General features: G+C 44.7%; 2 long non-coding RNA genes and 1 pseudogene across 2 annotated transcripts; 2 read left to right on the top strand and 1 right to left on the bottom strand.

Annotated features, from left to right (window-relative positions):
• Nucleotides 1-36,102: 36,102 nt before the first annotated feature.
• On the top strand, nucleotides 36,103-38,927 carry LOC132658741 (endogenous retrovirus group PABLB member 1 Env polyprotein-like; annotated as a pseudogene).
• Nucleotides 38,928-62,601: 23,674 nt separating this feature from the next.
• Nucleotides 62,602-68,124, top strand: LOC132658743 (uncharacterized). The gene is made up of 2 exons (XR_009598739.1): nucleotides 62,602-65,144; nucleotides 66,386-68,124. It is a non-coding gene; the product is annotated as an uncharacterized LOC132658743 (long non-coding RNA).
• On the bottom strand, nucleotides 65,976-70,638 carry LOC132658742 (uncharacterized). Its single transcript, XR_009598738.1, has 2 exons — nucleotides 70,422-70,638; nucleotides 65,976-66,878 (listed from the first exon to the last, which is right to left on the bottom strand). It is a non-coding gene; the product is annotated as an uncharacterized LOC132658742 (long non-coding RNA).
• Nucleotides 70,639-72,089: the final 1,451 nt, after the last annotated feature.

The following is a 72,089-nucleotide window of genomic DNA, read 5'->3' as shown; positions in this document are numbered from 1 at the left end:
GAATGTTGAGCTTTATGTCAACTTTGTCGCTCTCCTCTTTCACTTTCATCAAGAGGCTTTTAGCTCCTCTTCACTTTCTGCCATATAGGCTCCAATTTCATCCACCTCATTAGAACTGATTCAAATGCATTCTTTTCAATGGCTGAGTAATACTCCATTGTCTATATGTACCACAGCTTTCTTATCCATTCATCTGCCGATGGACATCTAGGTTGATTCCATGTCCTGGCTATGGTAAACAGTGCTGCGATGAACACTGGGATACATGTGTCTCTTTCAATTCTGGTTTCCCTGGTGTGTCTGCCCAGAAGTGGGATTGCTGGGTCATATGGCAGTTCTATTTCCAGGTTTTAAAGGAATCTCCACACTGTTCTCCATAGTGGCTGTACTAGTTTGCATTCCCACCAACAGTGTCAGAGGGTTCCTTTTTCTCTGCACCCTCTCCAGCATTTATTGTTTGTAGATTTTTTGACAGATGCCATTCTGAGTGAAGGTCTCTGCACTATTCATTACACCACTCTCTGTCTCAATGTTGTCACCTGTTTTCACTCACAATCACCACCTTATACATTCCCTTGGCTCTATGTCCTTGTTTATTAGATAAATAATCTGCTGAACAAAGTATAGATTTCTTGTTAGCACATCCAGTCTACTTTATAAAAAATATTTCCTTCAGGGCACATGGTACTCACCCAAACTGATGGTTTACACTGAGCTTGTACTGCACCCATATGCGGGGTAAAAAAATGGATCACTGGGATCTGTAGCTTTACTTACCTATTTCACACAATCTCAAGCATAACTTTAAATGTAGCCAATATTCAAGTAAAAACAGTAGAACCATTGCTTTCCCCTAATGAGCAGTCACGAAAGATTTCATTGAATATTAATAGGTTCTAGTGAGGAGACTAAACCCCTTTCATAGGGAGTTGTGGAAATTCTGTTCCTTAAGTTAAGGAAACCCTTTCTCTTTATACATTTTCTCTATTGCTGGTACCCTGAGAGACTTAAGCAAGCCAAGCCACTTCACTGTACTGTTGTGGACAAAAGAAACATGTGCGGCAAGCCTAACACACAGGCACAGACATATGTGATCCACCCAACAGAGGTATGTCAAATATAAGGCAATGGTATCGGAAAAACAAGGGCTTCCCTGGTGGCTCAGTGGTAGAGAATCCACCTGCTAATGCAGGAGACCGGGGTTTGATCCCTGAGTCATGAAGATCCCCTGAAAAAGCAAATGGCAGCCCACTGCAGTATTCTGGCCTGGGAAATCCCATGGACAGAAAAACCTGGTGGGCACAGTCCATGGGGAGGTGGGGGGTGGGGTTCAGAATTGGGAACACATGTACACCCGCGGTGGATTCATGTTGATGTATGGCAAAACCAACACAATATTGTAAAGTAAATAATAATAATAATAATAATAATAATAATAAAAAGAATGGGACACAACTTAGGGACTAATGAACAATTGAAATATAAATGGAAATCCCTAACTAATCATATATCCAAATTTCTGACCACAGCACAGGTATACTGTCCAGGATCTGCCGGCAACGGAATGAAACGCCAACACTGCAGAGTGGTTTAAATCTTTATATTTTAACACTTGCTTTTTACAGCTGCTTAATTTTATATCTTTTGCACAACCCCCTATAGGGCAAGCTGCCAAGCACTATGATTCAGAGACTATACAGTGCGCAGGCGCAGGGCGAGATAACCTTTACCTTGGCTTATTTACTGCAGCTAAGACTTTGTTTTGGGGAACTTCCTTATCAACTTAGAATCCGTTTTGTCCCAAGGTCTGTTCCTTTTGAGGAATCAGATAAACATCCTTGTGTGCAAGCAATGTTCTTTTCCCATGGGAACAAATAGGATTTTTAGCTGAACATCTTGTTTGCAAGAATGCTCAGCCCTGGTTGACAGTCTCGTTTGCAAGCACTTTTTAATCTTCCTTAAACATTGTTTCCTACACTGGGCAGAACATCTCGTTTGCAAGAATGTTCAGCCCTGGTTGAGAGTCTCGTTTGCAAGCACTTTTCAACCTTCTTTAAACCTAGTTCCCTACAAGGATCAGCTGCATTCCAGGAATCCAGACACTGAAAGATACCTTCCTTTTAAAATTACTATATACTGCTGCTGGGTGATTGAGGAGATAAAAATTTTCAAAAGCATTGCACACCAAGGCAGGACTCAAGGAGCCTATTAAAAGTATGTACTTATTCCTATGTCACATCAGGGCCTAACTCACACACTCTTGAGAAGGAACACCTGCGATGATTTCCATACGGGAAATGCGTCTCCCCTGAAAATACTTCATTATATTGTGTCATTTTGTGAAGTGGGGCATGAGGTGGGGAGGGAGGTGATGCCAAGAAAAGAGCCTACTTCTGAACCTGGTGAACACCAATTTGAGCCCAATTATTCCGGATCGACCAATGTCCATAGGAAGATTCAGTATCGGCTTAAGAGCGTCAATCCCCATCGAGAGAAAGAGAAATAAGTCATATACGGACTGTTCAACCGCCATGTGATCCTGAAGAGGTGGGGGTGTTTATGGAAAACAACAGTTCTGAGAGAGCTCGGATCCCACTTGACTGAAGAGGATTGTGGTCCTGTGGCACTAACGCACACCTGGTGGGTCCTAGAGTGATAGATGTCCCCCTCCGTCTGCATGTCTCTGCCTCTCTCTCGCTCTCACACGTTCTTTCTCAGGATCAGGTTCTCACTAGCAGAATGCCAATGCAGTGCTTCCCATCCTCAGCCCAGCTGAGGAGCCTGGAGTGGGGGGTCGGCCTCCCATCCTCAGTGTGTGTGGAAGAGAAGGGTAAAGACCACCGAGAGGAGGAGTCATCCAGGGTCCTATAGCGGCTACCCGCCCTTCTCAGGGGAGGAGTCTGTGGGCCGGGCTTTGACATCACAAAGATGGGACATTTACCTTTCCCTTCCTTACAGAAGGACCTTCATTATAGAAGGACCTTCCTGCATATTCCCTTGGTTGTGGTGGATTGAGAGGGAGCCCGGAGTGGCCTAAAGAAAAGTAGGTTGTCCCCGGGGACGGTGGCATTAGGGCGGGGGTGATTCGCAGGTGAGAAGGTAGTGCCGGGCCCTCTGGACCGTGTGCCCCGAGGGCCTCTCCCAGCAGCTTGGAGGCTGGGAGGGACGATCACATCCGGAGTCACAAGAAGAGTTGCCGGGTACTGGAGATGCCCTCACAGATGACACCTGGTGATGGTCGGCTCTTGGGGTTGGAGGTCGGGGGCTTCTCCCTGATTGCCTGGTAATTTGTGTTGTCATCTGTCTACGTGAGGAGCAGCTGGTGTTACTTGACAATTTTTAAAATTGATTTTAATTGGAGGCTAATTACTTTACAGTATTGTGGTAGTTTTTGTCGTACATTCACATGAATCAGCCATGGGTGTACATGTGTCTCTCATGCCGAACCCCCTCCTATATCTGTCTCATCCCATCCCTCTGGGTTGTCCCAGTTCACTGGCTTTGAGTGCCCTGTTTCATGCATGGAACTTGGACTGGTCATCTATTTCATATATGGTAATATAGCTGTTTCAGTGCTGTTCCTTAAGATCATCCCACCCTCGCCTTCTCCCACAGAGTCCAAAAGCCTGTTCTTTATATCTGTGTGTCTTTTCATATCTCACATATAGGATTGTCATTACCATCTTTTAAAATTCCATGTATGTAGGTTAATATACTGTATTGGTGTTTTTCTGTCTGACTTACTTCACTCTGTATAAAAGGCTCCAGTTTCATCCACCTAATTAAAACTGATTCAAATGCATTCTTTTTAATGGCTGAGTAATACTCCATTGTGTATATGTGACACAGCTTTCTTATCCATTCATCTGCCAATGGACATCTAGGTTGCTTCCATGTCCTGGCTATTGTAAACAGTGCTGCAATGAACATTGGGGTACACGTGTCTCTTTCAATTCTGGTTTCCTCAGTGTGTATGCCCAGCAGTGGGATTACTGGGTCGTATGGCAGCTTTATTTCCAGTTTTTAAAGGAATCTCCAAACTGTTCTCCATAGTGGCTGTACTAGTTTGAATTCCCACCAACAGTGTAAGAAGTTTCCCTTTACTCCACACACTCTCCAGCATATATTGTTTGTAGATTTTCTGATAGCAGCCATTTTGACCAGCATGAGATCATACCTCATTGTGGTTTTGATTTGCATTTGTCTGATAATGACTGATGTAGAGCATCTTTTCATGTGTTTGTTAGGTATCTGTATGTCTTCTTTGGAGAAATATCCATTAAGTTCTTTGGCCGATTTTTTGATTGGGTCATTTATCGTTTTGTTATTGAGCTGCATGAGCTGTTTGTATATTTTTGAGATTAATTCTTTGTGATTTTTTCCTACCAATTGATACCAGTAAGATGCTGGGAAAGAGTAAAAGAAAACTAATAAAGACACTGACTGTATTTCTACCGATTGCAATTGGGAGAGCACCACAGACCCGAAGATCAGACTGCCAGCAAGGTGGTTTTGCACTGTGCTTCATTCCACAGAGAGTAGTAGAGAAGCGACAGTGGGGACCTTTGCAGGTGGGAAAACATTTAGGGGGAAATCTCGTCGACAGAAGAGGAAATGATTATCCTTGTGACTAGCTAGTTTCAGGAGAACTGACTTTTAATCTCCGTTCCTAGTCATGAGACAGAAAACAAGGAGTTGGATGGTCTGTGTCTGCCCTTTAATGACAAGGAGGAAGGTCTGTACTTGACCTTGTAGTAGGTAAACCCAGGAGTCACTGGATACTTTGGATGAGTCTTACGGAAGTCCGACGGGGAAGGGTGGTACTTTGCATTAAATCATTTTGGGGACATGAACGTCTGCAGAGATTTCTTTACTGTGGCTTTTCTTAACAGCTCAGGTGAAGTTGAACTTTGTCAGCACAGTAAATATGAGCATCTTTCATGCCGGTCCCAGTAGACAAGTATAAAGGCAGAGAGGTTCGAACACCCCTCACCTTTTAAAATTGGATTATAATTGCTTTAAATGTTGTCCTAAGTTTTGCTGTAGGACAAGTGTGAATCAGTTATAAGTATATACATATATCCCCTCCCTCTTGAACTTCTCTTCCAACCCCCAAACCCACCCCTCTAGGTAACTGCTGCTGCTGCTGCTGCTAAGTCACTTCAGTCATGGCCAACTCTGTGTGACCCCAAAGACGGCAGCCCACCAGGCTCCCCAGTCCATGGGATTCTCCAGGCAAGAGTACTGGAGTGGGATGCCATTGCCTTGTCTGCTCTAGGTCATTACAGAGCACCAAACTGAGCTTCCTGTGCTATACAGAAGCTTGCCACTAGCTATCTGTTTAACACATGGTAATCTGTATATTTCAGCGCTACTCTCTCAATTCAATCCATCCTCTCCTTGCCTGCTGTGTCCATAATTCTCTTGTCCATGTCTGAGACTCTAATCTTGCCCTGCTAATAGGTTCACCAGTACCGTTTTTCTAAATTTCACATATATGTGTTGATGTATGATATTTGTTTTTCTCTTTCTGATTTATTTCACTCTGTATAACAGGCTCTGCTGCTGCTGCTGCTGCTGCTAAGTTGCTTCAGTCGTGTCCGACTCTGTGCAACCCCACAGACGGTAGCCCACCAGGCTCCCCCGACCCTGGGATTATCTAGGAAAGAACACTAGAGTGGGTTGCCATTTCCTTCTCCAATGCATGAAAGTGAAAAGTGAAAGTGAAGTCGCTCAATTGTGTCCGACTCTTAGCAACCCCATGGACTGTAGCCCACCAGGCTCCTCCATCCATGGGATTTTCCAGGCAAGAGTACTGGAGAGGGGTGACATTGCCTTCTCCGATAACAGGCTCTAGCTTCATCCAGTTCACTAGAAATGACTCAAATTTGTCTCCTCTTACAACTGATTAATATTCCATTTTATACATGTACCATAACATCTTTATCCACTCATTGACAGACATCTACATTTCTTCCATGTCGTGGATATTGTAGATACTGGTGCAAGGAACATTTGGGCGCATGTGTCTTTCTGAATTATAGTTTTCTCAGGGCGTATTCCCAATAGTGTGATTTCTGGGTCATATGGTAGTTTTATGGGCTTCCTGGCAGCTCAGCTGGTAAAGAATCCATGTGCAGTGTGGGAGAACCCAGTTCAAATCCTGGGTCGGGAAGACCCCCTGGAGAAGGGATAGGCTAGCCACTCCAGTATTTATGGGCTTCCCTGGTGGCTCAGACAATAACGGATCCACCTGCACTGCGGGAGACTGGCTTCGGTCCCTGGGTTGGGAAGATCCCCTGGAGGAGGGCATGACAACCCACCTCGGTATTCTTGCCTGGGGAATCCCCATGGGCAGAGTAGCCTGGTGGACTACAGTCCATGGGGTTGCAAAGAGTCGGACACAGCTGAGCAACTAAGCACAGCACAGCACATGGTAGTTTTATTCCCAGTTTTAAAAGAAATCTCCATATTTTTCTCCATAGTGGCTGTATCAACTTTCATTGTCACAAAGAGTATAGGAGGATTCCCTTTCCTCCACATCCACTCCAACATTTATTGTGTGTAGCTTTCTGATGATGACCATTCTGACCGCTGTGACAAGATACCTAATTGTGGTTCTGATTTGGATTTCTCTCACGATGAATGAGGTTGAGCATCTTTTCATGTCTTTCTTGACAGGTTCCGTTTTTACTCTGGAAGTAATCGACACTTGAACATCACTGTATAGTTCTCAAAAGGTTTGGTTTTTTGCTAATCTAAATAAAGGCAGCAAAAAGGAGTCATTATCACAGAATAGGATCATCCTCCTCCTCAGTGAGGAAACTGAGTCACAGAGAGTGTAAGTAACTTGTCCAAGATCACAGAAGAAGTAAGTGGTGGGACCTTGATTCAAATCTAGGTATCTGTGGCTTCATCACCTCCCAGCTCAGCACCACACAGTGATGGTTTCCAGAACCACACATCAGGCTCAGCACTCTCTTCCTGACTACAGACTCCCCTAGTCACTGACAGGGCTGCAGGGAGACTGCACTCGACAAGTCATAGGCAAATTCTGGGACATTGGAGACGCCCTCACAGGGATGAGAAGTGAAAGAGACACTGGGTCCCACAGGCCTCTACCACCCCCTGGAGGGAGTGAGGAGCTACAGGAGGTTCCATAGGGGGCTGTTTCTCTGAGAGACAGGCTGATGGACTGCCGTTCTGCATGCATGTGACAAGAAACCCTTGTTCCTTTCAGTTTATTTTTCTTTACGTTGACAATACAGACCACATGGTGAAAATACACAAAGCAGATATGTAAAATCAAGCAGATATATGGATAAGCAGATACATCCCCATTTTACTGACGGAATACCTGACAGTAAGACAGCCCTTCTTTGTAAAAGGAGAATATTCTCCTAGACTAAAGCAATGAAACAAGAAATTCGTCTTTTTCCTAATTATTAGTCTCATTCCTCCTATCACAGATGAGGCACCATGGGCACAGAGAAGTTAGGTCAGCTCCCCCAAGTCGCTCTGATAGTACGTGTTTGAGTCCCGCAGGCAAGGAATATTCCACATGTCCAAACTGCACCCATCCGCCCGCTCCCCGCACAGCGCACCTCCTTTACTGTTCCCTGACGCAGTGCAAGGCAGCCTTCTCCCCAGCTGCTTAGGTCAGAGATGCTTCAAGCCGTTCTTGCCTGCTGCCTCTCTCTCACCACACTCTCAATCATCAAGCCTCACCTCTCTGCCTCCTAAGTCTAAGATTCTGTTCCTTCTCTCCATCAGCACAGTGAGTTCCCTAAGCCAGGTCTCCCTCGTGTTTCTCCTTGACAAGCACCAGCAATCCTGATGCTTTCCAACACATGGTCTGTCCTGCTGCCTGAGGAAGGGAAGCTTTCTTCAGTGCAATCTGGGCATGACGCCCCTGCTCAAACCTCTGAACGGGCTGCCTGCTGCCCTTAGGATACTGTCCACCCTCCGGGACGAGGCGCAGCAGGTCTTGTCTGCCCCCAAATGCCCGATATTCACCAGACACCCTCCTTGTGCTCCATGCCCCACTTGATCTTCCAGCCACCCAGACCTCTCTCTGTTCATCACATGGCCAGTGTGCTCACACTCGTACTCCCTAGCTGCCCCCCGCCCCCTCTCGCCCTCTCCCCACCTACCGATTTCACAATCTCACTCCTGTCTCTGCCTCCATCGTAACATGCCCTTCCTCCCTCCTCGTCTGCCTGATTCCTTCTTAGGTTCAGCTGTCAGGCTTGGTAGAGCAATTTCCATTTTTCCTGGGTAGTACCTGAGATTTGATATTTTTACCAAATGGAAGGTGGTGGAGATTTCACTATGAATCCCTGCTGCACGATGAGCTGATGAGAAATGCAATCTGATGGCAGAGTTTGTCTGGGAAAGGCTTCCTTGCTAAGAATAGGATACAGACAGAAAAGCTCTCCTCTTGCTTTATATGGGCCCGTTGTTGTGTTTGAATACGGCCATTTGAATTTGGTCACAGTGTTGGAAGCATAAAGGGATCCAGGGTGACCACCTGCTTCACAATGAGGAGGGATAAGCCGAAGCATGGAAATTTCAAAATGTCACTTTACGCTGTCTGTGACCCAGTACATGGAACAGGACTTGAACCGCCCTACCCACACACTATGTTTTGCTGAGATTTTCACTATCTCTCACTCTATAGTGTTGAGTTCCTGTTAGGACAAGATGAAGTCCATTAACACGTCCTCCCTATGCAGGGGTTTGATTTACTAGTCCCTGTGGCCATCAGGGAGGCAAGGAGGAGCTGCCAGCTCTATGGGGACCCTCCTAGGGAATGTCACCACACCTTCTTGCAACTCCTCAGGTGTCTCCACCTGGTGCCATCAACCCATGGAGGGAACTGCCAGTTCCTGTGATGGCCAGTGGAGGGAGCGACCCCACGGCTGCCTCTACCTGCTACAGATTCAACTGTGATGACTGACTTCCTTCACTACAACTCCTCTGAGCAGAACATCCCTGAATATGAAATGAAGTGTGTGCCTGTGGTATGTAAAGCCAACTAAATAGTTGGACACGACACCAGTTCCACCACCCCCACCGCAACCCCCACCCCAGCCAGAGGATGGAGTAGACTCCCAGGGGCTCTGGCATGCCTCCCTCCTCACTGACGTGTCTGTAATTCAGGGTCTAGTGTAAATGACTCACCTGGAGCCTACTTGTGGAGCTTGTGGGAGCCGGGCATGTGGAGTTTTATTCCCCACAGACCCAGGGGGTAAGGATGAACCCCAGCCTTCTCACAGACAAGGAAACAAGCTGAAAGAGCTTAGGTGGCTGATGCAGTAAAAGCTGGTTCTGGGAGTCACGCCCTAGTTTCTCTTGAGTGCAAAGCCAGTCTTCTCTGCAGTCACAACAACAAGCCACAAGTGTTTCAGTTACCGAGATGCAGATGTTGTTCCATGAGAGGAGAGCCACCATTGTCCCTGTCTCCTGTCCACTTGTGAAACACAGGTACCCAGTAAGGCAAAGCCACCCTGAAAGGTCCTAAGCGCCTTTGTGTGTGCGCCTTAGGAGGACCTGCCTTGCAGCCAAGAAAGTGGAGTCCACTGGTAGGTAAGGGTTGCTCCAGAGGCAACATCAAGCAAGACTAACTTCCCCTGCAGGAAGCACTCTGCCATATCAGAGAGGCTTTGCAACCAACCCCAGCCCCAGTTATGTCTCCACCAGTCTCACTCTATTCATCAAGTGTAAGGAATTGGGGAGGGCGGTCCTCAGATGGTGAAGGAATAGGACGGGGAGACCACTTTCTCCCCCACAAATTCATCGAAAGAACATTTGAACACTGAGCAAATTCCACAAAACAACTTCTGAATGCTGGCAGAGGACATCAGGCACCCAGAAAGGTAGCCCATTGTCTTCAAAAAGAGGCAGGGCAAAATATAAAAGATAAAAAAGAGAGACAAAAGAGATAGGGACAGAGATCCGTCCTGGGAAGGGAGTTTTAAAAAAGAAGTTTCCAAACAGCAGGAAACACTGTCATCGAGGAGTCTGTGGCGAGCCTTGGAACCCTAGAGGGCAACATAACCAAGAGGATAAATAAATAATTAAAACCCACAGATTACGTGCCTAAAGGCAACTCCCAGCAGAGAAGCAGCACAGAGGCATCTGCTGCCAGCAAACGGGGACTGGACAGAGAGGTGAGGGCTTCATTGCTTAGGGTAAGGACCTGGCCTGAATGCCCCGAGGGCAATCTGAGGGAAATAAGTTGAGATAGCAACCCAGACTGTGGGATAGCTATTCCACGAAAAGCCCTAACCTAAGACACTGCCAGGCCCGCTCACAGAACAAAGGACTGAGCAGATCTAGCTGGCTGTGGGCCAGCCCATGCCCTGCCAGAGACAGGCAGGCGAGGGCAGACAGAGCTGGAAGGGGGCAATTTCGGCCCCAGAGAGGCATCATTTACCAAACTGCAAGCCGGCTTCGTTGCTAACGAAGACTCCTTGGGAATCTGGACGGTTGACATCCACCAAGAGGGTCACAGCAGAGATCAGCTCCCCAGGAGAGACACACGGCACACCTGAGAAGGCACGCTGGTTGTACACCCAGAAAACCGAGCAGCAGGGACGGGGGAGGCGATAAGTCACATCGACCACGCTCACCAAGCACCTGGTCACCTGAGCTGCTTGGACCAGGGAAGGGCACAAAATGCAGGCCCATCCAAGTCCGTGCCTTTGTGGAGTCCCCGAGAACCTGAACCTGAACAGCTTAGACCTGGGAAGTACATTCAACCCAGGGCCCGCATCACAGTTCCTGGCAGAGCAAGCTAGATCCTGAGCAGTGTAGACGGGGAAAGCACACATGCCGTGAACAGGGGCAAACCCAGTGTGGCCGAGACACTGGGAACACCCCCCACAGATGCCAGTGATATTTGTTTGCAGTGTTCCTCCCTCCCAACAGCACAGTTGAACAAATGAGCCTAAAAAACTGACCACCACTGCCCCCCTTGTGTCAGTGCGGAAATTAGACACTGAAGAGGCCAGTAAACAGGAGAAGCTAAAACAAACAGAGGGAACCGCTTTGGAATTGACAGGTGCAATAGATTAAAACCCTGCCGTTAGCAGCGACTTCATAGGAAGGGGCCTATAGATCTTGAGAAGCGTAAACCGGATCAAGGAACTATCTGAAAATGAGCTTACCCAACACTGTCCGCAACAACACCAGAGAACGACCTAGATATATTTTGACTGTTATCATTTTTTTAATTAAAAATTTTTGTATTTCTAAGTCAGCTATTACTCCTTCATTTAATTTTCATTTTTATAACCTATTAGTTTGAAAAAAAGCCCCAATTTTTAAAGCAAACTTCATATATATATCTTTTATAATTTTTGTGACTTTGTTTTTTTCTTTAATATTGTATTTTTCAGAATCTTACCTCTACTCTAGATTTTTAATCTTTGCTTTTTGGTATTTGTTATTAATTTTGTAGCTTTAAGAACCCAATCTTCAGTACCCGTTCTTACTTGAGAGCAAGATTACTGGCTGGATTGCTCTCTCCCACTTTGAACTCTCTTTTTTCTCCACCAGGTCACCTCTATCTCCTCCCTCCTCCTTTTCTTCTCTACCCAACTCTGTGAATCTCTTTGTGTGTTCTGGGTTGTGGAGAACACTTAGGGGACTGATTACTAGCTGGATCTGTCTGTCTCCTGTTTATTCCCCCTTTTATCCTCCTGGCAACCTCTGTCTCCTCCCTCACTCTTCTCTTCTCTGTGTAACTCCGTGAACATCTCTGAGGGATCCAGACTGTGGAGAGCACATAGGGAAGTGATTCCTGGCTAGCTTGCTCTCGCTCCTTTTGATTTCTCCTCTTATCCTCCTGGTCACCTCTCTCTCCTTCCTCTCTCTTCTCTTCCCCATGTAACTCTGTGTACCTTTCTGGGTGTTCCTCACTGTGGAGAAACTTGTCATCATTAACCGAGATGTTTTATCATCCGTGCTGTATAGATGGAGGCTACTGTAAGAATAAGACTGGAAACCAGAGGCAGGAGGCTTAAGTCCAAATCCTGAGAACACCAGAGAACTCCTGACTCCAGGGAACATTAATCGATAGGAGCTCCTCAAATGCCTCCATACCGACACTGAAACCAAGCACCACCCAAGGGCCAACAAGTTCCAGAGCAGGACATACCAGGCAAATTCTCCAGCAACGCAGGAACATAGCCCTGAGCTTCAATATACAGGCTGCCCAAAGTCACACCAAACCCCTGACATCTCAAAACTCATTACTGGACACTTCAGTGCACTCCAGAGAGAAGAAATCCAGCTCCACCCACCAGAACACTGACACAAGCTTCCCTAACCAGGAAACCTTGACAAGCTACCCAAACAACCCCACCCACAGCGAGGAACCTCCACAATAAAGAGGAAACACAAACTGCCAGAATACAGAAAGGCCACCCCAGACACAGAAATCTAAACAAGATGAAAAGGCAGAGAAATACCCAGCAGGTAAAGGAACAGGATAAATGCCCACCAGACCAAACGAAACTCTGGCAAACAATCCAACAACATATTTAAAAAAATCATACATCATGACCAAGTAGGCTATTTCCCAGGGATGCAAGGATTCTTCAATATCTGCAAATCAATCAACATAATACACCACATTAAGAAATTGAAAAATGAAGACCATATGATTATCTCAATAGATGCAGAGAAAGCATTTGACAAAATTCAACATCCATTTATGATAAAAACCCTCCAGAAATCAATAGTAGAATGAACATACCTCAACATAATAAAAGCTATATATGACAAACCCACAGCAAATATACCCATAACACATATATATGGAATTTAGAATGATGGAAACGATAATCCTGTATGTGAGACAGCAAAAGAGACACAGGTGTATGGAACAGTATTTTGGACTCTGTGGGAGAGGGCGAGGGTGGAATGCTTTGGTAGAATGGCATTGAAACATGTGTATTATCATATGTGAAACAGATCGCCAGTCCAGGTTTGATGCATGATACAGGGTGCTCGGGGCTGGTGCACTGGGATGACCCAGAGGGATGGAATGGGAAGGGAGGTGGGAGGGGGGGATCAGGATGGGGAACACATGTACACCGTGGTGGATTCATGTCAATGTATGACAAAACTAATACAATATTTTATAGTAACTAGCCTCCAAAAAATAAATAAAGTGGAAAAAAATGAAATACAGTTTTGTATATTGAAGGTGGTGATGATTTCATGGGTGTGTACACAGCTTTTTACATGTCAAACATACCACAATAAAGTGATTTAAGAAAATAGAGATGAAAGCAAAGTAAAAGTATGCCCAAATTAAAAAAAAAAGATAAAACACAAAACCCTCAGGGAATTTGTTGGTAGAACTGGCTTAGAAGAAAAACTGAAGGAAGTTCTTCAGGCTGCAATAAGTGAATTTAGATGTTAAGCAGAATCCATGCGAAAAAGCAAAGAGCACAGGTAATGGTAATTATATGAACAAAAATACTTTATTAATACATATTTCACTCCTTTCCTCCTGTATTTACAAAGCAACTGTCTAAAACAGAATCACATAAATTGTTGTTGTGAAAGGGGTATTTGCTCAGTTGTCTCTGACTCTTGGTGACCCCTTTACTGTCACCCGCCAGGCTCCTCTGTCCATGGGATTCTTCAGACAAGAATACTGGAGTGGTTAGCCGGTCCCTTCTCCAGGGGCTCTTCGAGGGATTGAACCTGCATCTCCTGCATTGCAGGCAGATTCTTTACTGTCTGAGCCACCAGAGAAGCCCAGTTATTGTTGGGCCAATAGCGCACGGAATGTAATATATTTGCTGTAACAGCACAAAGGAGGTGGTTGGGAGCAAAGCTGTATTAGGTAAGGAAACAAGTCTGGATGGTGTCAAATCCATACAAACATATGCAAAGAATCAGAAATCATGACAAAGAAGGTGAATATAACAGAACCTATAAATAGATACCTGATATCCTGCCTTATATCAGCTTTTCATCACATAACATTTTATATAATATAATAATGATGAGTATATTAATGGGATTACCCTTTATAGATTTACTATATATATGACAATACGAGGCAAAGAGGGAAACCAGAATAGAGCCATATAGGAGTAATGTTTCTGTATCTCATAAGAATTTGTGTAAATTTCAAGTTGATTGTGATAAAGTAAGATGTCTACGGTGGCAAACAGCTAAGGAAATACCTTTAAAGTAGTGGAAAATCAGTAAAGAGTTTAAAATGCTGCATTAGAAAATATCCATTGAATGCAAAAGAAAGCAGTAAAATGAGGTCCATAGAACAAAACGACATGAGACAGAAATATATATTGGCAGATGTAAGTCTGTATCAACATTAAATGTGAATAGATAAAACAATCCAACCAGAAGGCAGACGTTGCGAGACCATTTTTTTTTAAAATCCAACTGTGTGTTGTCTAAAGAGGACACAGTTTAGATTCTAAGATACACAAATTACATGTATGTGTGTGTGTGTGTGTTCAGTCGCTCAGTCATATTCAACTCTTTGGGGCCCCATGGACTGTAACTCGCCATGACCCCTCTTCATGGAATTTTCCAGGCAAGAATACTGGAGTGGGTTGTTATTTCCTAGTCCAGGCGATCTTCCAGACCGAGGGATCGAACCTAAGGGTCCTGCATTGGCAGATAGGTTCTTTACCACTAGCGCCACCTGGGAAGCCTTATATGGCTCAGCAATTCTACTCCTAGACAATTTTACCCAAGAGAAATGAAAACATGCTCACACAAACACCTGTACTCAAATATTCCACACGTGTATTCCTAATAGCCAAACCTAGAAACAATCGAACTATTCGACAACTGGTATGCAGATGAAAGAAAAACAAAAGAGGATACCGATATAAAGGAATACTACACGGTAATGGGCGGGGGCGGCGGGGGGGGGGCGGGGAATACTAATGCATGTAACAGCAGGATGGGTCTCACCTGTGCAAATGAGAGAAACCAGACACAGAAGGCTACATATTATGTGATTTCATGTCAATGGATTTCTGGACATGGCACAACTGTTGGCACAGAAATGTATCTGTGTTTGCCAGGGTTTAGGAATGGAGGAAGGAGTCTGATGGCAAATAGCCCAAGGGAGCATTTTTGAAGGATGAGACATTTTCTACATTTTTGTTGTGGTACCATTTACACCACGGTATACATTTGTCAAAAATCTACAAACGGTAATACGTTAAAGTGTTGGCTTTTATTGTATATAAATTATACCTCAATACTTTTTTTAAAGGAAAAGGAAATTTTAAATATTTAAGTATTGGTTATTGTATCCATGTAGACCATGAGCTCCAAAACATAAAAATCGTACTTTGGAATTCTTCCCAGACCCGGCCAACTCCAGGATTCCCCATGACACCTTTGTACTCTTATGACAGGACACAGAAACTTGGTCTAAACCATGTTTACAATTCCCTCTCCCTCACCGCAAGTCCAGATGCTTGCTCAGTTCTGTCCATTTTACTTCGTAAACGTCTCATGTGTCTACATTTCCCCATGTCCACCACATCTGCTCTAGTCCAAAGCCTCCCTCCATTTACTTGTCAGCCCCCTTCTAACGGGTCTCTCACATCCACTCAGGGTGTCTGTTCCCTCTTCCCGCCCTCTCCCTCCCTCTCTTACAGTTGCAAAACTGTCTATGACTTTGTAGATAAAGGCTACTCTCCTATACAAGGACTTGAAGGCATGGTCTAGCCTCTGCCCACTTTGCTACCAACATCGAAAGGAGAGCTTCCTTTTCTTGTCTCTCTTATCAGGCTTCCTTCACACCCTCCAATTTCCTAAGCTTCTCCACTTAGATTGTCCCCAATTTCTGAAGCCTCCTGGTGAGTAAACTCCTTCAAGCTAGGCTTCACTTCCAGATATACAACGTAGGTTTTGAGAAGGCAAAACCACCAAAGATCAAATTGCCAACATCCGTTAGATCATGGGGAAAGCAAGGGAATTCTAGAATAACATCTAATTCTGTGTCATTGACTATGCTAAGACCTCTGACTGCGTGGCTCACAACAAACTACAGAAAATTCTTAAACAGAGGGCAGTACCAGACGACTTGACCTGTCTCCTGAGAAACCAGTATGCGGGTCAAGAAGCAACCATTAGAACCAGAGTTGGAACAAATGACTGTTTCATAATTGGGGAAGGAGTACGACAAGGCTGTATATTGTCACGCTGCTTATTTAACTTATATGCAGAGTACAGCCTGCGAAATGCCGGACTGGACGACTCCCAAGCTGGAATCAAGATTGATATTTCTCAGATACACAGATGATACCACTCTGATGGCAGAAAGTGAAGAGCAACTAGAGATCCTTTTGATAAGGTTCAAAAGAGGAGAGTGAAAAAACTGGCTTAAAACTCAACTATTGAAACACTAAGATCATGGCGTCTGGTCCTCTCCCTTCATGGCAAATAGAAGGGGGTTAAGTGGAAGCAGTCCATCCTAAAGGAGATCAGTCTGATGCTGGATCTGAAACTCCAATGCTTTGGCCACCTGATGCGAAGAACTGACTCATTTGAAAAGACCCTGATGTTGGGAAAGATTGAGGGCAGGAGGAGAGGGGGCAACAGAGGATCAGATGATTGGGTGGCATCACCGACTCAATGGACATGAGTTTGGGTGAACTCCAGGAGCTGGTGATGGACAGGGAGGCCTGGCGTGCTGTGGTTCATCGTGTCACAAGGAGTCGGACATGACTGAACGACTCGACTGCACTGAAGAGGAAGCAATGACAGATTTCATTTTCCTGGGCTCCAAAATCATTGCAGATGGTGATTGCAGCCATGAAATTCAAAGACACTTGCTCCTTGGGAGGAAAGCTATGACAAACCTAGCTTGCATGCATTCTCAGGCACTTCAGTAGTGTCCGGCACTTTACGACCCCATGGACCGAGGCCCACCAGGCTCCTCTGTCCATGGGATTGTCCAGACGAGAATACTGCAGTGGGTTGCCATACTCCTCCAGGGGATCTTCCTGACCCAGGGATTGAACCCATATCTCCTAAGTGTGCTGCCTTACAGACAGATTCTTTACCACTGAGCCCCCTGGGAAGCCCATGACAAACCTAGACAACATATTAAAAAGCAGAGACATCACTTTGCTGACAAAGCTCTGTAGAGTCAAAACTACGGTTTTTCCAGTAGTGATGTACAGATGTGTGAGTTAGATCATTAAGAAGGCTGAGTGACAAAGAATTGATGCTTTCGAATTGTGATGCTAGAGATGAGCCTTGAGAATCCCTTGGACATCAAGGAGAACAAACCTGCCAATCCTAAAGGAAATGAACTCTGAATATTCACTGGCAGAACTGATGCTGAAGCTGCAATATTTTGCCCACCTGATGTGAATAGCTGACTCCTTGGAAAAGATCCTGATGCAAAAACATTGAAGGCAGGAGCAGATGGGGGCGACAGAGGGTGAGATGATTAGATAGCATCACCAACCGAATAGACATTAATTTGATCAAACCCAGGGAGATAGTGTAGGACAGAGGAGCCTGGCTTGCTGCAGGCCATGGAGTTGTAAATAGTCCGAAATGACTGAGTGACTGAACAACCACCACCACCTCCACCTTACCTTTCAGCTTCCCTAAGCTGGCACTGCCGCACTCTCAGCAGGGCTAAGAAGCTTTCTGTGTCTGTCAGTGGTAAAGGCTGAGACTTATGTCTTCACACACTCAGTGCCCCCCGCTTAGGGCTGATGGTGGGTCCTTACAATGCTCATCACTCCCTCCCAGAGCTCAGACCAGGGAGCCTTCTCACGACAGTAATGCAGCACCCTACCCTGGTACAGAAAAGGGAGTTGGAGCTGTTTACCCCTCTCAGTGTGTTTTCTCCCTTTACATTCATTTGCACATTTCTTCTTGAGTCACCGAATCCAACGCTGCTCATCCCCACCTGGTTACTGTAACAAGCCGCACCTGCATCTCTATCAGGGCGGGTGCATGCACCCCTGCACTATGTATTTTCTTTCTCCTTTCCCTTCAGAATCTCTAGACTCCCAGACACCACCCGCAAAAGGGGCAGTGATGAAGGGGAGGTTGTGACTCTCATCCACAGCCTGGGTCATAGCATGACTGGGTTATATATAACCTCTTTCACTCTTAGAATGAACCTTATCTTTTAGCTTTCCTCCTGCTTCTTGGCCAGCCCACTCACTGGTTTTTTTTTTTTGTTTTTTTTTTGCCCCTTAGGTCCATTCCCTGTGTTTCTCCTTTGCACTTTTCTGTTTATGTGTCTGGGACATCAGTGTGATATTCCCATCATCAACCTTACATCACTGGTCTTGTTATTTCAAGCATTGCAGATATGCCCTGAAACATGGTAGTAATCACTGTGTGTGTACTAAATGAAGGAATATGTTTAATGACTGACAGGAAAAGCATCTCCTCCATGCAGGAGTCAGTATATAGGTGTCGTATTTGTAGCACCGTACATAAAGCCTTGTGTCTTGTTCCAGACACTGTAGGGGTGTGGCTCTGTCATCATGCCCTGGTGACCTTGCATGTCCCCACTTAGGCTACGTAGGCAAGGCTAAATTGCAGGCTGACTTGAATCTTGGCAGAGAACCTACTGATTGCTCTTGCAGCAAGGGGAGATAAGCAGCCTGATAAACAGGCCATTTCTCACCTGCCTCCTTATCCAGCTGGAGGTGACAAGAAGTTGTTATTCATCCACCCCTGGTTTCAGTTGAACATAGGATGGTCTCCGTAGCCCCAGCTCAGAGTACAGCTGTGGACTAGAGAGCTGCTCAGTGCCATAGGGCACAACTGCGGGCTCCTTCCTGGCAGAGACCCACAACCTGTAGTGCCTGTTACTGAGGCCTTCCAATTCAGTGTCAAACCGTGGGACTAGGGACAAGGCAACTGACACCAGGGTCATACTGCCTCTGCATTGTCTGTAAGTTAAAATCTGAATCCATTCGGGGTCATTGCCTCCTTACTGCCCAAGCCCGTAGAAGGTGACAAGCCAAACTAACAGCTGCAGTGGTTCACTGTGGCCCTGTAGCTCCTGCTGTGTTGCTTAGGGACTGGCTGCCTGACTACGTGACAGAGTCTGGCGTTGAGTTATGCGATGTTGCGTGACCAGAATATTGGCTAATTTTGTCATCACACATAGCAAGCAGCACAGTTTTCACCACATACTATGACTTAGGGTAGCCTTGTCAGTCCTCATTAACAAACCAACCTTAGAATGGATGCCCTGTCTGACGCCAGCTATTGAATCAATATATTTATTTAGGCATATGTTTCTGAAGTCCAATTCATTTTAAAAGTTAACCTTATAGTCTACTTGATATTCAAAATCTGTATCGCTTGTGAGAGAATTATAATTGTAAAGGTAAATGTTTAAATGAAAAAATGGAGAATAAGCCAAACCCATTTGTAATGTAATGCCTACTTCACATTATCTTATTCTTCATAACAAATATTTAGTGTAAACTTGTAATTTCCATTTTAGAAATGGGGAAACAGATCCAAAGAATGTAAATACCTTTCTCACCTTCACACACTATGTGTCAGAGCCAGTACTGATACTCTTAGTTATGCCACGTGCTGTGCTTAGTCGCTCAGTCGTGTCTGACTCTGCCACCCCATGGACCGTAGCCCATCAGGAACCCCTATCCATGGGGATTCTTCAGGCAAGAATACTGGAGTGGGTTGCCGTGGCCTCCTCCAGGAGATCTTTCCAATACAGGGATCAAACCCAGGTCTCCAGCACTGCAGGCGGATTCTTTACCATCTGAGCCACCAGGGAAGCCCAGTTATGTCATGTCATAGCCAAAAGGAGACAGAGCAGCTAAGACTCAAGTCCTTTTGGCTCACAAAGTTCCCCTCGTTCTTTTCCATTTTCTTCTAGCTAGGATCTATCTTGTCAGGCAGCTCCAAGACCTAGCGGCTTTTTCACATACTTTTTGGTAAAATGGGATACTCTAATTTAAGTCTCATGGTAGATTTGAACCTCCCATTTTCAGTCCTTTTGGATCTGGATTTTCATACCTCTGTAAGGGCACAACGGCTGCTATTTATAATTCCCTGTTATTCACTAAGCAGAGTGAATTCTGAATAGGTCCTTTGATGCAGAAATATATATTTTTTGGTGCATGAGGATGCAGATTGGGCTCAGAGATGTAAGTGTTTTGTTATTATGTTAATAATAAGGATATATGGGAGGAATCAGATAGCTGGAGGACTTCCCTGTAGCTCAAATGGTAAAGAATCTGCAGGAGACCACAGTTCGATCCCTGGGCTGGGGAGATCCTCTGGAGAAGGGAATGGCAATCCACTCCAGTATTCTTGCCTGGAGAATTCCATGGACAGAGAAGCCGGCGGGCTACAGTTCGTGGGGCCGCAGAGTCGGAGACAACTGAGTGATTCACACATGCACACACACACACACACACACACACACCTGGAGGGCTTCTGAGATCTGGTGACTATCAAGCCAATGGACAACATCATGAAGAAGAGATGTTTGTGGCTGTTCTCTCCCTGCACCCAAAAGAACTTGGAAGGCAAGTCAGAAATGTGTGAAAGATACGCTGTGCCATTTGCCATGGACACTGACAGCAGTTTTTGTCCTGTCTCCCTACAACCTTTAACAATGGCTTTGGCATTCCATTTCTCTACAGGACAACAGAAATATATTAAGTTTTTAAAAATGTTTCTCTGTCAATGATTTCATCAGAGACACCATATGAGATTTGGGTGGCACATTTTGTAAACCCATTTATTCAAGAGAAGACTTCAAGAGAAGGCTTTTATGAATTTTTTATGTGTGGGTATATATATATATGTATATGCATTAACATGTAGATTACACCTAAAGCATATGTTATGACCAAATTTTTTTAACCCTAGAAGTGCAAGGGTGGTTTAAACGTACAAGGTTACCAATGCAATTCACCACATTAATAGAAAAATGGAGGAAAACAATTCTATGATCATCACAATTGATGCAGTATAAATGTTTGATGAAAATTAATCTATATTCAAGACAGCAAACTAGGAATAGAATGGAACTTACTCTGATAAAGTATAGCTACAAAAAAAGCAACATAAACAGGTTGAAATGGAGACGATTTTTCATTTCCTACTGGGGAAAATGCCAATTATTACCTGCTTTAGTCAAGACTATTCTGGCCAGGTTTGTTCAATGCTGCAAAATGAGGAAAGGTTTAAGGTTTAAGCCAGTAGAAATTGTTGATATTCAAATCTAATAGCATATTTTGAAAAGCAAAAACAATCTGGATCTAAATTTGTGGAATTAATATGCATATTTAGAGGAATTGTTGGACAGAAAATCCATATACCGACATTCTATCTCTACATACATCCTCAGCTAGACAATAAAAATCGCAAACCATGAATTTTCAATAACATTAAATACCCGGGGATAAATTTAACAAAACATGTGCCAGTAGAAGACGAAACTTTATTGACAGAACTTTAACAGTCAAATACACAACAGAAGAACAGCACAGATGGTTTCAGTTTCTCTTCTTTCAAGCAAATGGTTGCCCTTCACCTATAATATGAATATTAAAAAAGTTACTTAGCAGAACTTTATTTCGATGACAGGAGAGGTATACAAAGTTCACTGCAGCTGTAGTTTTATAAAATGGACTAAAACAAGAACACTAAGGGTGACCCTTTGGCTTACCTTCAGTTAATCCTCTCTAGAGATTTTATAGACTTTTCAAGCACATTACCAGTATTTTTAAAAACACACTACTCTTCCTAGTTATACAAGAAAATAAGGACACTGAGTTCAGGACAAATGAAATCAGTGGAGCCTATCAGAAGGTAGTTTTCAGTAGAAGGCAAAACTGTGTACACATTCCGTAAAATATCTAACAACAAAAAACACCCTAAGAAAAACAAAATACACAAAAACTGAAACAAAAAATCCCCAGAAAGTATCATTTAAATGCACTGGTTTGAAATAATATTCCGAATAGAGGATAGCTAAACAGTTGTTATCTCTGTTACTGCTTAAGTGAAGTAAAGAAAAAGGCCAGTATTACATTTGTTTCTTCTCTACTGTGGAAAAGTGGAGAAAGTTTTACTTGTTCTAATTTATGCCTGATATGGTTGTTTTAAGTCAGTTAAACATTTGTCCCCCTTTTTACTTGCGGCCCGCATGTAATTCTAAATGTTTCTTTTCACCTTGGAAAGCATTCCAGTTGGTATAATAAATTATATATAATAATATATATATTATATTATTATATAATATATGTAATAAATTAAATATATATATTTATATATATAAATTATATATTATACACTAATTTTAAGTCATTACTATCACTGGCGACATGGGGACATCAAAATGTGAAGCAGAAATAGGACTGTTTCTCACAGCCACACCAAAAATGAAAGAAAAAGAAGAGAGAAGAAAAGAAAAGGGAGAGCACGAGGGAGTACGAGTGAGAGAGAAAAGCAGGCAGGAAGAGAGAAGGAAAATCTGGAGAAGTAGAGTTTTTTGTTTGTTTCTAAATGATAATGGCTTTTGAGAGAAAACTCTGACCAATTTCAAAAGTTCATCCACGGTATTTGTGATGTTTAGTTATTTAGTTACTGTGGGGTATGTTAAATAATATTTGTTTTTCTACCCTACTAGCCCTTTCCTCAATATTCTGAAAATATTTGAGTTCCATATTACACTCTGTTTTAATTCTGTAATATAATAATTGTTAGTGTCTTGTTCTTATTTCTAATTACGTATACTTGGGCTTTGTCCATTTTCTTCACAATTATGTAAACTGAGAGGAATGGACTGGCAGTTTGGGGTTGGCAGATACAAACTATTACATTCAGAATGGATAAACAACAAGGTCCTACTATATAGCACAGGGACCTAATGTCCAATCTCCTGTGATAAATCACAACAGAAAAGAATATTTAAAAATGTGTGTATATATATATATATATATTAAAAAATTATATAAACTAGCGCATTATTTATTAGTTGAGTTTATTTTCCTCTTCCTAACAATTCATACTTGTCTTTTATTAAGTACCTTTTTCTTTTTCCCTTAGGTTTATTCTATTGCTCATTTTCTTATCTTTTATGTTGGATGTAGGATTTTATATTTATGTACCTTGTAATTTATGTATTTTCTTTTTTAAATACCACACATATTGAGGGCTAAGATTTTTCTATGAGAACATTTTAATCGTCCTTGTAGTTACTTGAAAGTAGTTTGAAATTTGTATTTTCGTCTGATTGTTCTAATGGAATGGGAAAAAAAAATGTAAACTGAAAATATTTAGCAGGCTAATACACAGTAAATTCTTCCCTAACTAGGGAGGTCTTTCTTTAAAATCAGAACCATGTAATTAGTTGTCAGCAATTTGGAAAACATGTATGTGAAAGACACCAAGTTGATTACACGGAAAGAACTAGAGTTACAATCTTTGGCCTTCAAAACTTTTTAAACTCATGTATCAAAGAGGCAAAATAACATACTTGATATGGTTAGAGACGATTATATCATGAGGCTCAGATTTTTATTAGTTCTCTAAGAGTGAGACTGGGGTGTATGGCAAAACCATCATAGTATTATAAAGTAATGATCCTCCAATTAAAATAAGCAACCTCCCCCGCCCAAAAAAAAGACCAAACATGGGGGCACTTAGTGTGCTTAGCACATGTGTCTTACTCACACTGGCCTGAATATCACTGACTAAGTGCACTCTCAACTAGATTAGCCACAGAAACAGGAAACTAGACTATCTTTTGCCATTTTATGATTCAGTCATTTCAAGGTTCACTGGGGAAAGGATTAAAATGCAACTAGTTTTTAAGAGCTAGGGAATTCAGAATTTGAGAGAATTTAACAAACATCAAGCAGAATGTTGGCTCATTGTCTTTTTAAAAAAATTAATTAATTGATTTTAATTGGAGGCTAATTACAATATAGTGGTGGTTTCTGACATACATTGACATGAATCAGCCACAGGTGTACATGTGTCCCCCATCAGAAAATGAAATCTCAATTCCCCTGTTACAATTTGATTTGATTATATTTTATGATAAATACATCATAAAAACCAGAGTATTCTTGTATGAATTCCGTCGAAGAGAATCAGAGAATGTAAAAACTAGCATTGAAAAATCAGCATTTTAGTGTATCTGTTCTGAATTCACAACGTATATGAGTAAAGTTGAGTTTAGAAGTTAAGAGATTTCACAGAATTACACACATTATGCTAAAGCTGGTACTAGAACCTATTCGGATGCCTAAGCATATCCATATGAACTGATATTGATTACAAATGCATTCCATATTTGCTACAAGCAGAAATTATAAAAGAACCTGAAAATCATTAGCTGTTGCTTAAAGTAGGCAATGGCACCCCACTCCAGTACTCTAGCCTGGAAAATCCCATGGACGGAGGAGCCTGGTAGGCTGCAGTCCATGGGGTTGCTATGAGTCGGACACGACTGAGTGACTTCACTTTCACTTTTCACTTTCATGCACTGGAGAAGGACATGGCAACCCACTCCAGTGTTCTTGCCTGGAGAATCCCAGGGACAGAGGAGCCTGGTAGGAAGCTATCTATGGGGTTGCACAGAGTCGGACACGACTGAAGTGACTTGGCAGCAGCAGTAGCAAAGTACTTATACTCAAGAGAAGAAAACGGTTTCCTATTTTCAATTTGATATGGCTTTGATCCTGTCTGTTTCTTTATTTGAAAGTCTGTAAGTCAGGCACTCAGGCATCTGGGGTCTGAACTATCTTTCAACGAAGATGTGAACTCTATTATTAAAATAATAGTAATGTTCCCTCTATATTAGTAAAGATATATTATTCTGAAAAACAGAAACCACATAAATTACTTTCTGAATGGATGACATACCTGCTTCTGGCATTTCAACAGGCTCTATATTTGATGCAAACTCCTCCCTGACATCAGGACCATCTCCACCTTCACCCCCAGTCTTTGCCAAAGACAATTCCTGGAGATCAGCTTCCAGGCCAGAATCTTTTTTTTTTTAAAAAAATGCATCAATTCAGCTGTAAAGCATACAGTATAAACAAGGGAATATGATATTCATTCCCTCGGTGTTATGAATTAAAAGCCTTAAGTTAGTATGCTAAAAATGTGATGAATAAGAACCTTAGGAACATTATTCCGGGAATGTTTTGCTGGAGAAAAAGGAAAGCAGAATTTTCCGAATGTTATTACCATTTTCCTTTTCCAGGGTTGTCCTCAGACAACTTAGTTGCCCCCCTCTCTTTGTCTTGAAAACAAGGGAAAATTTGAGCGACCATACTAACCTGCAAACTATACTCTCCTCAGTTTTTTAGGAATTGTCTGAAGTCCTTTTCTAATGTTTCCTCCTCTTACTGGTTATGTCTAAGGCATGATGCATAGATACACTTTACCTTCTGAGGCATCCTTCTCCTCCTCTTCGTCACGATTCACTGGATCCTCTCCATGGACCTCCTCATTTCTAGGTGTGATATCCTGAATCTCAGCTGGTGGTTCCTCTTGTTCAGGTTGCTCAACACTGGGGTGCTGGTCCCAGTAGAGTGTGCATGCAAATAAAAACGTTTTGCATCTAACAGCATAAATATAAATAATACATAGATATATCTGATCATCAGTAAACCTAACAACATTTTCCCAACACAATTCTATGTACTTAGTTTTAATAAAGTTACTCTTCCCACAGAGAAGAGTTAGCTCCCATAAGAGTTACCAGAAAGACTTTGGAAGTTATTGAAATCTATGTTGGGATGGAAGTATGCAGTCTGTTGTTAATAAGCAGGAGGAGGGAGTCACTGGGCACATTTCCAGGGAGTTGAACAGGATACTCATCCAGGCAACAGTAGACTGTAATACATCTGGATCAATGTTCCTTCCTAAGACAAACTGTCACCCTTTATCAGCATGGAAGACCTTTATCACTGCATCTGTACTACTTAACATCATTTTCTCAAAAATAAAGTTGTGCTAATAGAAAACATCAAATGGTAAGGTACTTACGACCACAGGTTCATCCAGCTGGGAGGAATCTTGATCTGTAGGTCCCAATGTTGACGCCACTTGCCCATTCATATTTCTCTCTGAAAGTAGAATATTGTGATTTAGAAAATGTATTTAAGAGTACAGCTATATTTGATCACTTTTATGACCATATGTTGACTTTTTTTGTTTGTTTGTTTGTTTTTTTAATGTGAAAATACTTTCAAAAGAAAACACTGGTTAAGTATGAGTGTACATGCATTTCAATTACACCAAAAACAGTCACTTGCAAAGCCATTTGTGTATTTCTTAAGCTGGCAGAGAAATCACCTTCAGATACACAGGAAGGCTGAATTTTTGTGAGGAAGTTTGATTTCACAACAGAATTCTCCATCATGAAGATATTTAGTGACATACTGCTAGGAATTTAAACACTCAGGACTATTGCTCTTGTCACACTCCTATTCCCCAGACCTATTTTCCCCAACTCCCTTGGAATTCAGTTGGAACACGAAGAAAGCCTCAGTCTTTACAGCCTGACTATGGCGATTTTCTCAGTGTCTGTGGCTGAGGTGAGGCTGCATACAGAGCAACCGGTCCACTTCTCTATTGGCACCTTACCACAAACCTCGCGATACAGTCACAACCCCACTGCGGTCCAGTTTCTAGGCCTTTCCTTAATCGTCCACCCTGCCCCCTGCCCAGGTCCCACTGCCGGCCCCAGATTCTCTGCTCTGTCGTCAGTTCCAGGGCCCCAATGAACCAGATATCTCAAATAGCACCCCCAACTCTCCCCCTACCATCATCATAACCCCCTGCTCTCCTCTGCCCACTGCCCTTCCTCTCCGGCCACCAGGGCAAGAACTATGGCGTCGCAACACTTGTGAGGAGAAAGATGGCTACATTGAAGGCCTTCTGCCTCAAAGGCCCCAGATCGCTCTGCCCGACCCGCCCAAAACTCGCTGGCTCCCCCTCACACACACGCACACTTAAACTCCAGACAGGACACATTTGTGAACCTACCTGGTGAGTCTCAAGTAGTGAGAAAGAACCGGGACTGAATAAACAGACCCGTCTCAGGCCCAACGGTCCTCACAGAATGCTCAGGAACGCGTATGCGCAACAAGGGGCATGCGCAGCAAGGGGTGCGCGCGCACACGAACACACTGCGCATGCTCCCTGCTTTGGGCCTGTGCAGTGCCGGTTGAGGTTTTCCCGCCATTGAGGCAGAGTCCTGGACCCGCAGGGTCTTTGGAGGATGAGAAAGGGGATTGAGGACTATATTTTTTTCTTTCCAGTGCAGTCTTTCTTATGCATCCACAAACTGTGGTGATAGGTAGTCCCAGGTTACCCTTAGTGGAGAATGTGTCTCTGAAAGACAGTCATGACAGAAATAGATATTACGTTTAATATCTATTTTTATACATGCTTTGATAAACCAATTCCTTCTCTGCTTTGGGGTTTTCCGTCATACTCCCAGTGGCTTTACTCACTTCCATGGAATAAGTACATAAATAGATACCTCTGTTTCCACTTTTTTCTTGGAGCACTGCACATTTAAATCTCTGAACTGGTAACTAGTGTCTCTGAATATACCTCTGATTCCTATACAGTATTGTTCTTTAGCATTGGGCTTTACTTTCACCACCAGGCACAGCCACAGCTGGGTGTTGTTTCCACTTTGGCTTAGCCTTTTCATTCCTTCTGTAGCTATTTCTTCACTCTTCTCCAGTAGCACATTCTTCTTATTCTATATAGCGGGAATTTTCCTACTTACTAGGAGTTTTAATTTTCCCAGTTTTACCCGAGAGAAAGGAAAGCATGTTCACACTAGGATCTTTACTCAAATATTCTATTCATGTACTCCTAATAGCCAAAACTAGAAACAGCCCAACTATTCAACAACTGGTATATAGATGAAAGAAAAACAGAAGAGTATACTCGTCCAAAAGAACACTACACAGTCATTTCAAAAGGAACTACTGATGCATGTAACAGCAAGGATGCATCTCAGCTGTGCCAAGGAGAGATGTCAGACACAGAAAGCTATGTATGATATCATTTCATGTCAATGGATTTCTGCAAAAGCACAGCTAGAGGCACAGAACTATATCTGTGGTTGCCAGGGTATAGGAGTGCAGGAAGGAGTCTGAATGCAAATAGCCCAAGGGAGCATTTTCAAACCAATGGGACGATTTCTACGTTTTCCTTGTCATAGTATTTACACAATGGTATGCATATGTCAAAAGTCCATAAATGGTAATGCTTTAAAGCATTGACTTCTACTGTATATAAATTATATCTCAATACTTCACTTTTTTATAAAGGAAAAGGATCGCTTAAGCATCTAAATACTGGTTATTGTATCCATCTAGACCTTGAGCTCATAAACATAAAAATCTTATTTGGAATTCTTCCCAGACCTGGCCAACTTCCAGGATTCCCCATGACACCTTTGTACCCTTATGACAGGACACAGAAACCTGGTCTTAACCAGGTTTACAATTCCCTCTCCTTCACCTCAAGTCAATATTCTTGCTGAGTTCTGTCCGTTTTACTTCGAAAATGTCTAATGCATCTACTTTTTCCAATGTCCACCACATCTGCTCTAGTCCAAAGCCCCCCTCCATTTAATTGTCAACCCCCTTCTAATGGGTCTCTCACATCCACTCAGGGTGCCTGGCTCCCACTCACCGCCCTCTCCCTCCCTCTCTTACAGTTGCAGAATGGTTTATGACTTGCTAGGTAAAGGCTACTGTCCTACACAAGAAATTGAAGGTATGGTCTAGCCCTTGCCCAGCTTGCTAACAACATGGAAAGTAAAGAATCCTCTTCTTCTCTCTCTTATGGGGCTTCATTCATACCCTCCAATTCCTCAAGCTTAGATTGTCCCATATTTCTGAAGCCTCTTGTTAGTAAACTCCTTCAAGCTAGGCTTCAACAGTATATGGAATGAGAACTTGCAGATATACAAGCTGGTTTTGAAGAGGCAGAGGAACAAGAGATCAAATTGCAACCTTCGTTAGATCATAGGGAAAGCAAGGGAATTCCAGAAACACATCTACTTCTGCTTCATTGACTAGACTACCTCAAGGCCTCTGACTGTGTGGATCACAACAAACTGGAAAATTCTCAGAGATGGGAGTACCAGACTAGCTGACCTGTCTCCTGAGAAACCGGTATGAGGGTTAAGAAGCAACAGTTAGAATAAAACATGGAACAACGGACTGCTTCAAAGTTGGGAAAGGAGTAAGACAAGCTTGTATAGTGTCACTCTGCTTACTCAACTTACATGCAGAGCACATCATGGGAAATGCTGGGCTGGATGACTCACAAGCTGGAATCAAGGTTGCTGGCAGAAATATCAAGAAGCTCAGATGTGCAGATCATACCACTTCAGTGGCAGAAACTGAAGACGAAATAAAGAACCTCTTGATGAGGTTGAAAGAGGAGAGTGAAAAGACTGGCTTAAAACTCAACATTCAAAAATACAAGATTATGGCATCCAGTACTATCATTTCACGGAAAACAGAATGGGGGACGTGGATGCACGGACAGATTTAATTTTGGAGGCTCCAAAATCACCGTGGATGGTGATTGCTGCCATGAAATTAAGACACTTGATCCTTGGAAGAACAGCTATGAGAAAGCTAGTAGACATGCATGCTCATTGCTTCAGTCGTGTCTGACTCTTTACGACCCCATGGACTGTAGCCTGCCAGGTGCCTCTGTCTATGGCATTCTCCAGGCAAGAATACTTTAGTGGATTGCCATGCCCTCCTCCCATGGGGCATGGCAGGGCATCTTCCCAACCCAGGGGTGAAAACCATGTCTCCCGCATCTGGTGCATTGCAGGGAGATACTTTTTTTTTTTTTAAAAAAAACACTTTATTTATTTTTTACTTGAGGGATAATTGCTTTACAGAATTTTGTTGTTTTCTGTCAAGCATAAACAAGAATCAGCCATAGGTACACCCATGCAGGCGAGTTCCTTACCACTGAGCCACCAAGGAAGCCCATGTCAAACCTAGACAGCGTAGTATAAAGCAGAGACACCACTTTGCCGACAAAGGTCCGTAGAGTCAAAACTGTGGCTTTTTCAGTAGTCATGTACAGATGTGTGAGTTCGATCATTAAGAAGGCTGAGTGACAAAGAATTGACGCTTTTGGTTTGTGGTGCTGGAGAAGACACTTCACAATCCCTCGGACAGCAAGGATATCAAAACAGCCAATCCTAAAGGAAACCAACTGAATATTCACTGGCAGGACTGATGCTGAAGCTGAATCTCTAATACTTTGGCCACCTGATGGGAAGAGCTGACTCACAGGAAAAGACCCTGATGTTGGTGATCAGGATGGGAAGCGTAAAGCAGATTATGCCCTGGTGACTGCTGAACAGGTTTTACAAGCAAAATCTCTCCCCCAGGGAACCAGTGCTCAGTTAGCAGAACTTTTGGCTCTAAACCGAACTTTAGAGTTAGGCAAAGGGCAGGGAGCAAATATCTACACTGATTCTAAGTATGCTTATTTGACTTTACACGCTCATGCTGCAATGTGGAAAGAATGAGAGTTTAAAAGGGCAACAATAGAACCTATTAAGCATTTTAGAGAGATCCACAGACTTTTAACGAATATATATTGTCCTAAAGAATTAGCTGTTATGCATTGCAAAGGGCACAGCAGGGATGGGAGTAAAGTAGCTGAAGGTAATCAGCTGGTGACTGTCAAGCCAAAAAAGCTGCACTTTAGGAAACCCCTTCACTGCAGATACCTTTGATCTGGACAGGTCCTGTGGAACAGGAAAACCCACAATATACTGAGGAAGAATTTAAAAGATATGAGAAAAGAGGAGCAAAGATTACTGATAAAGGATGGCTACAGTCTGAGGATGGACGATTAATAATTCCTGAAAATACTCAATGGAAATTTCTTAACGGTTTACATCAGAGTTTTCGTTGAGGTGTAGCGAGTATTTCAGGTCAGTTCAGTTCAGTTCAGGCACTCAGTCGTGTCTGACTCTTTGCGACCCCATGCATTGCAGCATGCCAGGCCTTGCTGTCCAGTACCAACTACCAGAGTTTACCCAAACTCATGTCCATCGAGTCACTGATACCATCCAGCCATATCATCCTCTGTCCTCCCCTTCTCCTCCTGCCCCCAATCCCTCCCAGCATCAGGGTCTTTTCCAATGAGTCAACTCTTCACATGAGGTGGCCAAAGAACTGGAGTTTTGCTTCAGCATCAGTCCTTCCAATGAACACCCAGGACTGATCTCCTTTAGATGGATTGGTGGGATCTCCTTGCAGTTCAAGGGACTCTCAAGAGTCTTCTCCAACAACACAGTTCAAAAGCATCAATTCTTCAGTGCTCAGCTTTCTTTACAGTCCAACTCTCACATCCATACATGACCACTGGAAAAACCATAGCCTTGACTAGACAGAGTTTTGTTGGCAAACTAATGTCTTGGCTTTTGAATACGCTATCTAAGTTGGTCGTAACTTTTCTTCCAAGGATTAAGCGTCTTTTACTTTTGAAAGATTGTTGCTGAAGGAAAAGATGCTGGGATTCTTGGCTTCCAGAGGAGAAGAATTCAATCCGTGGCCAGAGACAAGGCTTGATCACTCAGAGCTTTTGTGTAATAAAGTTTTATTAAGCTATAAAGGAGATAGAGAAAGCTTCTGACATAGGCATCTGAAGGGGGCAGAAAGAGTACCCCCCTGCTAGAGGAAAGGAACAGAATGGGAAAGACTAGAGATCTCTTCAAGAAAATTAGAGATACCAAGGGAACATTTCATGCAAAGATGGGCTCGATAAAGGACAGGAATGGTATGGACCTACACAAGCAGAAGATATTAAGAAGAGGTGGCAAGAATACACAGAAGAACTGTACAAAAAAGATCTTCACGACCCAGAGAATCACGATGGTGTGATCACTCACCTAGAGCCAGACATCCTGGAATGCGAAGTCAAGTGGGCCTTAGAAAGCATCACTAGGAACAAAGCTAGTGGAGGTGTTGGAATTCTAGTTGAGCTGTTTCAAATCCTGAAAGATGATGCTGTGAAAGTGCTGCACTCAATATGCCAGCAAATTTGGAAAACTCAGCAGTGGCCACAGGACTGGAAAAGGTCAGTTTTCATTCCAATCCCAAAGAAAGGCATTGCCAAAGAATGCTCAAACTATTGCACAATTGCACTCATCTCACATGTAGTAAAGTAATGCTCAAAATTCTCCAAGCCAGGCTACAGCAATACATGAACTGTGAACTTCCTGATGTTCAAGCTGGTTTTAGAAAAGGCAGAGGAACCAGAGATCAAATTGCCAACATCTGTTGGATCATGGAAAAAGCAAGAGAGTTCCAGAAAAACATCTATTTCTGCTTTCTTGACTATGCCAAAGCCTTTGACTGTGTGGATCACAATAAACTGTGGAAAATTCTGAGAGAGATGGGAATACCAGACCACCTGACCTGTCTCTTGAGAAATCTGTATGCAGGTCAGGAAGCAACAGTTAGAACTGGACATGGAACAACAGACTGGTTCCGAATAGGAAAAGGAGTACATCAAGGCTGCATATTGTCACCCTGCTTATTTAACTCATATGCAGAGTACATCCTGAGAAATGCTGGACAGGAAGAAACACAAGCTGGAATCAAGATTGCTGGGAGAAATATCAAAAACCTCAGATATGCAGATGACACCACCCTTATGGCAGAAAGTGGAGAGGAACTAAGAAGCCTCTTGATGAAAGTGAAAGAGGAGAGTGAAAAAGTTGGCTTAAATCACAACATTCAGAAAACGAAGATCATGGCATCCGGTCCCATCACTTCATGGGAAATAGATGGGAAACAGTGGAAACAGTGTCAGACTTTATTTTGGGGGGCTCCAAAATCACTGCAGATGGTGATTGCAGCCCTTACTCCTTGGAAGGAAAGTTATGACCAACTTAGACAGCATATTCAAAAGCAGAGCCATTACTTTGCCGACTGAGGTCCATCTAGTTAAGGCTATGGTTTTTCCTGTGGTCATGTATGGATGTGAGAGTTGGACTGTGAAGAATGCTGAGCGCCAAAGAATTGGTGCTTTGGAACTGTGGTGTTGGAGAAGACCCTTGAGAATCCCGTGGAGTGCAAGAAGATCCAACCAATCCATTCTGAAGGAGATCAGTCCTGGGATTTCTTTAGAAGGAATGATGCTAAAGCTGAAGCTCCAGTACTTTGGCCACCTCATGCGAAGAGTTGATGGACGTGAGTCTGAGTGAACTCCAGGAGTTGGTGATGGGCAGGGAGGCCTGGCGTGCTGCGATTCATGGGGTCGCAAAGAGTCGGACACGACTGAGCGACTGAACTGAACTGAACTAAACTGAACTGAGCAGTCTGTTTCTGAAAGAAAGGAAAGTTTTAAACTCAGAATGGCAACAGGCCCGTCATCCATAAGATGTATTTTGGGATAATCTTGGCACCAGAGGATTCATCCCTGGCCATAGAAACCATTGACTTGAATCTTATAGAAGGGCAGATTACCATACAAATAGTTTCATTTACATAGATTAGGGGAACAATGTCTGAGTATAACATACTACTTTGTGAAGTAGGTTCTGAGCCATTAGGCGGAAGGGACTTGAAGACAGAGTTTGGGGTAATTGCATAGTACACTAACATAGCTTAAGACAAACATTTCCACAAGAAAAATGCATTGGTTAACTCAAGGTTTGAAGATAGTTAACTTCAGGTGAAACCAGATGTCATTATGGCAACACAGTATTTTAAGAGAAACCTCCTTTAAAATTTGTAATGTGCTGCTGCTGCTGCTAAGTCGCTTCAGTCGTGTCCAACTCTGTCCGACCCCAGAAGCAGCAGCCCACCAGGTTCCTCTGTCCCTAGGATTCTCCAGGCAAGAACACTGGAGTGGGTTGCCATTTCCTTCTCCAATGCACGAAAGGGAAAAGTGCAAGCGAAGTCGTTCAGTGGTGTCCAACTCTTGGCGAACCCATGGCCTGCAGCCTACCAGGCTCCTCTGCCCATGGGATTTTCCAGGCAAGAGTACTGGAGTGGGTTGCCATTGCCTTCTCCATTGAAATTTGTATCCGTTCAGCTCATTTCAGTCACTCAGTCGTGTCCGACTCTTTGCAACCCCATGAATTGCAGCACGCCAGGCCTCCTTGTCCATCACCAACTCCTGGAGTTCATTCAGACTCACGTCCATCGAGTCAGTGATGCCATCCAGCCATCTCTTCCTCGGGCGTCCCCTTCTCCTCCTGCCCCCAGTCCCTCCCAGCATCAGAGTCTTTTCCAATGAGTCAACTCTTCGCATGAGGTGGCCAAAGTATTGGAGTTTCAGCTTTAGTATCATTCCTTCCAAAGAAATCCCAGGGCTGATCTCCTTCAGAATGGACTGGTTGGATCTCCTTGCAGTCCAAGGGACTCTCAAGAGTCTTCTCCAACACCACAGTTCCAAAGCACCAATTCTTAGGTGCTCTGCCTTCTTCACAGTCCAACTCTCACATCCACACATGACAACTTGCATAGAGAAGGAAAAAAATATTGGTAGTTTGTTTCCTTCTGCCGCTTACGAGAGATAGAAAATGCCTGACGCTTGCAGCCTATTTCTTCCGTTTGGAGACCCCTGGCCTTCCTGCCTGTTACCCTCTCTATTTCATGGCTGCAGTCACCATCTGCAGTGATTTTGGAGCCCAAAAAAATAAAGTCTGACACGGTTTCCACTATTTCCCCATTTATTTGCCATGAAGTGATGGGACCAGATGCCATGATCTTCGTTTTCTGAATGTTGAGCTTTAAGCCAACGTTTTCACTCTCCTCTTTCACTTTCATCAAGAGGCTTTTTAGTTCCTCTTCACTTACTGCCATAAGGGTGGTGTCATCTGCATATCTGAGGTGTTTGATATTTCTCCCGGCAATCTTGATTCCACCTTGTGCTTCCTTCAGCCCAGCGTTTCTCATGATGTACTCTGCATATGAGTTAAATAAGCAGGGTAACAATATGCAGCCTTGATGTACTCCTTTTCCTATTCGGAACCAGTCTGTTGTTCCATGTCCAGTTCTAGCTGTTGCTTCTTGACCTGCATATAGGTTTCTCAAGAGAGTACTTACCTGATGGCTTCTCATTTGTTTGAAGGGAAAAATGTAATGAAAATTTAAAGGACATTATCAAAAGTCCTTAGGTTTGTCAGAAAAATAACCCAAAGACTGAAAAGCTAGTAAAATCTGGATTACAATGAAGTTGAAAATATCCCAGAGAAGACTGGGAAATTGATTTTACTCATACACCAAAAGCTAATGGATATTCTTGCTCACACGTTTGGGTGGATACTTTTCCTGGATGGATTGAGGCTTTTCCCTGTCGCAGTGAACTGGCTAAGGAGGTTATAAGAACTTTAATCTATGAATTATCCCCAGGTTTGGGCTGCCATGGAGGCTTCAGAGTGACAATGGCTCTGCCTTTAAAGCGGCTCTAACTCAGGGGATGTCTAAAGCTCTAGGAATAGAATATCACTTACACTGTTCCTGGAGACCCTAAGCCTCAGGAAAGGTTGAAACAGCTAGCGACATTATCAAGAGACATCTGTGCAAATTAACTCAAGGGACACAGGACAACTGGATTAAAGTTCTACCCATAGCTTTAATGAGGGCTGGGACTGCTCCCCCAAAGGAGGGGCTGTCCCCCTTTGAATGTATTTATGGAAGGCCTTTCTTATGCACAGAGATTTTTATACACCCTGAAGCCTTAGAATTAACTAATCATGTAACTCAGCTCTCAGCTTCTCAACAGGCATTAACGAACTCTGGCAGGTGACTCCTGACCCAGCCTCTGAGTCAAGCAAGCCTCTATTTCAGCCAGGAACTGAGGTCCTGAGAAAAACATTGGGATCTGGGGGCCAATCCCTCGAACCCCTCTGGGAAGGCCCTTACCAGCTATTCTTTCTTCTCCCACAGCTGTCAAAGTGCCAGGAATTGATTCATTGGTGCATCACACTCGAGTTTAAGAGGTGGCATCCTGACCAGAACTAAGTGACGTCATTTTGTGTCTTTACTTTCTATGCTCTCACTTTGTACTTTTCAGATGGGGCTGGTAATCTGTGTGAGCCTCCTTCTGCTGACTCCAAAAATCCTGAGTCTGCCGTTTGATCCTCAAGACAATGCCTTCCTGTCCTGGGCTCCCTCCTATGCTGCATTCCACAATCGGTCTAACTGCTGGGTCTGCAGAGTGCTCCCTTCTTCATCAGTGGAAAGCTTCCTGCTGGGGTCCAGCCCCGGGGGATCCAGGGTAATTCGAAGCGGGGATGGAGTCAGCGTCCTAGGAATTAATTGCTTAATTAAAGATAAGGAGGGAGATTAGAAAGAAATAGTGTAGTAGGAAAATACTAGTGGAGTAAAAGAGGCTGAATAACTTGGTTTATGTGGAATACCAATAAAACTCCAAGACAAGCAGTTGGCACCACCTACATAGGCCACAGGCGTCTTTCCATTCTCCTGAAGGAGAGGACACACTGAGGCCTCCCCGGTCAGACCTTAGGAGCCACGGCAAAATTAGCAGGCTTGGCAAGTATCTACGCTCCAGATGAAAATTCAGCCAGAAGGGGAAAGAAAGAACGACACGGGGGAATCAGTCTTTCCAGAAACTGATCTGATTTCTTTATTTTCAGGTTTGCTTCTATACCTTTTGTTACACATAGAGACAAATGGAAATTTTAGAGTCACACGGGAGTCAGCAGTCCTGACCTTTATCCAAATCAGGTGCTTCATATAAACGTATACAAAAAGGTCTTTAGGGGTTTTACATCATCTTCTGGCTATGAGGCCCGCTGACATTTTATGATCCTTTCTTTTCTGATAATGGTCAGTCAACCAGAACCTTATTTTCCAGGGGTGATTTTTCTTAAACCAGGCACCACCCTCTAAAGGTACCAGATAAAGTTGCATTCCTATAGGGTGAGGGTGTAGTGGGTTACAATTAAGAAAGGAATTTACTTAGCCTAAGGTTAACATGATTAATCTTAAAGGTTAATACTTATTTCTCCTATATGCTAGTTATATATTCATTAACATGTATACGGGCAGGGGATTTAGCAGCAAACTTTGGCCCAATAAATGAAAAACCCTTCACCAACATGATTTTTTATAAAAACCCAATGGTAACTAAGACTTTCAAAATACTCCAAACTCTCTGTGCTGCTTATGGTTGAGAGGTTGTAAACAATCATGTACCTAGTAGCAAGAGTGGGGATAATCCTGTCACACAAGCTGGTCTGCCAGCAGAGAGGTTTGACCTGAGACATCTCTGTCATGCCCAGGAATTTTTATTAACTGGAGCTGTAGGTTAACTCCTTCTCCGAGAGAGGTGGGGGACAGCCCCCCATAAAGTCAGAGGTGTAGGTGAGAGCATAAAGCAGTAAAGCAGACAGACTCTGGTTTTGGGGGTAGATGCTCGGGAACAGCGGATTTCCTGAGGCTCGATCCCGCCTTTGCGTATGCCGAAGCCTCCTTCCTCATGACCTTTGCCACGGGCGGAGTTCCTCACGCTGGCTCCCGGCAGCTTCCCATGGTGGACATCTCCACTTCAAGGAAAAGACTTTCTCCAAGTCTGCGAATACCTTCCACAACAGTCATATGTGATGCCTCTTCTTAATCTGATGACATCTAACAACCCTAAGAGGGACCGGTACAACACTTTGTACTTTAGCTATGGACATAACATGCCTTTTAATTTTGATTATACATGTCTCGCTGCACATAAAGTAAATGGGCCTAGATTTAGTTGCTTTTTACCTGACGTTGATCAAATATGGGATGATATGAGGTTATATGGCTAACTCCCGAAAAAGGACGTCTAATGTCTACTGCCCCTATATGCTGGGAACAAATGGAGCCATCCCCAGAATTAGCCAATAACTTAATTATAATGACTGGAAACAATTGGGACTCTTGCCTCAGGAAATATGCAAGGTAACCATTCCCATATTTTCCAACCCCAGTTCAGGTCCTCCCTTTGCCTGGCCAGGCACTGATTGGGACTGGATATCTCAGTCCTGCTGGCTTGCTCCAAACGGGACCTATTGGATATGTGGCTCTTACCTATGGGCATGGCTTCTCCCTGGCTACATAGGGAGATGTACCCTAGGTCTAGCTTTTACTCACGGCTTCATCTTTTCTGAGCTTCCAGAAAAGCCTGCTAATGTACCACACCTTAAACTCCGTGGGCAACGTCTGTATTTCGCTGGTGTGATTATTTGGCTGCAGTGTTTGTTCCCTCTCTGGGAACTACAGATGTTATGCTACGAGTGGATGCTTGGACTAATTTTACTCAACAGGCATTACAAGATTCTCAAAAAGCTATTTCAGCTCTTAATGCTGAACAAATACAAATTAGAAAGGTGGTTTTACAAAACAGATTGGCCTTCGATATTCTGACAGCTGCATGAGGAGGAACTTGCGCCATTATTCATACCCAGTGCTGTACATCTATACCTGATATGAGCACTAGTGTGACTCATTTTGCTAAACACACGAAGATGATGATTCAGGCTATGGATGCTCCTGAAGCCTCAATTGCCTCACTTTAGGAGACGTTAACTAGTTCCCCATGGTGGAAAACTATCTTACTTGCAATAATTCTGATTGTTCTGTTTTTGCTGTTTGCTCCCTGCACCTGTAACTGTGTAGCTAGATTTGTTTCTAGTCGCATGAAGGCTTTTAAGTTACAAATGGTTGCTCCAACTCCTGTGACTGCTGCAGCTTCCTCCAGCTACTACTTGGGACCCCTGGATCAGAGACCCTCAATATGAGGGTTAGCAGAATCTGTTGCCTCACCAAGTTAGGGACAACGCGCCTTCTCAGCTCGGAAGCAGTTATGGAATGAGAACGACGCCCCTTTCCCTAGGCAACATAATTCTCCTAAAAGGAAAGAGGGGAATCAGAGGATAACAGGAAGGAAGGCCAGGGGTCTCCAAACAAAGGAAACAGGCTGCAAGTGTCAGACATTTTTATATCTCTCTCTTAAGCGGCAGGAGGAAACAAATTAGTGTTCTATTTTTTCCCCTTCTCTATACAAATATAAAGAGAGAATTCTCTTAAAATTTTGTGTTGCCATAATGACACCTGGTTCGACTTGAACTTAACTTTTCTCAAACCTTGGGCTAACCAGTGCATTTTTCTTATGGAAATACTTGTCTTAAGCTATGTTAATGTTCTGTGCATTTACCCTAGACTCTGTTTTCAAGGCGGTTCTGTCTAAAGGCTCAGAAATATGGAAATATGCCTTTCTTCAAGATTCAAGTCAATTGTTTTATGGCCTGGGAGGACTCACCTGGTGCCAATGTTTATCTCAAAATGCATGTTGTGGGTGAGGGGCCTGGTGACATTCTCTGAGTTTTGAGACATTTCCTTTCTTTAATTAGCAGACTGCTAGCAGCTATACAACATCCAACTAAAGACTAGCAGGAGGGCACTCTTTCTGCACCCCTTTCTGATGTCTATGTCAGAAGCTTTCTCTATCTCTTCTATACTTTAATGGAACTTTATTACACAAAAGCCTGAGCCATCAAGCCTTGTCTCTGGCCCCAGATTGAAGTCTTCTCCTCCAGAGGCCAAGAATCCTGGCGTCTTTCGTGGTTCAGCAATAACCTTTCACTGGGAAGGATTGAAGGCAAATGGAGAAGGGGGAAGTAGAGGATGAGATGGTTAGATAGCATCCCCGACTCAATGGACATGAATTTGAACAAACTATGGCAGATAGTGGAGGACAGAGGAGCCTGGGCTGCTACAGTCCATTGGGGTCTCATGAAAAGGGTTGGACATGACTGAGCGATTGAAAATGAACCACCACCACCACCTTACCTTTGAGTTTCCGTAATATGCCACAGCCCCACTCTCAACGGGGCTAAGAAGCTTTCTGTGTCTGTCAGTACTAAAGTCTGAGACTTATCTCTTCACACTCTCAGCACCCCCTGCTTAAGGGTGATGGCGGGTCCTTAGAACACTCATCACTCCCTCCCAGAGCTCAGAGCACAGAGCCTTCTCGCAACAGTAATGGAGCACCCTGCCCTGCTACAGAAATGGGAGTTGTAGCTGTTTACCCCCTCTTAATCTGATGCTTTTGAACTGTGGTGTTGGAGAAGACTCGAGAGTCCCCTGGAGTGCAAGGAGATCCAACCAGTCCATTGTAAAGGAGATCAGCCCTGGGTGTTCTTTGGAAGGAATGGTGCTAAAGCTGAAGCTCCAGTACTTTGGCCACCTCATTCGAAGAGTTGGCTCATTGGAAAAGACTCTGATGCTGGGAGGGATTGGGGGCAGGAGGAGAAGGGGACGACAGAGGATGAGATGGCTGGATGGCATCACTGACTCGATGGACGTGAGTCTGAGTGAACTCCGCGAGATGGTGATGGACAGGGAGGCCTGGCGTGCTGCGATTCCTGCAGAGTCGGACATGACTGAGCGACTCAACTGAACTGAACGGAACTGAATATGTTTTCTCCCTTTGCATTGAATTCACTTCCACATTTCTTCTTTGAGTCACCAAATCAAACTCTTCGCATTCCCAGCTGGTTACTGTAACAGTAACAGTAAGCAGCATCTCTATGAAGGATGGTGCATGTACCCCCGAGCTATGTATTTTCTTCCTCCTTGCCCGTCAGAATCTGTCGACCCCCAGACATCACAAATAGGGCTCCAGATCACCCACAAAAGGGGTGGTGCTGCAGGGCAGGCTGTGACTCTCATCCACAGCCTGAGTCAAAGCAGGACTGTGTTATAAGTGTCACAGGCTGCCCCACTGCATCATGGGAGCCAAAAGAGCAATGGTCTGAAAGTCTTAACACAGACACTTCTTTGGAAGGAACACCAGTGTCTTCCTAGGGACCTGTGAGTTGTTGTTTGGTTTGGGCCTATAGAGTCAGTGACCTTTTTCACAACACTTGCAGGCTTAGCTGACCTTCCATCAGGACCTCTCTCCTCCCCTACAACCCCCTACCTACTGTACCAAAAATCATACTTCTGACTTCAGTGTGCTGATTGGGTTTTCACCTGGAAGGGATACCAACACAACTTTTTATGCTGAAACCTCAAGATACCTGAAGAGAATGAGTTTTAAGAAAGCCCATCTTTCAATTATAATAGAAAAACTGCCTATGTAACAGTGAAGATACAACAAATTAAAATACTAATAAAATGTTATTTGGAAATTATCTAGAATGTCACATGAAAAAAATTTTAGTATGTGGTCTATTGCCCTTCAGGTTGTATCTGCATTTAAGAAAATTAGGAGATGGGCGAGGTAATGTCTTCATGATATTGTATTTGTTGTTCTGTTTATCATTATATTATTTTTATGGTTATGCTACTTTCCAGAATGATGAGGGTGTTCCACTAATGTCTGTCACGGCAAATACATGTTTAGAGCTTGACATGCACTAGGAACTGTTCTCTGTGATGTGTGCATGTTGACATGACTCCCCACGGTCTTTCATGCACTTAGGAGAGACTGTGTTCAGCCCATATGCAGATCCATCATAGTGTTTCATGCAGATGGACATGTTGATCTGCCTTCTGACCCACAGTAGACGAGACACTGCACTGTATCCAGACTGGGAGTCAGAGACCACACCTGTCTGTTTCTCTCTGGCCTGGGCACCAATCTGACTCAGCTCTTGCCAGCTAGGTGACTTTGTGCAAATTCATTCACCCATTAACGTCTACGTGTCTCTGCTCCTCAACTGCAGAAAGGGATGATAGCAGTAAAGCTGCTCACCGTACAGTGTTGCTGTGAGTGCTCAAAGATTTCTGAGTACACATGGAGTATATATGTACATTGTGCACTTATGGAGAGCTGAGCACGATCCAGAAGGGTGAGCTTTTCTTCTTGTCTCCACTTCTGTTTCTGCTTGTACTCATATCCCCCTGTCCCTGACCCCATGCTTTTACCTCCCCAATCCCAACTGATCTGTGTCATCTCTGTTCTGTGCCCTTGTCTTCAGACTCTCCAACCTAAAACACAGCTGAACATCTCCTCAGGATTTACCTCGGAAAATATCCATATCATCACCCTTGGATTAAACAATCATGAGTATTAGTGGAAGAAAGAAGAAACACAAAAAACTGGAAATGTGAAAACTACACAAGAAATGAAGCATTCCTGATGATCGTCTGACTATTCATGTTTTCATATCTTCATCAGTTTCAGATCTTTAGAATTTGATTGAGAATTAGACTTGATAAAATAATGGGAAAAAAGGCCATGTGATGAGGTTTCTTGGCCTTTTAATTTCCCTGGGCAATGCTTTTAAAGATGTATATACTCATGTTGTATAACTGTCCAGTGGCCACTTGCTTTCCCGTCATGATGCAAATCCTATGAAGAGGGCATTAGACGTCTAACTTCACACAGAATATTCACTGAAGTTTTTCAAACGAGCACATGATGAAACCCAAATATTTCCTTTAAGCTTCACAATATCCCCATAAAAACAGGGGGATACTCACTGTGCTAAAAACAAAACAAAACAAAACAAAAACAAACCCTCCCTCATACCTCATACACTCCATTCTTAAGGCCCCGAAAAGCCTGAAATGATAGTGCAATGTCCATGCGTTGTGTCAATGGTGGTCTTGACATTGTGTCTCTGGAACAATCTCCAGAGAAATGTGGAACAGCAATAATATTACCAACAGTAATGACAACAGCTAGAATTGACTTGGAACACACCATATGGCACGTACTGTGCTGACAATTTCCCATGACTTAACATGGTCAGTGGTCTACACGGCCCCATGAAGTAGTTAAATTTACTCGAAGCTAGTGTTTCCATGTGGTTAAAAGAAGAATGAGGCACAGAGGCGCTACGTATCCTGTTCAGTGTCGCCCAGCAGTAAGGGAGCCACAGGTCTGGACGCGCTGTGGAAAACTCTGGGTGTTCTGTGTTTATTCAGTCAAGGGCTAGATCCAACGGCTACAGCAAAATATGTAGAATAACAGCTACCACATGACACAAATTGATCCTACATCATAGAAATGCACACTAAATAGAAATCTGATATCTTCAGAAATCTTTCAAACGGAGGCTTGACAAGACTAGCATCAGGACGTTTTGTAGAAACGATGGTCTACAAACAAGAGCCTCCTCCTAACAGCAGACAGCATGTCAGTGAGTCTCCTAGACTGGAGGTCTTGGGTTTGTGCATCAGAGAAGGCAGGAAACCCCTGCCACACGCTCTCAAAGGAGACAGTGTCTGGCAGTAGGCGAAATAAGACCATGCCTCTGCTCCGGTAGTGCCTAGACAAGTTGTCCATGTCAATCAGAACTGAGGAATTCTTTTAAAAAGTGCAGATTCCATGATCTACACTCAGTGAATCTCACTCACTGTGGCTACAACAGTGCCCTAGAATCTGTGAGATTTCACTATACTTGGGAAACTCTGAGGGACTGTATTAAACCCCTTTGGTAGTGAGACTGTCAGCAAAATAAGGAAAATAGAGATCAGAACAGATATTAGAAAAAATATATAGATAATCAACAAAACCCAAAGCTGGCTCTTTCAAAAGGTCAATATGAATTCATAAGTTTCCACCCACAAGAATAAAAGAAAAAGATAACTAAAGACAAAACTTCCCAATATCAGGAAAGAAATAGGTTACAGATTCCACATTTCCTAATCCAATCGTTTCATCAAGGTGAATTGGGCCAAATCCAAGCAATGTGATGAAACCACTCGTTTTCTTTCTCATTGTCCTCCAGCTTCCCCTTCCTGCCTCTCTCCTTTGCCCCAGTTCCTTTCTCCTTCTTAAGTCCTGCCCTCCAGCAAGAGGAGCAATGTTATGAGGCATGATTCCCATGCCTCATAATCCCATGATTATAACTGATGTCTGCTGCTTGGCTGACATTCAACGTGGATGCTATCATCCCTCTAGCTGGTACACTGAAGCTCTCTGTCTCTCATGATGGACCAGAAGGTTTCACTCTAATTTCAAGTATAGGTAGGAGAGAAGGTGCAGGGCACATGTTGGAGCCTTGAGTCCTTCATCTAAGAAATGCAGAAGACCACAAACTGTGGGAGAAACAGAAATAGCAGCACCAGGCCCCTTTCAATGAGAGCTACGTGCCAAACCCAGCGCATCACAGGATTCCTTGACATTCAGGAACACGCCAAGTAGATTTCCATGCCAGGACTGTTGCATTTATTGTTCCTTAACCACACATCCTGCTCCCTTACTTCCTCCAGATCTCTGCTTACTTGCCATCTTTCACAGAGTCTTTCCCTCATTATCTTGAATAAAATAATAACATCATACCTACATACACCTTTTCCCCTGATCTAACAATATCTGTCTTCATAGTGCCTGCCAACCTTGATTATTTACTGACCACCAAGTCTATGAAATGAGAGACTTGGTTGGTTTTGTCCTGTCCCAAAGTCCTCCAATAGTGTTCAGGTCTATGGCAGGTGCTCAGAAAACGTTTGCTGAAGGACAGTCTGGAGCCAGGCCTTTTACACACATTGCTAACATGCACAGGTACCCTCCAAGATGGGCACTGGCCCCATTCTATTAATTATGATACAAACTGAGATTTCAGGACACAAGTGATACACTCAACAACACACAGTCAGCATGTCAGGTTCCAGGCTTCAGAATCATATATGCCAGCTTTCAAATCCTCAGTTCCCGGACAGGGACCTCATAGCCAAGAGCAAGAGGTTTTATATCTAACACAAAGACTCCAGACAGCTCAGGTAGATACCCAGAGACAACAAAAAGAGCTCATTGAATCTCTGCACACAGAGCACACAACTTGAGTCTCAGACCCCCAAACACAACAGAGACCATAACCACACACAAAGACAAAGGCCCTCCAATCAGACCAAAGTCTTCCAGACACAAACAAACGAGAGCTGCGCAGATACTTCACATCTTGGAGACTGACTCCCAAACCACTGGGACACTTACAAATCTAATACAAAAGCCCCTAAAGAGAAAGACAGAAGTTTAAGAACTCAAGAACATCATATAATCTTAAGATAAAGTTTCCGGACAAATGAAAAACTTGCAACCTGTGCCTAGATCCCCAAGCAGCTGATAGTTTTCACCTTTAGGCTGACCCATCCTTAAAGCAGCACAGAGGCATCACAACTTGGAACCCAGAATCAAAAGCTCAGTGATCTCACATTCTGGGGTGCAGACGCCTACACAGAGATCTCACACCCAAGGACTGAAAAGCCAGCAAGCTCCAAAGATGCACATCCCGGTATATAGGCACACACCCTAGAGGCTTTGTACTATGGCTCACAAAATCCACTCAGATCAAATATACCATCACTCACAACCCCGCCCAAAGGCTCATGGAGATCAAATGTACCCAAACAGCACCTGTGTTATCACACGTAGCAATACACAATCCCAAGCTGCCAGATACAGGTTATTCTCCAGGGAAAGACACCAAACTCAGGGACGTCTCCCTGGACATGAATTGCATGCATTTGTGTGAATGACCTTAACCTACAACACGATCCACACTGAGCGAGAGCTGAGCAAGACTGAAATGCCATCACCATCCACAGGCAGCGACTGCGCCAAACCTCGCCACTAACCAGGGCAGCTATTAGACTCCTTCTAAAAAAGCAATAAAACTCGGAGGAAAATTGTATGCTCTGAAAAGTCGCGCAGCCAACGCAGGCGCATGCGTATACAGGCACCTCTCGCCCTCAGTTTCAGTTCTGAGACCACAGTGCAGGCAATCACGCGGTGGGCAATCACTGCTCAGAACGCTTCCCTGACGCCATATCCAAACCTACACCCAGCTTCTTGCTCTGTAGTCATCCCACCAACGAAGGGGTGGAGTTGAAAAAGAGACAAAGTTTCTGCTTAATACCTGTGTCCACTGGAATTCGAAAGCAGTGGGAAGACAAAGAGGAGCGAATGGGGATGGACCCAGTGGCGCCATGAGTGCCCCCGCAGGGAACTGTGGTCCATGCCCGACGCGGTGTAAGGGGACCCTCTCTCTGTTGTCACACGCCCTCTCCCAATGGTACCTTTCAGAGTGGGTGGTCTTACCGCTACCCCTCAGTGGTACATCCCAGGACAGAACTGTTTCATCTCGCGCACCCCTTGCTGGTGGGATTGGGGAACAGCAGATGTAGACGCCTGTGGACCATTCCAGGAGGATCCACAAAGGGCAGAAGGGCAAGGTTAGGGTGAAAACCACACGGATTGCGGCAATTTTGGACTCAGAAAAAACTCTTCATAAACTGAAGATTACATCTCTATGGGGATCACTGTCGTAACAGAGAACATTGAAAGCATTTTATCTATGCTGGGCATTGAGCTTGTTTGTGCTTTCCTGTTCAATGCAGAATAGGTCTCATGGGGGAAAGCCAGCTGCAGTCCCCCAAGGGGCAGGATAAACAAAGCTTCCGACTGGGATCTGAAGGCCTGGCGTGGAAAAGCCCTCTGTCGGTGACTGCGAGTAATATGTGGAAGAGACAACAGGACCTTCCATGCTGTTAGGAAAGGGGTCAACTCCAAGGGGACCCAAGGACACCATCACGAAGGTGAGATAAAGACGATGGTTTCGTCACCATCTTGTCACCCCTGAAAATGTTCCCTAGCAGGATCCTCAGCCTGTCTAGCTATGCCTCTCTCAACAAGTTTAAATTTGTGTATTCATTCCATCATTTATTCATTCTCTCCAAAGTATGTGCCAAGCACAACGCTGTGGGTTAGGAAAGAGAAAATCAACCTTTTCCTCACGGAGCTTACATTCTGTTGGGATCATGTGGTCCCCAAATACAAGTAATTTATCAGGTGTTTGTAACTTCCATGATTAAACTTAAATTGGGATAGTGAAATAGAGAGAGGGGATGATATCTAGAAAGAGTGGTCAGGGAAATTCTAAGATTCTCATATTTGAGCAAAAGCCTAGAGGAGTTATGCCTATCCAGGAGAAAAGTATCCTAGACAGAGGTAAGGCCAGTGGAAAAACTGGGGAGTAGAACCCTGTGTAGTGTGTATGAAAACAGTGAGGAGGGCAATGTGACAGGCACACCATGATGGAGGGAGAGCGAGGAGATTGGGTGACAGAAGTGATGAGGGCCAGCTCTGCTGGACCTTCTGGCCAATGAGAGGATTTTGACTTGAACCACAGGAGGCTTCTTGTCAGAGAAGTCCACAGGCTTCTTTCCGAGGCCCAGATCGCACATGATCGTCGAGGAGCTCTTGGTTTATTTGAAGAAAACCCTTCCCCACCCCATCTGCAGCTGAGCATGCCTTTCCTGGAATCCCCTACACTCAAGGGGAATGCCTCCTACTGCTCCCAGTGAACATTCATGTCAACCAATGATACCCTCAGGAGAGACAGGGCAAGGACCCTGTTGCTGTGAGTCAGGTCACATTGAGTCTTGCAAAGGCAAAGGGGGATGATATAACAGGCACAGAGATGGCAGGGAGAAAGACAAAGATAGAGCATTAGACAGGGACGGAGAGACTACTTCTGGCACCAAACTGTCCTCACGTAGTTAGCCCAAGCCCTGCTCCTGGATGATGTACAGTACATTTTGTCTATAGGAGAAAAGAAGCCCTTCCCTCTAGGGAATGACTCAGTTGCCCATGGCCTGGGCCTTAATCATGCTCCCTTCATCCACATCAGGGGCCTCTGGCCATCAAGACAAGGACAACTCCATTCCTGGGGAGGCTCATACTGTACAAAGGGTCCCTCACAACCTATCTTGCCCAGACTGCCCTCCTGCTGATCTCACTGCCAATGACTCCTTTAATGGGGGAAAGAGAGGCAGGGATCTCTGCATTTGTGGTGGAACCTCATGCAAACTGGTGAATGGGAGATTTCTCCCCAGCTGCTTGGAGGCTCACCTCTGCACCTTGCCCTCACCACGTCCCCAGGGAATGTGAAGATTACATTCCACACATCAGGCAAGAAGCTAGGTGTGTGACGGGGAGACACAGAGACATATCCTGAGACTGAGTCAGTCATAGGGTCCTTGCGGCCCTGTGCAAATGCCCCCCTCCCCCACTACCTGGTCAGGTTTGTGCTGAGTCTTCCCTGCCTCCTCCAAGGAGCCCAAGCTTACATCCAGTGCCTCCCTTCCTCATGACCTGAGACCTTCCATCTGCACAGGGCCTTGGGCTCCCATCTGCTGATGGTGCCCTCCTTGTTGTGGGTTGGGCGGATGGACCGAGGGAGTGTGTGTACACAGTTTCTGTCACAGGGCGCCTATCAAGGGTGGTAGTCATATCAGCAAGTATTGTTCTTAACAGGCTTGTTACCTGGGCTTCTGTGACCTGCGCATTATTACCCTCTCTGAGGCTGGGGCCCCAAGTTTTTATCTCCGTAGAGAGGCATGGGAGAAATCATAGCAAATGTGACACCACAGGCCGGCTTCTACGGCCTGTGAGACTGGGGTCCATCCAGCCTTCCTCTTAAGACTATTCTCATGTGCAGACACATGAACAGCTGAGAGGCCCAACCCTCTGGACAAAGACCCCCAAAATAGTTCTGAGATTTCATGCCCTGGGACAGAGATCTGCAAACAGTTCAGTCTGCTCATCCTGGACACCAACCCCAAACAGGTCTAATAGGTCACACCTGAAGACACAGATTCACTTCAGCTCAGAAATGCCAACTTCAGATGAACTAGAATCCCTAAGAGAAACAGCCTTGCTCACAGCCAGTTCTACAGGGTTAACTTGTAACCTCTGTGGTTCCTGCATGACACTGCATTCTGAAGGAATTCTGGGAGAAAAAACAGGAAGAGGCACACTGTGCTTTGGACAAACTGGCCCTTATTTAGTCACACAGCTACCTCAGGAAAAGGTTCAGTGGCCCTGGATTCTTGCCCCACAGGCAAAAGCATGAAAATGATTAACTTGCGATATCTGATCTCTATGTTTCACAGTAATCATTTGCCAGCATTCATGCTAGACTTCATGTATTTCCTAGGCAAAAATCATATTGTCTTCACTGCTACCGCCTCAGAGCAGTGGTCTCAGAGCTAACGGAGGAGCTGTGTCCCGGGCTATAGTCCCCAGGAGGCCCCAAATCCAACTTAAACTCACAACTCTTCTGTTGTATGGTTTTCTTTAAGTGGCCGCTACTCTGGCTAACAGCTCCCATTTACCTCAGAGGCTTCACACCCCTCCCCCAGAGCCTACAGTCTGAACCCTGGGACACAGAGGCCCCACACCTTTGCCTCTGGGCTACTGAGTGGGCATTTGCACTGAGTCTCTGTTCAGTCAACCCCAAGGGAGACAGGCCTCCAGTCTTGCAATTCCTGCAGCTCACAGTCACCAGCATGTCATCCTGAGGAAGGCAGGTTCATTCCAGGGGCGTGGTGTGCCTTAGAGCTGAGGGGTTCTGAAATTGATTTCCCATGTCTGGGTCCTGAGAATGGCCCTAACCCCACCCTGGTCAACTCTGGTCATGGTAACTTTGTATCCTGCCCCATGGGAGTTTCAGAGTGAATGCCAGATCCACAGAGCAAGTCCCCAGGACTGGTCCTCTCTATCGCAGCACCCACTCTGAACTACTGAATTCTGGAGAGAGGAGAGGGTTTCCCCTCACTGTGCCTATGACAACTCCCTTACATCCCTCTAATCAACCTCTGTCATTTTCCAGAGTCCTTCTCCTGGTGACAGCTGCCACAGTTCCTCTCCCCAAATTCCCACTCCTCCCCTCCCCTTCCCCAGGCCTCCTGTCCCCACCCAGGGGCCTCTTTAGCCCCTCCTCCAGCCCTACTCACAGGGCCTCACCCCATTTGTGTCCTCTCACCCAGCACCCACGCTACCTCAGAAGATCCCCTCAAGACCCTGCCTGCTCCCTGCATTCTGCAGACACCTGTCTCCCGCCCACACGCAGGGTCTGTCATAATGTCCCTGTGAGGGCCGAAGTGAAAAATCTGTTCAGAATCCAGATAAAATTCAGACCCAGACCAGCAGTCCAGGGCAGTTCCTGTGGGGCTGGAAGGAGAAGACGAGGGTCTCTGAGAGGAGCATCTGGTCTCAGAATCCTGAAGGGGTGAAAAGGTATTCTTCAAGGGTCCTAGTGAGGATGAAGTGAAATGACACCTTATAAGTACTTATGCATACATGCCAAGTGTGTGCCAGCTCTCTTGAATCGTGTCCACCAGGCTCCTCTGTTGATGGGATTCTCCAGGCAAGAATACTGAAATGGGTTGCCATTCCCTCGTCCAGGGGATGTTCCTGATCCAGGGGTCAAACCCCCATTTCCTGCATCTCCTGCATTGGCAGGTGAATACTTTCCCACTGAGCCACCTGGGTAGCCCCAACATTTGTTGAGAGTTAATCTAATATTGTGTTCTCACTACACGCACACACAGTCTAACATAAAACAAAACTAAAGGGACACAAGGAAATTTGAGGAGGTGTTGGGTATGTCTATTACTTTGATTGTGGTGATGTTAGTATCATTGTTTGCATATGTCCAAACTCATCAAATTGTACACATTGAATATACAATTTGCTGTATATCAATCATATTTCAATAAAGACATTTAAAAAAGGAGAGCAGAAAAATGTTCTCCAAAAAATTGATACTTACATAAATGAGAACATTTCTTTAAATATATTGAGGAGCAAACTTCACTCAAAAAGTAATGAAGATGAATAATACCCTTCTATCCGTTAAGTTCATGTGTGTGCATGCTAAGTCACTTCCATCATGTCTGACTCTTTATGATCCTACGGAGCATAGCCCGCTAGGCTCTCCTGTCCCTGGGATTCTCCAGGTAAGAACACTGGAGTGGGTTGCCAGGGCCTCCTCCAGGGGATCTTCCTGACCCAGGGATTGAACCAGACTCTCTCATGCATTGGCAGGCAGGTTCTTCCCCTCTAGCGCCACCTGGGAAGTTCCAATGCAGTTAATTCCTTTGTCTCATATTACGAGGCCACTGTTACCAGATAACATACAGCCTTGTCATACTTTTCCCCAAATGTAAAGCAGTCCCCTCTTCCATCTTTGGTTCTAACTTGCTTCTTGACCCGCATACAGGTTTTTCAGGAGACAGGTCAGGTAGTCTGGTACTCCGCTGTGGTTAAGAATTTCCTACAGTTTGTTTGATCCACAGAGTCAGAGGTCTTAGTGTAGTCAATGATGCAGAAACAGATGTTCTGTGGAATTTCCCTTGCTTTCCCCATGATCTAAGAAATCTTGGCAATTTGATCTTTGGTTCCTCTGCCTCCTCGAAACCTAAGTTGTATATCTGGAAGTTCTCAGTTCACGTACTGTTGAAGCCTCGTTTGAAGGAGTTTACAAACCAGGAGGCTTCAGAACCTGGGGACAATCTAAGTGGAGAAGCTAAGGAAACTGGTGGATGTGAAGGAAGTCCGATAAGAGGGACAAGAAAATGAAGCTCTACTTTCGATGTTGCTAGCAAGGTAGACAGGGGTTAGACCATGCCTTCCAGTCGTTGTATAGGAGAGTAGCCTTTATCTAGAAACACATAGACAGTTCTGCAAGTGTAAGAGAGGGAGGGAGAGGGCAGGAATAGGGAGACAGACACAGTGGATGTAAGAGACAAGTTAGAAGGGGGCTTGACAATTAAATGGAGGGAGGCTTGGACTAGAGCAGATGTGATGGACATGGGTAAAAGGAGACACATTAGACGTTTATGAAATAAAATGGACAGAACTCAGCAAGAATTTGGACTTGAGGTGAAGGAGAGGGACTTGTAAACGTGGTTAAGAACACGTTTATGTGTTCTGTTGTAAGAGTATGGAACTGTCATGGGGAATCCTAGAAGTTGGCCAGGTCTGGGAAGAATTCCAAAATAAGATTTTTATGTTTCTGAGCTCATGGTCTAGATGGATACAATAACTAATATTTAAAACTTAAAGGTTCCTTTTCCTTTTTTAAAAAAAGTATTAAGGTATAATTTGTATACAATAAAAGGCAACACTTTAAACATTACAGTTTGTAGAGTTTTCACAAATGTATACCGTGGTATAAATGCTACCACAATAAAAATGTAGAAAACGGCCCATCATTCAAAAATGCTCCCTTGGGGTGTTTGCATTCAGACTCCTTCTTCCACTCCTATACCCTGGCAACCACAGATAACATTTCTGTGGGAACAGTTGTACCTTTTCCAGAAATCAATTGACATGAAATCATATAATATGTAGCCTTCTGTGTCTGGTTTCTCTCATTTGCACAGTTGAGACACATCCTTGCTCTTACATGCATTAGTAGTTTTGTTTTTTTTTTTTGAACAGTGTAGTATTCCTTTGTACAGGTATACTCTTTTGTTTTTCTTTCATCTGTATACCAGTTGTTGAGTAACTGGGCTGTTTCTACGTGTGACTATTAGGAATACATGTGTGGAATATTTGAGTGCAGGCCACTGTGTGAGGATGTTTTCATTTCTCTTGGTTAAAATTGTCTAGGAGTAGAATTGCTGGGTCATATAAGGCTTCCCATTGGTGCTAGTCATAAAGAACCCACCTGCCAATGCAGGAGACTCAGGTAGGATCCCTGGGTCTGAAAGATCCCCTGCAGTAGGACATGGCAACCCGCTCCAGTATTCTCATCTGGAAAATTCCATGGACAGGATTCCTGGCAGGTACAGTCCATGGGACCCCAAAGAATTGGATATGACTGGGCAACTGAGCACAGACACACACACACACACACACACACACACACACACACAGAGATACACAGTAATTTATCTATCTCAAAATCTAAACTGTGTCCTCTGTAGAGAACATAGAGTAGGATCTTGTTTTGATTTTAAAACTGGTATCTCAATGTCTGCCTTTTGATTGTATTATCCATTCACATTTAATGTTGATACAGACTTACATCTCCAATATATTTTTCTTTCTCATGCCATTTTATTCTACGGTCCTCATGTTACAGCTTTCTTTTGCATTAAGTGGGTATTTTCTAATGTAGCATTTTAAATTCTTTACTGGTTTTCCCACTATTTTTAAGTTATTTCCTCAGCTATAGGCTACCATAAACAACTTCAGTTCAGTCACTAAGTCATGTCCGACTGTTTGTGAGCCCATGGAATGCAACATGGCAGGGCTCCCTATCCATCACCAACTCCCGGAGCTCACTCAAACTCATGTCCATCGAGTTGGTGCAATAGCTACCCCACTAGCTTTGTTCATAGTGATGCTTCCTAAGGCCCACTTGACTTCATATTCCAGGATGTCTGACTCTAGGTGAGTGATCACACCATCGTGGATATCTGGGGCATTATGATCTTTTTATGTATAGTTCTTCTATGTATTCAAGCTACCTCTGCTTAATATCTTGTGCGTCTGTTAGGTCCATAACATTTCCGTCCAAAAGAGGCACAGATGTAAAGAACAGACTTTTGGACTTGGTGGGAGAAGGGGAGGATGGGATGATTTGAGAGAATAACATTGAAACATGTATATTATCATATGGGAAATAGATCGCCAGTCCAGGTTCGATGCATGGGACAGGGTGCTCAGGGCTGGTGCACTGGGATGACCCTGAGGGACGGGATGGGGAGGGAGGTGGGAGAGGGGCTCACGAGGGGGAACACCTGTACACCCATGGCTGATCCATGTGAATGTATGGCAAAAACCACCACAATACTGTAAAGTAATTAGCCTCCAATTAAAATAAATAGATTAATTTAAAAAAAACAACAACAAGGGTCTCTCCCCATCCCCACTGATCCCCTCCAGTGCCTCTGCAGGTGAAGGAAAACCTTTTCTCCCCTGGCTGACCTTCAGGAACAGTAACCCCAACTCGCCTCCACAACTCCCCCCTCGCTCCCCACCCCCATATCATACAGGGTTGCTCTGGTGTTCCTCTGGTCTGCCTGGGTTTCAAGGCTCCCTGCCAGCATCAAGTAGGTGCCCTACTCACATTCTTGATAGTATCGTTTAAAGGATAAACGTTTTAATTTTGATGATTCCAAACTGCCTATTTTTGTTTCCTTTGGTGCTTGCGCTTTTTGTATCATATCTAGGAAATCATTGCCTAGTCCAGGATTAACATTTACGTCTCTGTTTTCTTCTGAGTGCTTTATAGTTTTAGCTCTTATATTTAGGTGGTTTATCAACTTTTAGGTAATTGTTATATACAGTGTGAGGTATAGGTCAAAACTGATTCTTTTGCATGTGAACATCCAGTTATCCCAAAACCATTTGTTGAAACATTATTCTTTGCCATTGAATGGCCTCTACACCCCTCACAATAATCCACTGACCACAGAGATACGGGCTTGTTTCTTGACTCTCCATCCTATTCTGTTATCTGTCTATATACAATCCTTATGTCAGTACCATAATGTCTTGATTACTGTAGCTTTGAAGTGGGTTTTGAAATTGGGAAGCGTAAGTACTTGTTCTTTCTTCACACTGTTTTGGCTATCCCAGGACCCTTTTAATTCTTACAATTTTAGGATCAGTTTGTTAATTTCTGGGGGAACAGAGCAGTTTGAATTTTGATAGGCCTCTATTAGGGGAGTACTGCCATCTTAACACAATAGTAAGTCTTCCAACCCATAAATGTGATCTCCCGAATCCATAAAAATCTGAGCAAGCTTAGGGAGTTGGTGCTGGACAGGGAAGCCTGACGGGCTGCAGTCCATGTGTTCACAAAGAGTCGGACACAACTGAGAGACTGAACTGAAGTGAAATCTCCACTTATCTAGACGGTCTTTAAATTCACTCAGCAACGTTTTGTAGTTTATATTGTACAAGTCTTGAAGGTATGTATAGAGATCTAGTTGCTCTTTGTATAGGACCTTGTATCCTATAAACCTGTTGAGCCCCTGTATTAGGTCTAATAGTCTCTGTGGGAAGAGGGTGGTTCTTTAGGATTTTCCATACACACGGTTATATCATGGATAGACAAGATGGCGGAGGAGTAGGTGGATGGGGAATACATCTCTCTCCACAGACGCATCAGGAATATACCCTCAGACACAGAAGTGCATGCAGAACACCAGCTGAGTGCGGACAGGAGTACCTGACCAGTGGGAAAGAATACATGGACCCATGTAAAACTCGGTAGGATGAAGGAACCAGGGGGAAAAACGGGAGTGTTAGTAGGGCTGGACCTGCCCTCGGTGGGTGGGGGAACTGAAGCAGGGGTCCGATCCCCACAGCGGGGCAATTATCTGAGTCAGAGGAGAAACATTTAAGGCTGAGAGTGAAACAGCTCATCTGTGGCAGCCTAAATGGAATGAGAATCAGACATCCTTGCCGCAGCCATACATACCCTAGATGGCACAGTGGCTGGGAGCTGGAGTTTAGGGATTGTGGAGCAATCTCAGGGCGAGGGCTGCTGCTGACTGCAGAGAGATGGAGGGGATGTGAGGGAGGAGACTGTGGTGGGAAATGCCTGTGGAGGAAATCCCGGCAGCCATGGAAGTAAGGTGACACTGCTGAGTCATGCATAGGGGGTGGAGCCATCACCATAGCCTCTGGACCCCCACATGCTAGCATTGGCAGCTGAACAATAGAGAGGCTGGCCCATCAAACGCCTGATGCACTGAACTACAGAGTAGGACCCCATCCAGGGTGCCCCTTTAAGTGCCTGATGCGTGAACAACAGAGAAGGACCCCAGGTAAGGAAGCCCTCTAAGTGCCTGAATCAGCGGAGCTATGGAGAAAGACTGGCCAAAGAGGCCTTCTGATTTCCAGGTACAAGAGGCTTGAAGAAAACACTCTGATAGGGCCATATCTCCTGCGGCAGAGGCAGTCCGTGACCCTGCACACTTGGCATCGCCAGGGTCTCCGCAAGCCAAGCTGCTGTGCGACGTTCACGCTCAACTCCCACTAGGGCAGATCTGCCACAGGCAAAAAAAAAAAAAAATCTCTTATGTCTAAGCAGGCAGGGTCATTTCGGTAATGTCTGACTCTCTTTGACTCTGTGGACTGTGGCTTGCCAGGCTTCTCTGTCAGGGAGAGGGGTTCTCCAGGCAAGAACCCCTCAGCTCTCAGGCAATCCCCACCCCTGGGGTAAATCTGCCTTCCTCAGGATGACATGCTGATGAATGCAGACTGCAGGACTGGAGGCCTCTCTCTCCCTTGGGGTTGACTGAATAGAGACTCAGTGCAAATGCCAACACAGCAGCCCAGAGGAAAGATGTGAGGCTCTGTGTCCCAGGGTGCAGGCTGTAGGCTCTGGGGGAGGGGAGTGAAGCCTCCGAGCTAAAGGAGAGCTGTTAGCTAGAGCAGTGTCTACTTAAAAAGCATACAACCTCAAAACGACAATGAGGTACCACTTCATGCCAGTCAGAATGGCTGCGATCCAAAAGTCTACAAGCAATACATGCTGGAGAGGGTGTGGAGAAAAGGGAACCCTCTTCCACTGTTGGTGGGAAAGCAACCTAGTACAGCCACTATGGAGAACAGTGTGGAGATTCCTTAAAAAACTGGAAATAGAAATGCCATACGACCCATCAGTCCCACTGCTGGGCATACACACCGAGGAAACCAGAATTGAAAGACACACGTGTACCCCAATGTTCATCACAGCACTGTTTATAATAGCCAAGACATGGAAGCAACCTAGATGTCCATCAGCAGACGAATGGGTAAGAAAGCTGTAGTAGATATAGACAATGGAATATTACTCAGCTATTAAAAAAAATACACGTGAATCAGTTCTAATGAGGTGGATGAAACTGGAGCCTATTATACAGAGTGAAGTAAGCCAGAAAGAAAAACACCAATACAGTATACTAATGCATATATATGGAATTTATAAAGATGGTAACAATAACCCTGTATGCAAGACAGCAAAAGAGACACAGATGTATAGAACAGTCTTTTGGACTCTGTAGGAGAGGGAGAGGCGGGGATGAATTGGGAGAATGGCATTGAAACATGTATAATATCATATAAGAAACGAATCGCCAGTCCAGGTTCAATGCATGATACTGGATGCATGGGGCTGGTGCACTGGGATGACCCAGAGGGATGGTACGGGGAGGGAGGTGGGAGAGGGGTTCAGAATGGGGAACACGTGTATACCCGTGGCGGATTCATGTTGATGTATGGCAAAACCAATACAAAATTGTAAAGTAATTAGCCTCCAATTACAATAAATGAATTTAAACTTTATAAATTAAAAAAAGAAAAAAAAAAAAGAAAGAGACACGTGTACCCCAATGTTCATCGCAGCACTGTTTATAATAGCCAAGACATGGAAGCAACCTAGATGTCCATCAGCAGACGAATGGATAAGAAAGCAGTGGTACATATACACAATGGAGTATTACTCAGCCATTAAAAAGAATACATCTGAATCAGTTCTAATGAGGTGGATGAAACTGGAGCCTATTATACGGAGTGAAGTAAGCCAGAAAGAAAAACACCAATACAGTATACTAACACATATATATGGAATTTAGAAAGATGGTAACAATAACCCTGTATACGAGACAGCAAAAGAGACACAGATGTATAGAACAGTCTTTTGAACTCTGTGGGAGAGGGCAAGGGTGGGATGATTTGGGAGAATGGCACTGAAACATGTGTAATATCATATGTGAAACAAATCACCAGTCCAGGTTCGATGCATGATTCAGGATGCTCAGAGCTGGTGCACTGGGATGGCCCAGAGGAATGGGATGGGGAGGGAGGTGGGAGGGGGGGTTCAGGATGGGGAACACGTGTACCCATGGCAGATTCATGTTGATGTAAGGGAAAACCAATACAATATTGTAAAGTAAAAAAATAAATAAATAAAATAAATTCTTGCAAAAGAAAAAAAAATGAAAGAACTCCATACTCATTAAAGAAAAACTGAAAAGTAGAGAAAAGCAGAAAACAACGAAACAGTTTTCAGAGTTTCACTATGTAAACAATGTCTGCAACATTTTGGGAATGAATTACTCTCTTATTTATGGACTTTAATAAAAACCAGTCGACAGCAAAATAAATAAAAAGGAAAGCATACAACAGGAGAGTTACGAGTTTCAGTTGGATTTGGAGTCTTCTGGGAACTACAACCCAGGACACAGCTTCTCCGTTAGCTCTGAGGAAACTGCTTGGAGGAGGTAGCAGAGAAGTCAGTATGACTTTTGCCTAGGAAGTACATGCAGTCAAGCGTGCATATTGGTAAAAGTTTACTGTGAAACACAGAGATCAGATGTCACAAGTTCATTATTTTCATGCCTTTCTGTGTGTGGAAGATGCAAGACTCTAGGGTCACTGAACCTTTTTCTGAGGTATCTGTAAATAAATAAAGGCCAACTTGTCCAAAGCACAGTGTGCCTCATACGGTTTTTCACCCTAAATTCCTTCAGAATGCCCTTTAGGTCAGCAACCACAGTGGTTACAACTTAACACTTGTAGAACTGGCTGTGAGTAATGCTGTTTGTCTTCAGGATCTGAGTTTACCTGAGACCAGATGTTCAAGCTGGATTTAGAAAAGGCAGAGGAACCAGAGATCAACTTGCCAACATCCTTTTGACCATAGAAAAAGGAAAAGAATTCCAGAAAAACATCTCCTTCTGCTTTATTGACTATGCCAAAGCCTTTGACTGCGTGGACCACTGGAACACTGGAAAATTCTAAAAGAGATGGGAATACCAGATCAACTGATCTGCCCCTTGAGAAATCTGTATGCAGGTCAGGAGGCAACAACCAGAACTGGACATGGAACAACAGACTGGTTCCAAACAGGAAAAGGGGTAACTCAAGGCTGTATATTGTCACCCTGCTTATTTAACTTATATGCAGAGTACATCATGAGAAACGCTGGGCTGGATGAAGCACAAGCTGGAATCAAGATTGCCAGGAGAAATATCAATAACCTCAGATATGCAGATGACACCACCCTTATGGCAGAAAGTAAAGAGGAACTCAAGAGTCCCTTGAAGAAAGTGAAAGAGGAGAGTGAAAAAGCTGGCTTAAAACTCAACATTCAGAAAACTAAGATCATGGTATCTGGTCCCATCACTTCATGGCAAATAGATGGGGAAACAGCGGAAACAGTGGCTAACTTTATTTTGGAGGTGGCTCCAAAATCACTGCAGGTGGTGACTGCAGCCATGAAATTAAAAGACGCTTGCTCCTGAGGAGAAAAATTAGGACCAACCTAGACAGCATGTTAAAAAGCAGAGACATTACTTTGCCAAGGAAGGTCCATCTAGTCAAGGCTATGGTTTTCCCAGTAGTCATGTATGGATGTGAGAGTTGGATTATAAAGAAAGCTGAGCACTGAAGAATTCATGCTTTTGAAGTGTGGTGTTGGAGAAGACTCTTGAGAGCCCCTTAGACTGCAAGGAGATCCAACCAGTCCATCCTAAAGGAAATCAGTCCTGAATATTCATTGGAAGGACAGATGCTGAAACTGAAACTCCAATACTTTGGCCACCTGATGCGAATAACTGACTCATTTGAAAAGACCCTGATGCTGGGAAAGATTGAAGGCAGGAGGAGAAGGGGATGACAGAGGAGGAGACGGTTGGATGGCATCACTCACTCAATGGACGTAAGGTTGAGTAAACTCCAGGAGTTGGGGATGGACAGGGAGGTCTGGCATGCTGCAGTCCAAAGGCTCTCAAAGAGCTGGACACGACTGAACGACTGAACTGAACTGAGAGTTGGAATTGTCTAACATAGTTAAGGTCTGTGTCCTCAGGTGTGACATATTTGAGCTGTTTTGGGTTGCTCTCCAGGATGAGTGCTCTCTAATCTGTTCAAGGATCTCTGTCCCAGGCATGAACTCTCTGAACTATTTGTGAGGGTTTTGTCCAGAGGGATAGTCTCTGAGCTATTCATGGATCTGCATATGAGAGTAGTCTTAAGAGGAAGGCTGCATGGACCCCACTCTCATGGGTCTTAGAAGTAGACCTGTGATATCACATTTGCTATGATTTCTGCCACGCCTCCCTACAGAGATAAAAGCTTGCGGCCCCATCCTCAGGGAGGGCAAGTCATGTGCAGTACACAGGAGCCCGCGGTAACAAATCTGATAAGAACAATACTTCCTGACATGACTACCACCCTTGATAGGGGCCCTGAGAAAAAACTGTGTACACACACTCCCTCAGACTATCTGCGCAACCCACAACAAAGAGGCCACCATTTGCAGATGGGAGCCCAAGGCCCAGTGCAGATGGAAGGTCACGGCTCATGAGGACAGGAGGAACTGGATGCAGGCTTGGGCTCCTTGGAGGAGGCAGGGAAGACTCAGCAGAAGCCTGGCCAGGGAGTGCGGGAGGGGGGCGTTGGTACAGGGCCCCAAGGACCCCGTGAATGTCTCACTGTCAGCATATGTCTCTGTGTCTCCCCATCACACACCCACTTCTTACCTGATGTATGGAATGTAATCTGCACATTCCCTGGGGACGTGGTGGTGAAAAATACAGAGGTGAGCCTCCAAGCAGGTGGGGAGAAACCTCACATTCACCAATTTGCATGAGGCTCCACCACAAATGCAGAGATCCATGCCTCTCTTTCCCCCATTAAAGCATTCATTGGCACTGAGGTCAGCAGGAGGGCAGTCAGGGCCAGACAGGTTGTGAGGGACCCTGTGTACAGCATGAGCCTCCCCATGACTGGAACATCTCCATGTCTTGATCAGGGCAGAGGACCCTGATGTGTGCCAAGGGAGCATGATTAAGATCCAGGCCATGAGTAACTGAGTCATTTCCTAGAGACAGTCCCCGGTGGGGGAGCGAGCACGGGGAGCGGGTTTCTTTTCTCCTGTAGAGATAGGTACATCATCCATTAGCAGGGCTGGGGACCCACATGTGGGTGCTAATTGGGGATTTTTTGCTGCCAGAAATAGTCTCTCTGTCCCTGTCCACTGTTCTATCTCTGTCTTTCTCCCCGCCATCTCTGTGCCTGTTACATCCTCCCTCTTTGCCTTTACGAGACTGACTGTGACCTCACTCATACTGTGAGGGTCCTTCCTTCCTCTGTGTCTCCTGAGGGTATCATCAATTGACACGGATGTTCACTGGGAGCAGTAGGGGGGATTCCCCTTGAGTGTAGGGGATTCCAGGAAAGGCACATTCAACTGCAGAGGGTCTGTGGTTTTCCTGGGATGAATCAAGAGCTCCTCAACAATCATTGTGTGATCTGGGCCTCTGAAAGGACCCTGGGGGCTTCTCTGTAAGAACCCTCCTGCAGCTCACGTCAAAGTCCCCGCTATGGCCAGAAGGCCCTAGGGGACCTGCCCCTCATCCCTGCTCTCATCAGATCTCCTGGCTCTCCCTCCATCATGCTGTGACAGGCACACAGCCCTCCTCACTCTTTTTATACACACTACACTGAGTTCCACTCCCCAGTTTTTCCACTGGCCTTAACTCGGTCTGGGATACTTTTTCCCAGATAGGCATCTCCTCTAGGCTTTTGTTCAAATGTCATAATCTTAGAAGGAACTTCCCTGGCCACTCTTTCTAGATATCATCCCCTCTCTCTTTTTCACTATCCTGGTTTAATGTTAATCACAGCAGTTATGAACACCTGATAACTTATCTTGGGGGGCTGTATGACCCCAACACAATGTAAGTTCCATGAAGCCAAGTTGATTTTCTCTTTCCTAACACACATAGCTGTGTTTCACAGAAACTGTGGAGAAGATGAATGAATGTCGGAATGAAAAAGCAAATTGAAACTTGTTGAGAGAGGCATAGCTAAAAAGGCTGAAAATTCTGCTAGGGACATATTCAGGGATGACAAGATGGTGACAAAGCCATGGTCTTTATCTCACCTATGCGGTGTCCTTGGGTCCCCTCGGTGGTGACCCCTTTCCTAAACAGAATGGAAAGTCCTGTTGTCCTTCTCACGTCTTACTCGCAGTCAATGACAGAGGCCTTCCCCACTCCAGACCTTCAGATCCCAGTCTGAAGTTTTCTCTCCCTTGCCCGCTGGGGGACTGTGGCTGGCTTTCCCCATTGAGACCTATTCTGTATTAAACAGGAAAGCACAAACAAGCACAATGCCCAGCACAGAGAAAATGCTTTCAATCCTTCCTGCTACGACAGTGGCACTACAGAGAAGTAATCTTCAGTTTATGAAGACATTTTTCTGAGTCCAAGATTGCAGCAATCGGTGGGGTTTTCATCTGAACTTTGCCTTTCCACCCTTGGAGGATCATCTGGTAATTGTCCACCGGCATCTACATCAGCTGTTCCCCAGTCTCACCACCAAGGGGCGCGCGAGATGAAACAGGTCTGTCCTGGGATGTACCACTGAGGGGTAGCGGTAAGACCACCCACTCTGGAAGGTACCATTCGAGGGGGCGTATGATAACAAAGAAAGTACCTTTACACCGCATCAGGCATCGACCAGAGTTCCTAGCGGAGGCACTCAAGGCACCACTGGGTCCATCCCCATTCGCTCCATTCCGTCTTCTCGCTGCATTTGAGTCCGAGTGGACACCGGTATGAAGCTGCAAGTGTCCTCGTCTCGTTTCCAATTCCACCCCTCCGTTTCTACATGGTTACATCCAAGGGGGGGGATGGCTACGGAGCGAGATGGGCTGCCAGTGTGGGGTATGGCCTCACGGAAGCGTTCTGGGCATTGATTGGTCACCGCGTGATCGCCGGAATTAGCTCTTCCCGGGGCGCGAGTAGGGGCCGGAAGTCCCGCGACTTCCGCCCTGCTTCGTCTCCTGCCCAGTTCCAATTGGCTGGCTGGCTGTTACAGGCACTGGGATGGCAGAGCTGTAACGGAGGGCGAGAGGTGTGTTGCCCTGCGCGGCTTCTTAGAGCATATACTTTTTCTGCGAGTTTTATTGCTTTTCCCGAAGGGGTCGAATAACTGCCCTGGTTAGTGGCGAGGTTTGGCGCTGTCGCTGGCTGTGCCTGGTGACGGCGTTTCACTCTTGTTCAGCTCTCGCTCAGTTCATGTCCAGGGAGAGGTCTCTGAGTTTGCTGTCTCTCCCTGGAGAGTAACCTGTGTCAGGGAGCCTGGGCTTGTGTATCGCTTGTGTGACGACACAGGTGCTGTTTGGGTACGTTTGATCTCCTTGAGCCTTTGGGCGGAGTTGTGCGTGGTGGGATATTGATCTGAGTGGATTTTGTGAGGCATAGTACAGAGCCCCTAGGATGCGTGTGCCTGTATTCCAGGGTGTGCATTTTTGGAGCTTTCTGGCATTTCAGTCCCTGGGTGTGAGATCTCTGTGTAGGCGTGTGCACCTGAGATTGTGAGAGCTCAAGTTTCTGATTCTGGGCTCTGAGTTTCGATGTCTCTGAGCTGATTTAAGGATGGGTTTGTCTATAGGTGGAAACTATCAGCTGCTTGGGGATCTGTGCACAGGGTGCAGGATTTCCATTTGTCTGGGGACTTTATCTAAAGGCTTTATGATGTTCTTGAGTTATTAAAAGTTCTGTCTTTCCGTTAAGGTTTTCGTATTAGATCGGTAAGTGTCGAGTGGTTTGGGAGTCAGTCTCCATGATGTGAAGTATCTGTGCAGTTTTCATTTGTTTCTGCCTTGAAGACTTTGGTCTGTTTGGAGGGTCTTTGTCACAGTGTGCACAGTTAGGATCTCAGTTGTGTTTGAGGGTCTGAGACGAGTTGTGTGCTCTCTGTGCAGAGATTCAGTGAGTTCTTTTTGGTGTCTCTGGGTATCTATCTGAGCTGCTCGGAGTCTTTGTGTCAGAAATAAAACCTCTTATGTTTTTGGCTGTGAGGTCTCTGTCCGGGAACTGAAGGTTTGGAAGCTGGCAGACATGATTCCGAGGCCTGGGACCTGCGTGACATGCGGACTGTGTGTTGTTGAGCGTATCAGTTGTCTCCTGGAATCTCAGTATGTATCATAATTAACACAGTGGGGCCAGTGCGCGTCGTGCAGGATACCTGTGTATGGTAGCGTTGTGTGCAAAGGGCCTGGCTTCAGACTATCCTTCAGTAAATGTTTTCTGAGCACCTGCCATATACCTGAGCACTATTGGAGGAGTTTGTGACAGGACAGAACTGACCACGTCTCTCCTTTCATAGACTTGGTGGTCGGTAAATAAATCAAGGGTGGCAGGCACTAGGAAGAAAGATAATGCTAGATCAGGGGAAAGGGTATATGTAGGTATGATGTTATTATTTTATATAAGGCAATGAGGGAAAGTCTCCCTGAAAGATGACAAGTAAGCAGAGATCTGGAGGAAGTGAGGGAGCAGGCCGTGGGGTTATCTAAGGGAAGAGCATTCCAGGCAGAAGGAACAACGGATGCAACTGTCCTGGCATGGACACCTACTTGGCGTGCTCCTGAATGTCAAGGAGTCCTGTGATGCACTGGGTTTGGCATTTAGCACCCATTGAAAGGGGTCTGGTTGCTGCTGTCTCCGTGTCTCCCACAATCTGTGATCATCCGCATTTCACAGATGAAGGACTGAAGGCTCCAACATGTGCCCTGCACCTTCTCTCCTACCTATCCCTGAAATTAGGAGTGAAGCCTCTGGTCCATCATGAGAGAGAGAAAGAGAGAGTTTGAGTGTCCCAGCTGCAGGGATGTCACGCTGAATGTCAGCCAAGCTGCAGAGATCAGTTATACTGTGGGAATCATGCCTCATAACATTGGTACTCTTGACGGAGGGAAGGACTTAAAAGGAAAAGGAACTGGGGCAAAGGACAGAGGCAGGAAGGGAAGTTGGGGGACAGTGAGGGGGAAAAACAAAAAAGACTGGCTTCATCACATTGCCTGGGTTTGGCCCAGTTCACGTTGATTGGCTGACTGTATTAGGACATATTGACCTTTTCCTGTCCCTACCCTTTCTTTCCCTTCCCTTTTTTTGTGACTGAGCAAGTCAGTCCTTAAGCCATTAGGTGTTGCCAGGCAAGGCATGTGTATGTGTAAAGGGGCATCCTTGCCTGGAGAGTCAGAGCCCAAGGTGGAAAGAAGGATATCCCTGGGGATTGGGTGGGAAGGAGGCTAACTGCTTCATGGATTCAAGCTTGGGTGAGATGTGGAAGCCAAGGGCAAGGGATAGTTCTGCATAGACTGTGAGGAGGACCTTTTTGTGGAGGAAGGATCACTTATATGCATTGGCATTCATCAGCTCGGCAAAGACGTAAGAATGCTGAGAGCCACGTCTGTCATTTTTGGAAAAGGGAATTTCCAATATGGAAAGGAAGTAAACTAGAACCAATTCTGAGGAATTCTGGGATTCAAGGTTTCCTTGCAAACTTGTATTCGATAGGTGTGCATATGTGGCTAGACTGATGTATAACTATAGATGTGTGTCTCTGTGTTTGTGTGTGTGATTGTGTACACACATATATTCCCAAGTTACTGGAAACAGCAACATTCCAATGGCAAGAATGACACCAGTCCCCAGATCCTAGCTTCTGAACACCTTTCTCCACTAAACGATGGGCTCCCAGGCTGAGGAAGGAAAGGATAAATGAGCCTGGTTCACCTTGTCATGTCAGTAATAAGGGAAAGTTCAAGAATGATGGGGAGATGTCAGAGGGGCACAGAATATAGCTTGAGGGCTCTCCCACTGGAAACACTCAGGACTCTTGTTTTTTCCACCTTTTTTGAGGTATTATTGACATATAACCTGTAAGTTTAAGACGCCAATGTGATGATTTGGCACACACGTATTTGGCAAAACGATTACCATGGCAGGGTTGGCACTCTATCCCCTCACATAATCCTTTTTAAAATTGTTGAGGAAATAACATCTCAGATCTACCCTCTTAGCTTTCACTGTATAATACAGTTTTGTTCATTATACTCAGCATGCTATACATTGGATCCATGTAACTTATTCACCTCATACCTGTCAGTTTGTACCCTGTATTCAACATTTTCCCCAGGGCCTGGAAACCACCATTCTAAACTCTTATTTCTGTAAGTTTGACTTTTTTAGATTCTGCATGTAAGTGAGAACATACAATACATGTCTTTCTCTCTTTCACCTTTTTCACGTAGCATAAAGCCTTTGAAGTCCATTCATGTTGTTGCAAAACAGAATTTTCTTCTTTGTGACTGAATAATATTCCATTGTATATATCACCACATTTCCTCTTTTTAAATTAGTTTATTTTAATTGGAGGATAATTACTTTTCAATATTGTGATGTTTTTGTCATACATCAACATGAATCGGCCATAGGGATTCACCTGTCCCTCCATCCTGAACCCCCTCCCACCTCCCTCCCTACCCGAGGGATACCTCAGGGTTGTTCCAGAGTACTGGCTTTGGGTGCCCTGCGTCATGCATGGAACTTAACACTGCTCATCTGTTTGACATATGGTAATGTACATGTTTCAATGCTATTCTCTGAAATCCTCCCACCGAGTCCTCCCACTGAGTCCCAGAGTCTGTTCTTTACGTCTGTGTCTCCTTTGTTGCCCTGCATGTAGGGTCATTGGTACCGTCTTTCTAAATTCCATATATATGTGTTAATATACAGTATTTCTCTTTCTCTTTCAGACTTACTTCACTCTGTATGACAGGCTCCAGGTTCATCCACCTCAGTAGAACTGACTCAAGTGCGTTCCTGTGTATACTTGAGTAATATTCCATTGTATATGTACCACAGCCCCCTTATCCGTTCGTCTACCAATGGACATCTCAGTCGCTTCCATGTCCTAGCTATTGTAAACAGTGCTGCAGTGAACGTTGGGGTACATGTGTCTGCTTCACTTCTGGTTTCCTTGGGATGTCTGCCCAGCAGTGGGGTTGCTGGGTCACATGGAAGTTCTATTCCCAGTTTTTTAAAGGAATCCCACACTGTTCTCCGTAGTGGCTATACCAGTTTGCATTCCCATCAACTGTGTAACAGGGTTCCCCCTCCTCCACAACCTATCCAGCATTTGTTGTTTGTAGACTTTTTGATGGTGGCCGTTCTGAGTGGTGTCATCACGTTTTCTATATCCATTCATCCCTTCATAGACACTTAGTTGCTTACAACTTTTGGTTGAAGCTGCAAAGTAAATTTCAGGTTAGTGTTAATCTTCCAACATTGTTTTTCAGAACCATTTGGCTATTCTCGTTCATTTGCCTTACCACAGAAATTTTCTCATCAATTAGTCTATATGTACAAAAAATTCCTGCTGGAATTTCTGACTGGAATTGTGTGAAATTGATGGATCTGTATGGGGACTACTGACATCCTGATTATATTGAATTTCTCAACCCGTGAACACACCGTGTGCCCACATTTTATTAGGTCTTATTTAAGGAGCCACGTTGCATTACCTTTTCTGCCATTGTTCTATCAAGTCTAATTCTCGTGTATCAAATTCCGAACATCTGAATCTGATGAAGATATGAAAATATTAGTAGTCAGACTTTCATCAGCAATGCTTTATTTCTTGTGTAGTTTTAACATTGCCCGTTTATTGTGTTTCTTATTTTTTCTGCTAATATTCATGACTGTTTAATCCAAGGGTGATGGTATGGGTATTTTCTGGGGTAAACCGTGAGGAGATGTTCAGCTGTGTTTTGGGATGGAAAGTCTGAGGACAGGGGCCCTGGGGAGAGAGCAGGGTAGGGGTGGGGGAGGTGAAAGTGTGGGGGCAGGGACAGGGGGATACTAGTACAAGCGGAAACAGAAGTGAAGAGACACAAGAAGAAGAGCTCCCCTTCTGGACCGTGCTTAGCTCTCCATACATATATACATAATGAAGTCTTTGAGTACTCACAGCAACACTGTGAGGTAAGCTCAGCTCTTGCCAGCTAGGTGACTTTGTGCAAATTCATTCACCCATTAACGACTGTGTCTCTGCTCCTCAACTGCAGAAAGGGATGATAGCATTAAAACTGCTCACCGTACAGTGTTGTTATGAGTACTCAAAACACTTTTGAGTACACATGGAGTATATATGTACATTGTGCACTTATGGAGAGCTAAGCACGATCCAGAAGGGTGAGCTTTTCTTCTTGTCTCTCTTCACTTCCGTTTCTGCTTGTACTCATATCCCCCTGTCCCTGACCCCATGCTTTTACCTCCCCAGTCCCAACTGATCTGTGTCATCTCTGATCTGTGCCCCCGTCTTCAGACTCTCCATCCCAAAACACAGCTGAACATCTCCTCAGGATTTACCTCAGAAAATATCCATATCAGCACCCATGGATTAAACAATCATGAGTATTAGTGGAAGAAAGAAGAAACACAACAAAACTGGAAATGTGAAAACTACACAAAAATAAAGCATTCCTGATGATCATTTGACTATTAACACTTTCATGTCTTCATCAGATTCAGATCTTTAGAATTTGATTGAGAATTAGACTTTATAAAATAATGGCAAAAAAAAAAAAAAGGCCATGTGATGAGGTTTCTTGGCCTTTTAATTTCCCTGGGCAATGCTTTTAAAGATGTATATACTCATGTTCTATAACTCTCCAGTGACCACTTGCTTTCCCGTCATGATGCAGATCCTATGAAGAGGTCATTAGACGTCTAACTTCACATAGAATATTCACTAAAGTTTTTCATATGAGCACAAACCCTCCCTCATACCTCATACACTCCATTCTTGAGGCCCCAAAAAGCCTGAAATGATAGTGCAAGGTCCATGCGGTGTGTCAATGGTGGTCTTGACATTGTGTCTCTGGAACAATCTCCAGGGAAATGTGGAACAGCAATAATATTACCAGCAGTAATGACAACAGCTAGAATTGACTTGGAACACACCATATGGCACGTACTGTGCTGACAATTTCCCATGACTTAACATGGTCAGTGGTCTACACGGCCCCATGACATAGTTAAATTTACTCGAAGCTAGTGTTTCCATGTGGTTAAAAGAGGAATGAGGCACAGAGGCGCTACGTAACCTGTTCAGTGTCGCCCAGCAGTAAGGGAGCCACAGGTCTGGACGCGCTGTGGAAAACTCTGGGTGTTCTGTATTTATTCAGTCAAGGGCAAGATCCAACAGCTACAGCAAAATATGTAGAATAACAGCTACAACATAACCCTTATCTAGCAATATCTTTCTTCATAGTGCCGGCCACCCTTGATTATTTACTGACCACCAAGTCTATGAAATGAGAGACTTGGTTGGTTTTGTCCTGCCCCAAACTCCTCCAATAATCCTCAGGTCTATGGCAGGTGCTCAGGAAACATTTGCTGAAGGAGAGTCTGGAGCCAGGCCCTTTACACACATTGCTAACATGTACCCTCCAAGATGGGCAATGGCCCCATTGTATTAATTATGATACAAACAGATTTCAGCAGACAAGTGATACACTCAACAACACAGCATGTCAGGTTCCAGGCTTCAGAATCATATCTGCAGGCTTCCAAATCCTCAGTTCCTGGACAGGGACCTCATAGCCAAGAGCAAGAGGTTTTAAATCTAACACAAAGAATCCAAACAGCTCAGATAGATACCCAGAGACACCAAAAAGAGCTCACTGAATCTCTGCACAGAGAGCACACAACTCGAGTCTCAGACCCTCAAACACAACTGAGACCATAACCATACACACTGTGACAAAGACCCTCCAATCAGACCAAAGTCTTCCAGACAGAAACAAATGAGAGCTGCACAGATACTTCACATCATGGAGACTGACTCCCAAACCACCGGGACACTTACCGACCTAATACAGACACCCCTAAGCAGAAAGACAGAAGTTTAATAACTCAAGAACATCATATAATCTTAAGATACAGTTTCTAGACAAATGAAAAACTTGCAACCTGTGCCTAGATCCCCAAGCAGCTGATAGTTTTCACCTTTAGACTGACCCATCTTTAAAGCAGCACAGAGGCATCACAACTTGGAACCCAGAATCAAAAGCTCAGTGATCTCACATTCTGGGGTGACTACACAGAGATCTCACACCCAGGGACTGAAAAGCCAGCAAGCTCCAAAGATGCACATCCCGGTATACAGGCACACATCCTAGAGGCTTTGTACTATGGCTCACAAAATCCACTCAGATCAAATATACCATCACTCACAGCCCCGCCCAAAGGCTCATGGAGATCAAATGTACCCAAACAGCAGCTGTGTTGTTACACATAGCAAAACACAATCCCAAACTGCCAGATACAGGTTATTCTCCAGGGAAAGACACCAAGCTCAGGGACCTCTCCCTGGACATGAATTGCATGCATTTGTGTGAATGACCTTGCGGTGCCACACGATCCAACTGAGCGAGAGCTGAGCAAGACTGATATGCCGTCACCATGCACAGCCAGCGACTGCGCCAAACCTCGCCACTAACCAGGGCAGCTATTAGACCCCTTCTGGAAAAGCAATAAAACTCTGAGGAAAATTGTGTGCTCTGAAAAGTCGCGCACGCCAACGCAGGCGCATGCGTATACAGGCGCCTCTCGCCCTCAGTTCCGGTTCTGAGACCACAGTGCAGGCAATCACGCGGTGGCCAATCACTGCCCAGAAGGCTTCCCTGCCGCCATACCCAAACCGACAGCTAGTTTCTAGCTCCGTAGTCGTTGTAGCAGTGAAGGGGTGGAGTTGAAAAAGAGACAAAGAAAGTTTCCGCTTAATACCTGTGTCCACTGGGATTCGAAAGCAGTGGGAAGACGAAGAGGAGCGAATGGGGATGGACCCAGTGGCGCCATGAGTGCCCCCGCAGGGAACTGTGGTCCATGCCCGACGCGGTGTAAGGGGACCCTCTCTCTGTTGTCACACGCCCTCTCCCAATGGTACCTTTCAGAGTGGGTGGTCTTACCGCTACCCCTCAGTGGTACATCCCAGGACAGAACTGTTTCATCTCGCGCGCCCCTTGCTGGTGGCATTGGGGAACAGCAGATGTAGATGCCTGTGGACCATTCCAGGAGGATCCACAAAGGGCAGAAGGGCAAGGTTAGGGTGAAAACCCCACGGATTGCGGCAATTTTGGACTCAGAAAAAACTCTTCATAAGCTGAAGATTACATCTCTATGGGGATCACTGTCGTAACAGAGAACATTGAAAGCATTTTATCTATGCTGGGCATTGTGCTTGTTTGTGCTTTCCTGTTCAATGAAGAATAGGTCTTATGGGTTAAAGTCAGCCGCAGTCCCCCAAGAGGCAGGATAGATAAAGCTTCCGACGGGGATCTGAAGGCCTGGCGTGTGAAAGCCCTCTGTCGTTGACTGTGAGTAATATGTGGAAGAGACTACAGGACCTTCCATGCTGTTAGGAAAGGGATCAACTCCAAGGGGACCCAAGGACACCATCACGTAGGTGAGATAAAGACCATGGCTTTGTCACCATCTTGTTATCCCTGAAAATGTTCCCTAGCAGAATCCTCAGCCTGTCTAGCTATGCCTCTCTCAACAAGTTTAAATTTGTGTATTCATTCCATCATTCATTCATTCATTCTCTCCAAAGTATGTGTCAAGCACAACTCTGTTTCTTAGGAAATAGAAAATCAAGCTATTCCTCATGGAGCTTACATTCTGTTGGGATCACGTGGTCCCCAAATACAAGTAATTTATCAGGTGTTTGTAACTGCCATAATTATCATTAAATCGGGATAGTGAAATACAGAGAGGGGATGATACCTAGAAAGAGTGGTCAGGAAAGTTCTAAGACTGTGACATTTGAGCAAAAGCCTAGAGGAGTTATGCCTATCCGGGAGAAAAGTATCCTAGACAGAGGTAAGGCCAGTGGAAAAACTGGGGAGTAGAACCCTGTGTAGTGCGTATGAAAACAGTGAGGAGGGCAATGTGACAGGCACAGCATGATGGAGGGAGAGCGAGGAGATTGGGTGACAGAAGTGATGAGGGCCAGGTCCCTTGGACCTTCTGGCCAATGAGAGGATTTTGACTTGAACCACAGGAGGCTTCTTGTCAGAGAAGTCCACAGGCTTCTTTCCGAGGCCCAGATCGCACATGATCATCGAGGAGTTCTTGGTTTATTTGAAGAAAAACCCTTCCCCACCCCTTCTGCAGCTGAGCATGCCTTTCCTGGAATCCCCTACACTCAAGGGGAATGCCTCCTACTGCTCCCAGTGCACATTCATGTCAAACGATTATACTCTCAGGAGAGAGGGCAAGGACCCTGTTGCTGTGGGTGAGGTCACATTGAGTCTTGCAAAGGCAAAGAGGGATGATATAACAGGCACAGAAATGGCAGGGAGAAAGACAAAGATAGAGCATTAGACAGGGATGGAGAGACTACTTCTGGCACCAAACTGTCCTCACGTAGTTAGCCCAAGCCCTGCTCCTGGA

This window comes from Ovis aries, chromosome X (genome assembly GCF_016772045.2).
Source record: "Ovis aries strain OAR_USU_Benz2616 breed Rambouillet chromosome X, ARS-UI_Ramb_v3.0, whole genome shotgun sequence".
NCBI lineage: Eukaryota > Metazoa > Chordata > Mammalia > Artiodactyla > Bovidae > Ovis > Ovis aries.
The sequence above is the reverse complement of the archived record's forward strand: the minus strand, read 5'-3'. Positions and strand labels throughout refer to the sequence as shown.